Source organism: Mesoplodon mirus (genome assembly GCF_964341445.2).
Source record: "Mesoplodon mirus genome assembly, chromosome: 4".
NCBI lineage: Eukaryota > Metazoa > Chordata > Mammalia > Artiodactyla > Ziphiidae > Mesoplodon > Mesoplodon mirus.
Genome location: NC_138979.1, coordinates 67,223,713 through 67,283,321, shown reverse-complemented (window position 1 = coordinate 67,283,321; position 59,609 = coordinate 67,223,713). Strand labels below are relative to the sequence as shown.

The window sequence follows — 59,609 nt, the reverse complement described above, 5'->3', positions numbered from 1 at the left end:
GGAGGGATGGAAAGAATTTTAGAATAAAATCAAGTGAAAAATCCAAGCTCACTGTGAAATAACTCAGGTGTATAGCCTGCCCTGAAAAGCTCTGCAGAGCACAAGGAGGGCTGCTGCCCTGCAGGGATAGAGCTGTTCCCAGAGAGTGGCTCACTGTTTTTCCAGCCAGTCAGACCCAGAGAGAGGCTGAGATAAGTAGAGTGATACAAGGTCACAGTGTCCCAGGACTTACCCTCCGACTCCTCTCCTCTCCACTCTATACCTCTTCCCTTCACTCAGAGTCACAGGTCTGAGCATTTCAGAAGGGAAGGAGCCTTTAGGGTCTACCCCACACGTATCTTCCTCTAGACAACCCATCATGGAGTCATCCGGCCTCTGGTTGCACACTTCCAAAGACAGGGAGCTCACCACCTCCTTGAGAGGAAGGGCTACTTCTGCTCCAGTTCCAGGAAGGCTTCGTTGACTTCCTAGAAAACATGAGAGTCAGTGGGTGTGGAGTGGGGCGCAGGTGTAGGTCCTGCTTTCTGCTCAGCACAGGCAGAGGAGTAGGCGTCTGCGGGCTGTGTCTGCCCTGTGTGGGGCTCTCAAGGAACTCCACATGGGCTCCCTGTGGTCCTCCTCTGAACCCTATCTGGCAAAGCCTGATGTCAGGACCCACCTTTCTGCGGTTCATCCCAGGCTCCCCACTGGCTCCCACAGCTGACCCAACTCTCCCCCTTGCTGTTCTCCCTTCTCCTGTGTGTCCTGCAGGCTGCAGCTCGTCACATGGTGCCCTTTCCTTCTATGGCCGCTCCCCTCACTCCACCCCCAAAGACTCTGCCACTCTAGGATCAACTTGCACCTCCTTCTGTCTTCCTTGCTCCCCCCAACAGTCTCCCAGGCCCTTCTTGTTTTCAGGTTGGGTACATAGGGGTTAAACAACTCGGGTTCTAGAGTCAGAATGCCTGGGTTCAATCTTGGCTGCTCCATTCTGCAGCTCTGGGTAAATTATATAACCTCACTGGGCTTCATTCCTTTATCTCTAAATTGGGGATAATCATGGTACCTTCCTTTTAGGTTGATATGATGATTAAAAGAGTTAACATATGTAGAGTGCTTAGAAGAGTGCCTGGCACATAGTAAACACTCAATAAATGTCTGCTATTATTACTCTTACAATTATTTTCTGGAAAGTCATAAACACACAGTTCACCTTTAGGAAGGCCCTGAAAGTCCCAAGGTCTCCTTCCTTCACTGGCTCCATGGACAGCTAAGGGCATTTGCATCTCTGAAGCTAATAGCCAGGGCAACCCCTAGACATCACCCAGAAATGATCTACTCTGTGCATTTCCTCACAAGGAAACTTCTAGAAAGCTATGGGAACCTTTCCTCCTCTAAAGCAGTGTCCTCACATAACCATTTAAAAACTTTTACCATGCACCCCCCCATATGTGTATATTATTTATAAATGATGTGTATGTACTACTCTGCTAATACCTTTGCATATCTTATAGACCAAATACAAAAATAGAATTTTAAAAAGATGAAAAAATATATAGTCGGAAGGTCTAGTATTTTCTTCCCATATCCCAGTGGATGGTCTTGCTCACTATCTGGGGTACACAATTCCCACTCTGGAGATCCTAACATCTCCAAATGTTTGTTTTGGTTTCAAACATTTGGAGAGCTGCACTGGTGAATGTATGGATGGAGCCACGCACTGAGAAACACAACTGCACAGAACACTTGTGATCATGCTGCATAGGGATTATACAGAGAAGGAAACTGACCCTAAGAAAGGTAAAGTGACCTCTCCAGGGTCACTCAGCCGGCAAATTGCAGAGTAAGGTTGAAACCCAGGTCGAATTGGGAGATGGTTATTTCTTTTTTTTATTCCCAATTCCACAGTTTTAGGAGAGGGAAAGGTGGGGCACAGGAGGTCACAAGAAGGACAGGGGTGGCTGAGAGGGTGGGGACAGAGTTCTTATCTGGTCAGAGGCAGGAGTCTCGGTTCATATCCAAACCCATAGGGAACCCATTGCTCCTTCTCCAGGTGGTCGGGGGAGGCTGAGCCAGGGAACCTCCTGGAACTGGCTTCCTACTCTGCAACCAGGGTCCCTGGGTAGGCCCCACCCAGTCTGCTGAACACAGTCCAAAGCTGCAGGCCACCAGCTCGGGGCATTACCGATGTTGGCCACAGGGTGGCAGTCACTGCCTGCCCATGGTAACGTGACCGGTTCTGCGGACAGGGATGGAGCCGCTGATATCTGCTCTCTTGGGCTCCTCCAGACCCCAGAGGCAGAAACTGCCTACTGTTCGGTCACTATGAGACCCCAAGCAAAGGGCCTCTTAGGCCTCAAATTCCTTACCTAGATAATGGAAGTCATAATACCATGGCCTAAACTGCTAGTGGTTTTCAAAGTGTGGTTCCCAAACCAGTCGCATCAGCATCACCTGGAAACTTGTTCAAAATGCAAAATTCTCAGGCTCCAGACCAGACCTGGAGCTGGGCCTCGCAATCTGTTTAAAGAAGCCCTCCAAGGTGACTATGATGCAAGCTAACATGTGAGAACCACTGATCTCAACCAAATGAGAAGATGGAAGAGGAAGCTGGGTACCAAGGATTATTGTTAAGCTCCTTGGAATGGTGCAGTGGTTCCCACAAAACCTGGGGTGAGGAGGATGGAAACGCCATATCCTTTGGGGGCCTGGAGACCAAGCTATGGGATTCCCCTCGGTAATCCCTGCAGGTGCTGGCTAGGGAGATCCCCCAAGGGAGTGAGAGCAGATGGTAGAAGCAGGGGAGAGAGAGCCTGGGGAGAGGCAGCTGAGGCCCTCTCACCCTCCACACACACCTGACTTAAGGGCTGCAGCCTGCGGGCACAGCCTGGGAACTGAACGGCCTTGTGCCCAAGCACTGATCAGGGTGGTTCTGTTCTATTTGATTCACCAGCTGCTGGCCAGGGGTTGACTCTCATTTCTTGCCCAGGGCTTCTATACCAGTGTCACCATCTTGGCTTGTATGGGGTCAGGTTGGGAACATACAAAGGCATCAGATGGAGCTCCTGCTGCCAAGGAGCTCCCAGTGATTCTTTTTTTTTTTTTTTTTTTTTTTTCCTGTATGCGGGCCTCTCACTGTTGTGGCCTCTCCCGTTGCGGAGCACAGGCTCCGGACGCGCAGGCTCAGCAGCCATGGCTCACGGACCCAGCCGCTCCGCGGCATGTGGGATCTTCCCGGACCAGGGCACGAACCCGTGTCCCCTGCATCGGCAGGCGGACTCTCAACCACTGCGCCACCAGGGAAGCCCTCCCAGTGATTCTTGCCAGGCCTCTAAACCATCCTCAACAGGGATCAGCCTTCGAATCAGAAAAGCCGTAGCCCATCGGCTTCTCCCTACTCCAGATGTCTAGGAATTAGATATCCCCACTTTATAGAAGAGAAAAGTTGGCACAGAGAACAAGGTTAATCCAGAACACCTGAAAAGCCATGGCAAAATGGGAACTAGAACCCAGGCTCCTTGAGGCCCTGTGCAGGCTGCCTCTCTGACCTTGAGGGCTGGAGCCCCACCTCTAACTGCCTGCAGTGCCCACACCCCTCAAGAAGGGGCAGAAGCCAGGGGTGGACTCACCCTAGACTGGGAGACTGGGTCACACACCCAGGGGAGTGCAGCTGTGCTGGGGGAGGGGCAGGGGCTGGGCAAGCCCAGCAGGACATAGAATTCTGCCGTAGCTGGGGCCCATGCAAGACTTTCTGGGCATTGTTGGCATTTACCGACTGACATAGAAAGCAGCAAAGTCAGGCTGTAAAAACAGGCTGCTGAAGAAATGGAGAGTGTTGGAAAGTGAGCCAGGGAGGCCAGAGTGGTGGGCCTGCCAGGAGGAGGCTGCGTGCCCCCAAAGGGTGGTGGGAATTGGGTGAGGAAGCTGTGAGCCACAGCCTGCAGAGAATGAGACGGGACAGGTTGGTAGGTGAGGGTGAGGAGGAAGGTGGAGAGGGGGCTACCTAGATGATGAGAGCTTCAGAGCAGCAGAAGGAGGAGGACCAGCGGTGTGCTGGTCAACGTTTAATAACAGGGTCGGGCTTCCCTGGTGGTGCAGTGGTTGAGAATCTGCCTGCTAATGCAGGGGACACGGGTTCAAGCCCTGGTCTGGGAGGATCCCACATGCCGTGGAGCAACTAGGCCCGTGAGCCACAACTACTGAGCCTGCGTGTCCGGAGCCTCCGCAACAAGAGAGGCCGCAATAGTGAAAGGCCCGTGCACCGCGATGAAGAGTGGCTCCCGCTTGCCACAACTAGAGAAAGCCCTTGCACAGAAATGAAGACCCAACACAGCAAAATAAATAAATTAATTAATAAACTCCTACCACCAATATCTTCTTAAAAAAACGACAACAACAGGGTTTTCGGGGAAGGAATCTAAACCTGGTTCATAGCATGGGCCAATTGCTGTGGTGTAAATATAGCTCCTGCAGACGATTTCAAGTTACAGACCTGATGTCACTGACCAATGCACAGAATCTGCTGCAGTAAGCTGGTACACGTGGCTCCAGCACACCCCTAGCGATTCGTGACCCAGGGTGTACAAGGGGTGCGAATACCTTACGGTGTCCATTTCAGAGGCTGCTGGAAGGAGTACCCTCTGGGAAAAGCAGGGTTGGAGTAAGGGACTGTGAAAGAGTTGAAAATATGGAGACTTCTATTTGTAAATTTAGGGGGGATAAGGATTGAGAGCAGGGTGGGAAAGGCAGGATTGCAAGGCAATGCTGAGCAGAGGGGCCTGGACTTAGGAGCCAAGGGGGCAAACCAAGCCCTGGGAAGAGAACTCACTGCCAGTAGAACTTGAGAATCCCTTCCCCTCCACAGCTTAAGCCCAAAGTCTCTTGCCAGGACAGACAGGTGCTAGCACTAAGCCGGAAAGCTTGGGAAAGCACCAGGTACCCTGTATTGAATGCACTTCTGAAGGACAAAGAGAATTGAAAAACAAAAAACAAAGGGAACTTTAGAACAGCCTCACCACAAAGCTCCTCCCTCCTAGAGCCCTAACTCAGAGAGGGAGCTAAGGTCCAAGCCGCACACCCGAGAAGAGTTTCAAGTGCGTTCCTGTGATGCTGCGTTTCCAGCTGAAAGCACCAACTTTTTTCCTTGTCTGCCACTGAACCAAAATTAAGAGCAGAAGCCTTAAAGCACGTGGAGAACTTGCTATGCGGTTATGTCAAAAGTGCCCCAAGAGGCTGTGTGGCGTGGCAGCCAGAACACGGAACCTCACATTAGGAGCTGTTATTATTATTGCCCTTGTTATTTTTATAATTCCTATTTCTGAGCACTTACTGCGTGACAGGCATGAAGCTGGCATTTCACCCAAATTGTCTCCTTTAACCACTGGAGGTTCTGGAAGGGAAAGTTTCAGGCTGGTCTCTGCCAGAGCCCTCTCTGGGCCTTAGTTTCCTCATCTGTCTGTCCAGGGAGACCATAGGCTCTGGGGCACCTTCCAGACTTAACGTTTGGTTGCACCTCAGCTGTCCTAATTGAGGAGTTCAGCCCATTGGTTTGCGATGCTGGCTGTGAGCTGCTTGTGTTGCACACAATTAAACTGTATTCTTTACTGTGCTGGGTGCTTTCTGCACAGCCCCCCCAGGTCCCATTAACCCCAGGTTTCAACCTGCTTGGCCTCTGTGTAAGCTGATGGCACCTCCCCTCCCCCCGACTCTCCACCTCTACCCTCCTGCCTGGGGAGCTGCTCCACATTCACCAGGAAGAGTGGGGGAATTATGGTTGGTGTGGCAGCCCTGACCAATGGGGGGTGGAAGCTGAGGGGTAAATGTTCTCCCATTGTCCCCTGAGGGAAAGTTCTGAGACATCTCTTAGGTGGTTCTTCAGAAGGCCCCAGGGGTCAAACGCCAGCCTCACTGGGGGGCCAACTCAATAATGCATCCTCGATTTGGCTTTTTCTTCTTCCCCATTTCACCTGTCTCTCCCTCCTGTTCCCGGGATCACGTTCCTAAGTCAACCCCCCAGGTGGGAGTCTGCCTCAGGCTCTGCTCTGGGGGGAATCCAGGCCGAGTTTCCAAGGGCCCATGGCTGAGAATAATCTACTGTTTTGATAAAGTGGAGTAACTCCGTGTGAAGTTCTCACTCCCCTGCATTCAGAGATGTTTTCTGGAGGGGTAAGAAGGCCTGTGGAGGGACTTCCCTGATGGTGCAGTGGATAAGACTCTGGGCTCCCAATGCAGGGGCCCAGGTTCGATCCCTGGTCAGGGAACTAGATCCCACATGCATGCCGCAACTAAGGAGCCCATGTGTTGTAACTAAGACCCGACACAACCAAATAAATCAAAATAAATATTTTTTTGAAAAGAAGAAGAAGGCCTGTGGAATGGGGAAAGCTCCGAGGAGGCTTGCTCGGCCCCAGGGAGGGGGTGTTAGGAGAAGATCTGTAGCCGGGGGAGATAAGTGAGGAGCCCGTGCTGGTAGGTGGGGGTGTCGACCAAAACCCATCACACTGGCGCGGGGAGGGCGGGTAGTTGCTCCTGGGGGTGTCCTGTGCCTGCAGAGCTGAGTTCTTCTCTGCACAAAGGCCTAGATGGAGAGGAACTGACCCAGGTCCTCCATGGACCTCAATTCCAGAATCAGGGAGAGCAAGGCTGGGGAAGGGGCTCAGGTAAACGAGGCCCCCAGCCAGTAGATATCAGCTGTGAGCCCTCAGTCACGAGAGCGCAGGTCCTGCCCAGCTGAGGTCTGCAGGGGAGAGGCAGTGTTCAGGTGGGGTGAGGAGGCTGTATTCCCTGGAATAGCTAAAAGATAATAGCATCTTTGACCTGCGGAGACCCGGGGTGGGGGTGGCAGGGGTGGGTGCCTGAGCCTCCTCCGCAGACTTCTGCAGGGCAGTGCTGGTCAGAGGAGTGAATGCGGGCTCTGACCTTGAGGTGGAGCCCCAAAGACATGTCTGGACCCACAGCCAGAAGGCTCTTTGTCACAAGCACAAGCATCCTGCAGGACAGGTACTGCCTAGGGTGGGTGAGCCTCCTGTTCCGGGGGATGTATAAGCCGTAGTAGCGAACTGCCAAATGCAGGGCTGGCAGAGCAGACCCCAGGATCACAGTGTAGCCTCCAGGCTCTCCCTGCTCTGTATGTACTGCCCCCTCCTCCCCAGTCACTGTGGAATTGCTCCCATTTCTGAGCTGCTGACAGCAGCGCCGCAGAAGGCTGAGAGAACATTAGAACCAGGACAGGCTCTAAGCCTGGCACCCCTCCATCCCCCGTAGATCATCAAATCCACACCACGATCTCCCCGGGCACCCCAGCCAAGTAGGCACCCAGATCTTGGGGCCTTTTGCTGTGCAGACCTGTAAGATCCAGGCGAAGTCCCCACCCACTGCGTTTGGGGCCCTCAGTCTGGGCCGTGGCCTACCTCTCTGGCCTCAGTGCTGGCTCCCCTTACAATCAGACCCCTCTCTTTCAGCTCACTGGCTCCTGCTCTCCCAGTCTCCAAATCCAGCTGGCCATTCAATGCCCTGCCCAGCCCATGCAGGAATCCTTCTCTGAGGCCCCCTCAGGGGCTCTTTTTGTGTCTTTTCCTGCAGGCCAAGGAGTGAAGAGAGACAAAGCCACTCTGAGGGGAAGGTGGAGGGAGGGCAGTAATAGGATCAGATGTGCTCAGGTGATGGACCAGTGGGGTTTCTGGGTGCTGGGGGAGCTCGCTCCATGACCTAGCCTCAGGACAGGGAGCCAGAAAGGTAGAGTGGGGAGCAGGGCTCAGGCCTGGGGCTGTTGAAGTCTCCATGACAACCAGGCTGAGACTACCAGGGTGTGGCTAACCCTGTGGAGGGGGACGGGTAAGGGATCCCTGCGGTGGGAAAGGGGGCTGGAGGCAGAGCTTCAGCAGGGGAACGGAGGGGCTTCAGCAAGTCCTGCTGGGAGGCGGGCTGGGCAGCTCAGAACGGTGAAGCCACGCTGTTCCCCTCTGCGCTGTGCCTCTCTCTGGGGACCAGGGCCTCCCCACTCTGGAACCCAGGCTGACCTGCCCTGCTGGCTGGAGCTGGGCCTCTAGAAGTCCATCCCTACCTGTTTCCTGGCCCCTCTCTGTCCCTAAGCCAGAGGAGTGCCCCCAGGCAGCCCGATGTCATGACACGCACTTTGGTGTCAGGCTGGGTTCTAACCTGGGCTTGGCCACTACTGAGAGAAGTGCCTTCAGCTATTTACGTCTCAGTTTTCTCATCTGTAAAAGAGACGGGAACTTCTTGGGGTTGTTATGAAGATTCAGTTAATGAGATAACTGTGCCACGCTTAGCACAGTGCTTGGTTCACAGAAAGTGCTCCATACATAGGAGCTATTAGTGGTTGAGTCATTAGTTTTTGTTATAATCTTTCATTTTGCTGAAAGGCCAACTGAGGTCTAAGAGAGGGCAGGACTGACTGAGACCCCACAGTGGGCTGGCCACAGAGCGGGATGTGAGCTGAGCCCCTGACGCCTACTCCGTCCGCAGATATCTGTCCCTCTAGGGCAGGTCCTTTGGCTTTCAGTGAGGGGCCAGCTATGACTTCAAGGTTGCTGGCACTCCCTCCATCCCGTCTCCCATCCTCCCCATCTGCTCTGTATCTGCTTTTAAGAAGGACCTGGCCTTCGTGGGCTTCAGCAAGGAGGGAGGCCAGGCCCTGGGCTTTAGGGAAGGTCCAGGTCCTTTACTGGCTCGGTGGGAGGGTGATGCTGGCCCTGCCCTTCAGAGGATGGGGAAGCCCAACTGTGCCCCAGAACCCTACACAGCCTCCTCTGGGACTTGTCCAAGGAGTGAGGGGAAGGGTTTGGGAGGGTCGTCAGGAGACCTGGGTTCTGGCCTCAGCTCCGCCACCAACCTGCTCTGTGCTTGGAGCACATCACAGCTCTCTCTGAGATCCAGTTTTCTTAGTCACACAAACACGGGCCCTCTGCAGTGGCCAAGGTCTTAGTCAGCCCAGAAGGGTACTGAGCTCTGGCCTGGCAGGGGATAATTCCGTCCTCACAGAAAGTGATGGCTCCTTGGACGCCAGGCCTTTAGGAATGGGGTTCCTGCTCTGTAGTGGCTGCCTCTGCAGACCCCTTGTCAATTAATCTGGCAGCTCACTGTCCAGGAGCAAGTGGTCTTTGAGAGGCATAATGTATCCGTGTCAAAATGAGCTATGGGATTTACCATGGGGCCACGACCACTCCTCCCCGCTCCATTCCCTCCCCCGACAGCCTTGCTTTGTCATTCAGTCCCTGGATTTGCATGCATCATTGCCCAGCCACACTTTGGTCAGCTGGTGGCCACAGGGGCCTCGTTGGAGGCCCATTATCGGCAGTTGGTTGTGAGGGATGATGGAGGGCAGGCCCATCTGTACACACATTAGGCCCTTTGTCTCTGGATGTGGTGGGGAAGATGAATGAGGCCTGTCGCTAAGCCTCTGCTGCCTGGGGGACATCAGGGACCTGGGACAGACCTTGGGCTGGGTACTAAGGGGAAAGTGGCCTGTGCTCACCTCCGCGGACAGAACCAGATCAATCAGGCTTGAACAGAGACAGCTGGAAGGAGGCAATAGTGAAGAGGGGCCCCAGAAAAGCCATCCGAGTCAGGTGGGGTTTCTGCTTGACCTATGCCAGTGTTTCCTCCATTACAGCTGATGCTCGATCTGATGGAGCTGGGGTTCCATTTGCATCATGTTAAGTCCAGGCTGACAAAGTTCTCAGACCAGTTGATTCGAACTCCCCACTCTATGGTGGGGGAACTGAGGCCTGAGAAAGCCAGGGACTTGCCCAGGGTCACTTCAGGAATCAGCAGCAGGGCCAAGACAAGAACTACTGTGATGAACTTCCATAGATATCCCCACCCCATTTGGCACCGATCCAGCTCATCACACCCTTGATGACCCTGAGACAAGTTCATGTTTCCCAGGGCAACAGAGGGCAGAATGGAGCTTTTGTGCATTTTGGGGCTTTTAGGGGTTGAGCTTGAGGCTGGGCTGGCCTCTGGATGTAGGAGACTGTCTTGTTTCAGAGGTTTAGGCAGGGCCAGCAGACCAGCAGAGATGGGAATGGAGGACCTGAAGCCGGGAGAGCTGCTTCTAGGCAGCATGCTCCAACTTATCCATCTCCCATGGCTCCCCATGGACCCAGGGCACAGTCCTACCTCCTTGGCCTGGCACCGAAGGCCCTCTGTGATCTACCTCTGTCTACCTCCTGTGCCCATCTCAGGAAGGCATCCAGTCTCAATGCCACTGGCCCTGAAGAACCTTCTCTAGACTCACAGTGCACTGCTCCAAGCACTGACATACGGCCTGGTTCTGAAGATCGTTTCCATGCCTCTCCTTCAACTGAATTATATATGTTCTGTGCCTGGCTTGGGTCCCCAGTTCCCAAAATCAGCGTAGGAGCTCAATGAATGAGGAATGAATGAAGTGACAAAAGGCCCAACCCTTCGGGAAAGCATTTCAAGGATACTTGCCAAGAGCCTTCGCGTGGCCCTACCTCTGTCTCAGCAATCCCACTCCTGGAACAGTTTTTTAAGGAAATAATCCGAAAACAGAAGGGAAAAAAACCTTCAGGGATACAGATGCTCATTGCAGTGCTCCTCATGGTGTTAAAAAATGGGCAAGTCCTAATTGTCCAATAGAAGGGGATTTGTTTGTTAAGTAAATTAGTGTTAAGTCCATATGATGGAATTATCCACACTGGAGATTCTGAAGATGGGAGGAAAAGGGAGGAGGAGACAAGTATTTAATTCTGGAACGTCTGGATATTGTATAAGTGCATTAGTTTGAAGTGCCACCTTTTAATCTACTGCTTTTCTACATATGCATGGATGATACTTTTCTGGATTATCAATTCTGTTCTACTGATCTGTTTGTTTACTCCCATGCCAATTCCTAGGGTTTTAAAATACCAAAGCTTTAAGATAATATTTTACGTCTGGTGAGATAAGTTCCTCCTCTTTGCTCTTCCTTTTCAAAGCTGTTTTGGTGATCCTCATATATTTATTCTTTCACATAAATTTTAGAACCAGCCTGCCAAATATAAAAAATCCTATTAGTATTTGGTTTAGACTTGGATTTATAGAATATCTTGGGATAGAAAGCTTTATAATATTGAGTCATCCCATTGTATTATTTTTGAAAATTTAAAAAAAAGTAAAGCGAACACCATCTGAAACATGGAAACTGTTTATGCTATACAAATAAGCAAACAAATATGGTTCATAATTGTATGTACTACGTGATCACACCGTAACAGATGTGAGGGGGAAACTGGAAAGTAATACAAAAATGCAAACAGCAGGTTATTTTTCTCTTTTCTCCATTTTCTAATTTTTCTATAAAATACTTTAATTTTTAAAATATGTGCACATATTTTTAAAAAGAAGGACGTTGACAAAGTAGAACATATCCCCAAAAGGAAGACCAGGATGAGGAAGGAACTCAAATGCATACCATCAGAAGATGTTGCAGGTGCTGGGGACAGAAATCTTGGGGAGGAGATGGCATGGTCCAGTCACAGCCTCTGGCTGAAATTTCTGCATTGCTGCCATGGGCTGAGGCCCAAGGCCACCAAAGGCAGAGCCAGCTGAACAGGAAAAGGTGGATGAGCAGGGACATCTCACAGGCTGTGCCATTGACCCTCAGTGGCTTGGGCTGCCTTGCGGGGACACCCCTAGGGATGCAGGCAAAATGCACATGTAATGGAGAGGACCTGCCTTAGGTGCCTGAGGCCTAGTCCAGCCTGGGATCTGTGAGGCTCCAGACATGGAGCTGAGAAACCCCTCTGTGCCCACGCCACTTAATACCTGGGAGTGGACTTGCCCGTTGGAGGGTCTCTGGTGAGCAGTGCTAAGGGCTGCTGTGGGTTGGGGAGAAGAGGTCCAGGGCAAGTAAACTCAGAAAACAGCTCGACAACCCAAAGCCACATCTACACAAGGACCAGCAGAATCCCATCCCAGTGACTGAACCACAATACAACTGGGCAACATGAAACAGCCCATCAATTACTGATCTCTTCTGTCGCCCTCCAAAAAGTTGGCAATGCTTGGACGTGGTTTCCAAAGGCTCTGCATAAGTTATGCACAAGGACTTGCTTCCCAGGATGTGAACCTGTCAGGGCAGCCTAGCCTGACCTGCTTTTCAAAGTGAGCCCAGCATGTGAACAGCAGGACGGTGTTGTCATTTTCAGGTTAACAATCCAGGTGTCTAAAAAGTGGGCAGTGCCCGTCTTCCCATCCATTGTCTTACCTAACTTTACAAACAACCCATCCAGGGAGAAGTTGGTCTCCAAATTGTATAGAGGAGGATGCTGAGGTTCCTTGAGAGGGGAAGTGACTTGCCCCAAGCCCCATGGCAGGAGAGGGATACAGCTTACATCAAACCCGAGTCTGCCGCACACAAGTCCACCCACAGGCTTCCCGCTGACCCCACAGCATTCTATGGTTTTGAAGTGGTTGAAACAATAAATTTCCCAGGCAGACTTATATTCTCCCACTCAACAACCCCGCCCCCCATCCCCACACAGAGGGTGATGCCTCCAGGACAGTCGTGTCAGCTGTCAGGGGCAATGGATGTGTCAGGGCAGAGAAAGATGTATGGGCCATTGTTAATGAGTTAGTGAGTCTGATACTCCCTTCATGGGCTGGGCGGATGGCTCTAATGAGTGCTGGCCCTGGCCTCTTTGAAGACCAGTAGCCCAATCACTGCTATCCTTCATCTGTGCCCCCCAAAATGCCTGTGGCAGGGAAACCCCACCTCTTGTAAGATCCATTCTCCCCATGTCTGAGGCATCCATGCCAAATAGGAACAGAGGCATCTGAGCTTTGTCAGGAACAAGCCAGAAGCAGAATCAACAATGGCAGCATTTCAAGGAGGGGGAAGGGCAGGAGGAAGGTAAAGACCTCCCCAGCCTAGGTACCAGGTGACCTGGGCCCAGAAGAACCTCCAGTTTGGGTGAAGGCAGGAGCTCCATCCCAAGGGTCTCACTCACCTCGTAAAGCCAGGTGCTGCCCTGCTTCCTGGGATCGTATCAATATTTTTGCTTCTCTCTACCATGGGGAAAGTAGGACACAGAGACTGATCAAAGGCCTCCGACAAAAGCCCCTGACCACCACTACCACCTGCCCCACCTCCCAGGGGAAGGACATAGATTAGGAGCCTGATAAGCTCTTCAGATCCCAGGGCCTCCCACCGGATGCCCGAGAAGTGGCATTGATTGGAACTGGGCCCCAGATGCATGGAGCTCCAGCCTCCTCCTCTCTCTTCTCCTCTGTCCTGTCCAATCCCTTCTCCAGGGCCTCCTGGCTCCTGGCCCTGAGGAGCAGGACAGACAAAGGCCTGGGAAGGGAGGGAAGTATGCAGCCCCCAGAACAGCTGCTATATGCGCATGACATGTATACTTGTGGAGTCAGGTGAGAACCAAGCTAGAAAAATCCTCTCATTCAAACATCATCTTATCTACTCATTGGGCATCACCAAAGTCTACTCCGTACCGTGCCCTGGGCTGGGCACTGGACCGGAGCTGCTCTCAGACTCGGGGGGAAGACAGGTGTCTAAATATATAGGAGAGCACTCTGAGAGTGGTATGATGGGGGCTGCCAGTTCCAGAGGCAAGGGTCTGGGAAGCTTCCAGAGCTGGGGAGATGTGAGCTGCGTTTTGAATTGTGAGAAGAGAGTCTTGCCAGGCAGAGAGAAGGGAGAGCACTGCAAAGCAAAAGAAGTGAAAAGGGGGAGGCCACGGGGGGAAATGAGGCAAAGTGGGATGGAGGGACCCAGATCACAAAGGCCATTGAGGCCAGGCTGAGGACTCGATTTGGAAGCTGGGGACTACTGCAGAAGGGTTTCAGGCAGGTGAGGCCACAGTCAAACCTGTGAGCTGCTGAGTGAAGACTGACTTGAAGACTGGGAGATGCTGGAGCCTACCCCTATAGAACGAGGACAAGGCCTGGCAGGGACAGCGGCTGAGAACACACAGGGAGGTGTGAGGACAGGGAAGGCCCGTGCACAGCAGTGTCCCCAGGGCATGTTCCCATGTGTTGGATGGATACCCCACAAGGTCAGCCCTGTCTGGGCTCTAAGGGAGGTGCAGGGGCAGCTTGAGACAGTCCTCCACGATAGACCCCAAAACTGAGAATGTGCCCAGACAGCCAGCTGCCTTTGGTCCCCACCATGTGACCACCAACCGCCAGGCTGCAACGCCCCACCCCCACCCCGGGCAAACCCACTGATGTTTCCTGGCCTGCACTGTGTCTTAGAGAAGTGCCCTTCTTTGGTCCCCTAGGGTGATAACTACTGAGCAAATCTGGGAACTGAGGTGAAAGAATGAAATTGTTCATTTCTAAACTTTGTTCCAAAAAACCCCTCTAGCTGAGAGTCAGCAGATTCACAGTTAGTCCCAGGTTTGACTGTGTTCTAGGCAAGTCCCTTTCCCTCTTGGGGCCTCAATTTCCTCATCTGTATGGTGAGAAAGTGAGCTCTCCCAGCCCTGACTGTGTTGCATTCCTCAAATGCACATAGAACTTTATGGTTTCCCCAGCATCCCATTATCCGGTGAGTTTAATAGAATAGGTATTAATGAATGCACAATGTATATGTTAAAACTGAGGCCTGACGACCTACCCAAAGTCAGGAAGCACGTGGTCACAGAGCCCACAAAAGAACCCTGGTCTCCTGCTCTCCCATCTGACGCCTTCCCCTCAAAGCAATGCCATCTGCCTCGTTCACACCGGTGGGAAGATGCCTGGTAACTGTCCTCCAGTTTTCTTGTGTGTGTTTGTTTCTGAGTGGGGCTGGGGAAGAGGCATGCCTTCCCTTGGGGTCATCCCCTGCTCCCTAGAATAACTGGCCTGAGTCAGGTCTGTGCTCCCGGGGGCCCTCCTCAAAGATCCATTAACTAACGGGGGTCCAAACGCAACGTGCATCCTGGCCTCTGATTTCCACCCTGGGTTCTGTGGAAGGGAAGGCCGGCTGCATTCAGCCCTGGGGCCCCCAGGGGCTGCTGAATCCTGCAGGGGCACAGGGCGTGGGCAGCCCTGGGGTGGGGTGGGGGGGACATGGGAAGAGTTAAGCTGCCAGGCGCCTGGCTTTGCCCGAGAAATGCTGCAGGCGGGATTCAGCTGAGGTAACAATAAGGCCATGAATCATATTTACAAACGCTCCAGTGAGCGGGGGAGGGACATTAATTAAATATTCGCATCCTGCAGGGCCTGGGGGAGCCCTGAGGATGAGGACAGGAAGTGCGGTGCTGCCGGAATGCAGGCAGCCATCAGTCTCCTTCAGCAGCCCAGCAGGTCTTATTATGATGATTAATTTTCAAGTTATCAGCAGTAATGCAATCACCCTCATACGCCAGGAAAACCCTCTTCATCACTCAAAGCCCAGGCTGGGGCAGACTCGGAAGGCAGAGCAGGGGCACTGAGCTTGTCACCCGGGTGAAGAGAGAGAAGCAAGACAGTGCCCCAGCTCTCAGGCTCGAAGGCCTTCCTGCGAGGGGCCATGTGGTCTGATCCCTCAGTCCAGTGGAGGCCTGAGGCCCAAGGCCCCTCAGGTGGGGCTCCCAGGGCTCACCCAGCTGCCTCATTGTTGGGGAGAAGAGAATGGATTCTCCTGGACATCTGGGAAGGCTGAGGCAGCTGTCCTGCCCACCTACCCCCAGGAGGAGCTGACTCAGGCTCCTGCAGGAGCCTAGGGGCTTCTATAGACCCACACACCCCACATCCGTCAATCTCAATCAAGGAGGGCCGCAGGGAGCTGGGGGCTGCTCCGGCCCCTGCAGCATTGTCCTGGAGACGCCTGGCTGGGGGATGAGGGAGAAGGAGGTGGGTGTTGCTCTCATCTGAAAAACCATTAACCCCACCATGGTGATCGAGCACCCGTGACGAGCAGGCTTTGTGTTGCGCCCGCACGTGCCGCGCAAGGGGCGGCAAGAGGTGATTGATCAGGGATGGACGGGTGTCTCTCCCTTTATGGACTTACAAAGGCACCATTTGGCATCCTGAGCAGGGCGATCGATGAGAGGCAGCTGACCCCCCTGTGGCTACCTCCAGGCAGCAGGTGGATGGGCCCACATGGGGGATGGTTGGGGACCAGCTCTATCACCTGCTGCACGCACTGTTAGCCAGGATGGGGGCCCTTCCCGGTGCAGGGCTGTTAGCCATCAATTTACCTTCTCTTTGCACTGAAAGGGAAGCTGGAACAGTTGCTGTGTTTTCTGATAAATTATAGCCAACTTTTCGCCAGCCTTGCAGCCCAGAGGATCCCAGCACTTGTATAAATCAGACTAATGAAAGCTGAGGTTGTCATCTTCGAGAGCAGGCATTCATTCAGGAAGCGTTTATGGAGTGCCCGCTGAGTGCCCGCACCTGCACTGAACACTGGGGCCATGGAGACAAATTGCACTTGGCCTCAGCCTACAAAAGGCCCACGGGCCAATGGGGCAGGCAGATGTACGCCTGCATTTACAAAAGTCATCAACAAGGTGGCCTGGTGGAAGAAGTCTGGACTTTGGGACCAGTTCCATCACCTCCTAGCTGTGTGGCTTTGGGCCAGTACCTCAGCCTCTCTGAGCTTTGGTTGCTTGACATGAAAAGCAGCCATGAGGACACCTACCTCACAGGGTGGTTGTAAGAATGAAATGACAATGTGGCAGGGGCCTAGCCTGCTCCCTGGCACCTGGGGCTGCTCAGTAAATGGTGAGTTGCCTTCCTTTCTCCTCTGCTCTCCCCACCTGTGGGAAACTGACCCAGCTTCCTTCCTCTGCCTGTAGGAGGGCAGAGGAAGGAATGCTTGACTCTGCCTGGTATGGACAGGGAAGTATTCACAGAGCAGGAGGACATTGAGGTAAAACTTCAAAAAGAGGGATTAGGGGAAAGTGGAGGGTATAGGAACATGGGGTATGGAGGAGAGACAGGGATACCAGGAAAGATCTCATGCAGGACGGAGGGTGCTGGGAAGAGCTGCGAAGTAGGCAGAAGACTGAGAGGTGCCTGAGAGACTGGCAGAGTCACAGAGGAACCTCGGATTTGCACCGGCAGCATGGAGGTTGGAATGGGAGAGTGAATCATCTGTTGTGATGGTTCTGGGCTGGGCCCAGGCCTGAGGATGGAGCGGGGCTGGACTGAAAGAGAGCACCATTGGGAAGTGGGGATGAGAAGACAGGGCAGCTGAGCCACAGGAGGGACCATCTTGGCAACAATCCCACAGCAGGGACACACATGACTGGACAGGGTCCCCCAGAGAGGGCCCAGTCTCCACTCCTGAGAACACATGCCCCTCAGACACAGGCTCCCAGGCAGGGAGATCCACAGACATATACAGAGACAACCCACACAGAGAGAACCCCCCAGAGCATGCAGATACAAACTCGTAGAGACTGAGCACACAGAGATGGACACACAGAGATGTATCAGTTTGCAGACACACAGTCTGCAGACTCGCAGAGGAAGCATACACATTAGCACAATCACAGAGCATGAATATCCAGATAGAACTCCACTGGAAATAGGGTGACAAACTCATCCCGGCTTGTGCAAGACTTTCCCATTTTACCACTCAAAGTCCTATGTCCGGGCTTCCCTGGTGGCGCAGTGGTTGAGAGTCCGCCTGCCGATGCAGGGGACACGGGTTCGTGCCCCGGTCCAGGAAGATCCCACATGCCGCAGAGCGGCTGGGCCCGTGAGCCATGGCTGCTGAGCCTGCGCACGCAACGGGAGAGGCCACAGCAGTGAGAGGCCCGCGTACCGCAAAAAAAAAAAAAAAAAAAAAAAAAAGTCCTATGTCCTGGAAACCCTCTCAGTCCCAGGCAAACCGGGACAGTTTGTCACCCTAACACGGAGACACGCAAGACACACAGGTGTCTGCACACAAGGAGGCATAGACACACCTGGGCAGGCACACCAAGTCACACACAGAGCAGAGAGACACAAGGCAGGCAGACATGCCCCAGCCCACCCCAGAGACCAAGTGCACACAAACACACACCCAGATACAAACACACAAGGGCTGGCGCATGTGTGCACGCACACACACACACACACACCCCTACAGAACAAAAGAAATGCCAAAACTTAAACCACTGAAGCAAAGGCCAAGCAAATCTAAGAAAGAACAGAAGCAACCATTGAATCAGTGGGCTAATAGGACATGGGCCTTGCTTTAGTGTTAAAGATATGCTTCAGGGAACGGAGGAACAGGAGTGAGTGGACCATGGCAGGGCCCCATGCCAGGATGTCTTCATAGCAAGGGCATCTTCTCCAACCTGACTCAGCTGGCCAATGCGGCCATTCACAGCCAAGCCCATGGGGGAGTGTCCTGCACACAGCTCACCCCATGAAGCTGACAACACCTTCCATCCTCACAGGACATGGGCAGGATTAAGTGAGCAAAAGTGTGTGAAGCACAAGGCATAGTGCCAGGCACACAAGACATTATGCTCAATACATCACAGCTGTTGTGACACAGGTCTGCAATCCCTTTTTCAAAATTCTGAAACCCCAAACATTCTGAAAACAGAACATTTCTTCCTAACTTATTAGGAGGCATAGCCAGATCCAAACTGACATGAGGTCGTGTATTCTTTATCCAATTTCGTGTGACTATGCATGTTTCTCTGTGGTAATTTTAAGGTGCTTGATTATGGGGAATCATATTAATTTTGAAAATCTGCATAGTTCAGCATCTGAAACCCATCTGGTCCCAAGGGATTCAAATAAGGGCTCTTGGACCTGTGCATATATGTACACATTCGAATTCAGATAGGTGGTTTGTCATTACGTGTGCATGCATGCACTGCCTAACAGTCACCACCCTTAACAGTGTACAAAGCACGGGCATCTGTCTAACAGGCATTGCCCTTAACAGTATATGTTCACATACATTATCTCATGTGATCCTCCCAGAACCAGGGGAGGTCTACAAGTGTCAGCATTATTATACCTCCAGTTCACAGACACAAACCAACCTCAGAGAGGTTGAGTGACTGGCCCAAGTTCACACAGCTAGTTAAAGAGTCACGGGTCTCAAACCTTGGTCCTCAGGACTCCTGAGCCCATGTTCTTTCCCTTATACTCCCTTACCCCCAACTGTCTCAGCTACTTAGTGAAAAACATTGATGGGCATCAATGGAAGCAAATGAAAAGTAATTTCAACCTCAAGTCCAATATTTGCACCCTAAAAGCCCCAACTGCCTATCACATTGACTCATGTCCACAGTGCAGGGGGTGGACTGGGACCCCCTGCAAATTTGGGAGCAGGGTCCTGCCTCCACTACCTCTGCTGGTCCCCTGATGGTTTCCAAGAAGAAATGGTTTCCCTTCTACCTTCATTAGAACCATCTGGTCTTCAGAGTCAGCTGCAGCCTGTTTTCCTTTCCTGAAGTTCATTGGAGTTGGACATATCTTGGATTTCACAGCAGGGGCCCAGAGTTGACCCAGTGCTTCAGGCCATGACCCTTTTAAGACAGCACACATGACAGTGGTTTCCAGGCCCCAGGGGAGAGACTATACCACTGACTTTGAGCAACAAAGTTTTCCAGCAGGGACTCAGACACCCACCCCCAGGTCCCAGCTCTACCAGATATAGTCATGGGATCTTGGGTAAATCACTTAACATCTTTGGGCTTTAGACAATATTTCCAAGTCCTTCACAGGACTTAAATGCTACAGTCCAAGGACTAGAGCCTTCTCAACTCACCCGAACGGTGCCCTGACCAGGCATTTCACTGGTCAGGGTGCCATCTGCAGGGACCCCTCCCCAGACAGCCAGGGTCATCTTGGGGTTCTCTAGCTGGACCTCCCAGCTCTAGTTTTGTTACTTGCTATAAAAGTTTTTTGATGGGAAGGGGAGTTGGTGTAAATACCTACAATAGGGACTTCCCTGGTGGTCCAGTGGTAAAGAATCCACCATCCAACGCAGGGGACGCAGGTTCGATCCCTGGTTGGGGAACTAAGATCCCACATGCCACAGGGCAATTAAGCCTGCGCGCCACAACTACTGAGCTCGCGCGGCTCAACCAGAGCCTGCGTGCTGCAAACTGCAGAGCACCCTGGAGCCCTCGTGCCACAACTTGAGAAAGAAAATCCACACACCACAGTTAGAGAGAAGCCAGTGCATCACAACGAAGAGTGTATGATGCAATGAAAGAACCCAAACGCCTCAACAAAGATCCCGCATGCCGCAACTAAGATCCGACGCAGCCAAAAATATAAAGTAAATAAATAAAATAAATATTTTAAAAAATACCTACAATAGACCAGCAGTTCCCTAATTTGGCTGCACATTATAATAACCTAGGAAGCTATTAAAAATCTGATGTCAAGCCACACCCTAGAATGATTGCTTCAGAGCCTCTGGGCGAGGCACTCAGGCATTTGTGGTCACTTGGAGACCCCAGTGATTGCAATGTGCAGCCAAGTTTTATTCATTCACTTAATAAATATTCATTTAATTCTTACAAACTGTATGTGGTACAACTGATTCTTTCCCCATTTCTCTTCCATTATAGGTGTAGAAATCATTCTCATATTTACAGGTCCTTTTTAATTTGTTTTGCGTGTGAGAGGCCCTCTGATTGATAGTGTTTTTCTTTTCTTTTAATTTTCTATTGTTAATCTTTTTTACTCTAGCTGAGCTAGTTTATTTACTGTACTTTAAAAATGGCACTAGACAAACACATGATGAAATATCCCCAGAATGTGTCCAGGAGGGCACTAAGTTAGCACTTAAATAGAATCCCAGGACAGCTATGACAGTGGAAGGGAAGGCATCTGTATTAGGAAGAGGATCCTCTGGATGTTGGGCAATAACGAGGATGGAAGAAGTTTATTTGTGATGCCAGTGAGTTTGGTGGATAAAGAGCCAACAGTGAGAACTCAATATTTGTCCTCAGTTCTCAGAACTTCTGTTATATGCACTAGTAATATTTGCATGCCTTTACTTGCAGGCAATAAACAAACAAACAAACAAATAAAAATATTAAAATCTGATGTCCAAACCACATCCTAAAACAATTATATCAGCATCTCTGGTACCCAGGTATTAGCATTCACTTGGAGTCCCCAGTTTCCAATGCACAGCCAAGTTTAAGAACTAGGCCTTGTCAACTTTGAATATGATACCCGGGGATCTTGTTCAAATGCAGGATCTGATTCAGCGGGTTATGCTGGGGCCTGGAATTCCGCATTTCCCAAAAGCTCCCAGGAGACTCTGATGCTTGACCACAGAGCCCAGTCAATCAGGAAGTCCCTTCAAGCTCAGATGATCTAAAGAGATTGTTCCGGCCTTCCCTGGTGGTGCGGTGGTTGAATGTCCGCCTGCCGACACAGGGTACACAGGTTCGTGCCCCGGTCCGGGAAGATCCCACATGCCGCGGAGTGGCTGGGCCTGTGAGCCATGGCCGCTGAGCCTGTGCGTCCGGAGCCTGTGCTCCGCAACGGGAGAGGCCACAGCAGTGAGAGGCCCGTGTACCACACAAAAAAATAAATAAATAAAGAGATTGTTCCCTCCCTTCCAAGTACTGACTGTGGTTCTCCTGAGTTCAAACCTCACAGACAAGATGGGCTGCTAGCCCGCCGACCAGGCCCACCAAGTTCTTCCATCCCTTCTGCTGCTCCTCAGTGAAGCAGGTTATGCTGTGGTGTCCTCAGAGCCCCTGCATCACAGTGGGGCAGAGACATGGAGTGAAATGGCAGTCTCCACCTCCACCACTGCAGGGACCAGGCAGGGGCAGGGAATGGGGGCAGGGCCAAGGGGAGGCTCAGCTAGCCTTCACTCTCCGGCTGCTGTAACAATGTACTACAACCAGTGGGCTTCAACAACAGGAATTTGCTGTCCACCGTTCTGCAGGAGTCCAGAATCAGGTGTTGGCAGGGCTGGTTCCTTCTGAGGGCTGTGCGGGAGAATCTGTTCCAGGCCTCTCTCCTTGGCTGGTAGATGGCCATCCTGCCCCAGTGTCTCCTCGCATCATCTTCCCTCTATGTGTGTCTCTGTCCACATTTTCCCGTTTTATAAGAACACCAGTCATATCGGATCAGGGTCCACCCTAATGACCTCATTTTGGACTTCAGCATATGATTTTGGGGGGGACACAATGTAACCCATAACAGCTTGTTATACAGGAGGTCAGCCCCAAGTTACTCAATCATTTGAGTTTTCAACAGGAGCTAGAAATCTGGATTTACATGTGAAATCTTCTGAGTTTTAATGTTGGCAATGTCTTCCATTTTAGAGTAACACTGTGGGGACCTCATGCTATACATCTGCATGCAACCTCTGTACCTGGGCTGCTCACCTTCGCTGTCCCGTAGCAGCAATGTCCCAGGACAGGCTGCAGCATCCTCCGGTAGGTGTGGCAGCCTCCCCCCAGCACCTCCCTGCTGCCCTCACAGTCTGTCTCCCAGCTCTCAGCTCCACCCACTCCCCCACCGCACCTGTGAGATCCCCTCCTCCGCTTACCTTCCTCTCCCTTCCTTTCCTTCATTTCCTTACCTTCGTTTCCCTGCCTTTCAAGCCACCAGATTTGTGCTCTTGCTGTTCCCCCATCTGAAAGGTTCACCTGGTAAATGAAGTTTTAAGCTTCAGCTCAAGTGTCGTTTCTCTGAAGCCTTCCGGGACTGCCCTTGGCACTATCCTTTCTTCCTCCTCCTAAACCTCGTAAAACCCCCTTCTGGGGATATGGGAACAGATGTATATGTATAACTGATTCACTTTGTTATAAAGCAGAAACTAATAAAAAAAAAACAAGCAAAAAACCCTTCTGTCATTGTGCCTGCTACAGGGCAGTTATTAGGCTTGCTTTCTGCTCTGTCTTCCCCCTTCCCCGCTATTCTGTGGCACCATGGGAGTTGGGAACCAGCCTCACTCATCAGCTCCTAGGAGGCTCGGACAATCACGGATTCAATTCCTGGCTCTGCCTGACTTCTGTGACCTTGAACAAGTCACCCAACCTCTCACCTCAGTTTTTTTTTGTTTGTTTGTTTGGGGTTTTTTTGCAGTACACGGACCTCTCACTGCTGTGGCCTCTCCCGTTGCGGAGCACAGGCTCCCGACGCACAGGCTCAGTGGCCATGGCTCACCGGCCTAGCCACTCCGCGGCATGTGGGATCTTCCCGGACCAGGGCACGAACCCGTGTCCCCTGCATCGGCAGGCGGACTCTCAACTACTGCGCCACCAGGGAAGCCCTCACCTCAGTTTTTAAATTTATAAAATGGGTATAACAAAAGCCACGGAGTTATTTTGAGAATTTCAGAGCCTGGTACATAATAGGTGCTTAATAAATATTTGATGAGTGAGTGAAACAATCAGTGAAACGAGAAGCCAGAGCGCCCAGTTGGGAAGCCAGAGCTCCCAATAGCCTGTTGGTGAACAGGCTAGGAGTGAGTGAGCTGACAATAGTTCGATCATTTGTTTTCACGTGTATTAATTCGTTTTATGTTTTAGAGCAGGCATGATTGGTATTCTCATTTTTACTTTACAGAGGAGGAAACAGGTTCACAGCAGCTGCTGTGTTGCTGCATGTTGTACGGCCACTCAGTAGCAATCCAGGACTGAAGTCCTGGTCCACAGAGACATGGACCTGCCACACCTCTTTCTCCTGGTTCTGGTTTTAGGCAGAGTTGTCCTCATTAGCATTCATGTGATTAGACATCCCAGGCCCCGAGACCTCCACAAGCCCAAGATCGCTGGGGCTGGCGGGCAAGGATGAGGGCTCCACCTGCTCCACTGTTTGACCTGGGGCCAGGCACCCGTGTCTGGGCTTCTAGGTCCCCATCTGTACAATAACCAGTGGAGTGGGGTGGTAAGAGCATGAATCTGGGGCCAGCCCCCCTGGGTTCACCTCTGAGATCTGTCTTAGCTAGCTGAGTGACATTGAACTGGTACTTCAGCTCCTGTGCTTCAGTTCCCTCATCTATAAATGAGTACCACTCACAGGACAGTGGTAAAAAATGAATGGGGCTTCCCTGGTGGCGCAGTGGTTGAGAGTCCGTCTGCCGATGCAGGGGACACAGGTTCGTGCCCCGGTCTGGGAAGACCCCACATGCCGCGGAGCAGCCGGACCCTGAGCCATGGCCACTGAGCCTGCGCGTCCGGAGCCTGTGCTCCGCAACGGGAGAGACCACAGCAGTGAGAGGCCCGTGTACCACACACACACACACAAAAAGAATGAATACTCATGAAGCACTTACTACAGTGCCTGGCACATAGTAAAAGCTCAATAAATGTTAGCTACTTGCCTTAATTCTATTGTGGGTCTCTATGATCCCCAGGACCCCTTCAGCCCTGGTGCTGCCGCTGCTCCTTGACTCCCAGTCCAGTGCTCCTGCCACTCCATTAACCTAGAAGAAACCCACCCAGCAGGGCAAGTGCAGCTCCATCCCCAGCCTTCCCCAACCTTTGCCCGGAATCCAGTTCTTCTTTGTCCTGTTCTGCTGATTTCCAGATTGTCCCGGCTCAGTGTCCCCAGCCCCCACTACGGAGCGAGCGCTGTCCTGAAGACCCCCACTGGGACTCTCGTAGCCCCCAGCTTTCGGGACTGAACTCTGACCTCCATTCTTCCAGCATGAATTCCGCCTGCCTAAGGGCATGGGGCCAGGCCAGCAGGGCCCCTGGGAGGCTGAGGCCCTGGCGTGCCTCCAGGCAAAAGTAGCAAAGCTCAGCAGAAATACCCCGACAGGGATGCAGGTCAGTGGCCTGGGAGGAGCTGGCAACATGGGGTCTGCGAAGGCAAGAGCTGCCAGCCAGAGAACAAAGGGGTCTTGGAGAGAAGGCCCAGGCCCCTGAGAAATCTACATCAGGGAGGAAATGCCAGGAATTGGCCACATCACATAGGCAACTGCAGGCAGCTGATGACACCCACTTTTGGCCTGGATTCTGGGATCCCTGGATCCTAAAGTGAGGCCATCTGATTCTGAGAGAGAGAGACATGTTCCCTATTGGAGCTGTAAGGGGCCTCAGAGCCCTGCTTGGCTCCAGCCCTTTGCCTCTGCTGCTTCCCCTGTCTTTTCCCCTTTGTCTGCCTGTTGAAATCCTATTCACCCTTCAGAGCCCTGTTTAAGCTTAATGTCACCTTCTCTGGGAAGTTCAGATGCCCTGGAAGTGAGACGCCCTCCCCTGGGCTCCCAAAGTGCCTCCCCTTCCCCCTTCATAGCACTTACCACATTGTCTCAAACTTTATTTGGTGCATCTATCTTCCCCACCAGCTGTGAGTTCTGGAACCATGTCCCTTCACCTCTTAACCCCATGTCTGGCCCACAGTATCCCCTCCAAAAATGCTGAGTGGGTGAATCTACCCATGCATCTCATGTTCCAAAAGAGTCTTTTTGTTCTAGAGATTCAAAGATCAAAACAAAAAGAGGATCCTGACTGTAAGCACATGTGTGTGTGAGGATGCAACAAGTACACAGGGCACCCTGGGAATATGCTAGAATCCCGTAGATGTAGAATTGATTGACAGTGTGTAGCTGTGTTCAGCCAAGAAGTCACCTTTGCCCACCTGCCAGGGCCAGTTGAATCTCCTTGGACTAAGGAGTAAGGGGCCAGAGTTTGACACCCTTTCTTGGCTGCCCAGGCAGGGCACTGCCCTGCTCCCAGACCATTTGTCACCAGAATTCCATTTGGAACTCTAAGCCCCTGTCACCCGGCCTCCCACTGCCCCAGCAGAGACCCACTCTGAAGCTTGAAATTCAAATGTTGTGATCCATATTAACCCAGACCTTCATCCCAGACCAGGCTGTTTCTCTACCCCCAGGGGCCCACACTATGGCAGGCTGAATTCCTCATCGCAGAGGCATTCCCGAATGCTCCCTCCTGTTGTTTTACGGAATTTCACCTCCTAATAGTTCCATCTGTATGTCCCCATGAACCTCAAAGCTATTATATCATCCAAGGTGGACCTCAACATTCTTCTCATGAAATTATCTATCTGGGTTGGGTCTCTCACCTTCCATGCCATCTCTAAGCTAGGACCCCTTAACACACACATATATAGTTTTCTCCTTCAGTCCCCTTGCCCTACTGATTTTACTTTCTAAATATTTCTCAATCTGCTCCCTTCTCAGGCTTCAGCCCTCTTTATCTCCTGCCTGGACTGTTGCAGTAAACTCCTCATTGGTTTCCATGCATTAGCTCTCAATCTCCTTCCATTCATCCTCCATACAGGTCACCAGAGGGAACTGTTTACAATGCAATCTGACGAAGTCACTTTTCTCCTTAAAAATCTTCCACGGCTCCCATTGTCTTTTAGTGGAACTGATCAAAGTGGGTTTGGTGCCACACCAGTCTTGCAGGATATTTCACAGTTATGAGATTCAGGAAATGCTGCATACCAAATGCCCTTCTTTAAGATTCATAACATACATCATCATCTTAAAGATGGCTTCATCATCCTGAACTCCAGCATCTTGCTCTCTAACCACGCCCACCTTCCTGCCAGCCCCCAGGATACACGTTCTTCAACTTCATGGGACATCCAGAACTCGAGCCCCTCCATTTTCTCCCCACCCCAGTCCTGTCAGACCTCACTGGAGCCTGCTTCGTGCCCAGCATCCCTTCTGTGCAGCCTGACTCACCTCTCCCATTTCCAGAAGGGGCTATTCCAAGGCCAAGAGCCCAACCTTGCAACCTTCCTCTCACTCTTTACAGAAGACCATCTCCTACTTAATGGGGAAAGGAGAGAACTGAGGAGCTCCCTTCACTTCTAGCTCCCTTTCCTCTTGCCTCCCCCTGAAGGTACACACCTGCACCTGCACTCTGGGTCTCATCTTCTCTCCCCTTTACCACCTGTATCCATCTTCTCTTTCTCCTGCATCTTCTACCTTTCCTTTAGTTTCTGCCTTCAGCCTATAAATATCAAATCTCCTCCATCCAAAATGCAAACACCCCCCAATAGTCCTTTTGATGCCACCTCCTCTCATAACTGCTAATCTCTCTCTCTCTCCTCTCCCCCATATAGCCTTGCTTTTCTAAAGAAGAGTCTACATTCTCTGCTTCCATTTCACTCTTTCCATTCCAAACTCAACCTGTTGCAGCCTGCTTTCAGACTCCACCACCTTCTGACACTGCTCTGGTTGCAGTCACCTGAGTCACCTGTTCACTCCCCTGCCTCCATGAACCTCCCTGGAGCAGCTGGTACTGTTGGCCCATCCCTCCTTTTGTGCAACGCTGTGCTCCTAGCTGGTAAGACATCCCCCTCTGCTTTTCCTCCTGCTTCCTTTGGCTCTCCCCTGCTCACCTGCCCCCTACACGCTGAGAGTTTCCAAGCTCCACCTCAGCCGTCTGCTCTTCCCTATCTGTGCCCTGTTCCGGGACATCTCACCCACACTCATGGCTTCAACTGCCCCCCTCATGCAACATCCACACCACTGTCTTCATCTCAGATCTCTCTCCAGAACTCTAGGACCACACTGCCCACTGCCCGCTGGGTCCTGGATGCCCCAGACAACTCACACCCAACACATCCCAAACAGGACGGATCTCCTGCCCGTGTGTTCCCCTAGCAGCAAATCAGACCACCAAGTATACAATCCAGACACCAGGGAGTCACCCTGGTCCCTTCCTTCCCCTTCCCCTTCCCTGCCAGGCATAGCTGGTCATACAATATTGTAAGGCCAACCTGGCTGTACAAGGAGAATCACCCTGAAGACTTGTCACACAGAGCTCCCTGGGCCTTTCCCTGACTTACTGAATCCAAAGCTCCAGAGCCAGGCCTGGGAATCTGATTCCTAGAAAGCACCTCCAGGTTGCTGGGATGCCTGGCTCAAGTCACAGACTGGCGTTCAGGAACCACCATTCTCTAACCCGTCCCCTTCCAGGCTCCACTGCCAATAGCACTTCTGCTTGCCCATGCAGGGCACAGCTTCCTCCCTGGGCCTCCGGCAATGTTTGCCCCATCTGATCCATCCTCCACACTGAAGCAGTGGCAAATTTACTTTCCCCAAAATGCCATAGGACCATAGCTCACCTCTGCTAAAACCCTTCTATGTGGCCCCCAGGAGCACTGCTTCGTGGCCATGTGCACTTAGTGAAGTGACTTCTGCTCACCTCCTATGCCACCTCCGGCCACACGCTCCTCAGACAATGCACTCCAGCCACGCCAAAGGACACATGGTCCCCAAACATGCAGCCCTGTTCTACAGCTCCTGGCTTTGCACATGTTCTTTCTGATCATACCCCCTCACTCCCTTAGCCTCTCTGGATAGAATCTTCTTCTTTTTTTTTTTTTTTTTTTTTTTTAGCTGCGTGTGCAGCTTGTGGGATCTTAGTTTCCCTACCAGGGATCAAACCCAGGCCCCCTGCAGTGGAAGCGTGGAATCCTAACCACTGGACGGCCAGGGAATTCCCTTGATAGACACTTAAGGCTCAAAACAGGCTGGGCTAAAAGCCTGCCTCATAGGCACTATTAGCCCACATGGAGATTGCAGATTTTCTAGGTTTTTCCCCCAGTTAAATGATGGACCCTCAAGACACGACCTGGATTTTGATTGGTCACTATTCCCAGGGCCCAACCCAGTTCCCAGCTCAGAGAGGTGGCTGGCAAGGTTAGTGAATGGAAGGGTGAAACAGGAGAAGGAATGAGAGAGCGCAGGGAGGCGCGGAGGATTTGGGGTGATTCTGCCAATCTGTCCTGAGGCCCAGGCCAAGAGTTAGATCTTCCCCCCCGGCAGGAGCCCTGCTCTGGATCCTCAGGCTGGATCCACAGAAATAACACAGTGGTAGGGTTTGTGCTGCCCTTTGGCTCTGGGGTTCCCCTAGTAGCCAGGCCAATGATAGGCGCTGCCCTCCCCCCCTCCATGTGACCATTCATAACGTTTGGGGCATCTGAGAAGTCTTAGCCCCTCCTGTCTGTCCGGGCCAGCTCTGAACTTCATTAACAAGGACAGTGGGTTCACAGGACCCCAGGACAATCTCACACTCTGATCTGGCTGTGCCCTCCCCTTCCTGGATCCTTCTCCCACCCTTGCTCAGTACCTGAACAATGCACCAATGTCCTCCATCATACCAGCCCCAACCTGGGGGTGGGCCCCTTCATTTGACCCTTCTGGCCTCATCCTCTCTATTCCTTTACCATGACTTCCCCTCCTGCCTCTTTTCCTCTTTCCCCTTTGCACACCCACTGCAAGACCTGCCAGTCACCTTTATAGCTTCCCCTATGGTCTTGACTCCCAGCGTTGCTGCCCTCCACTGTCCTGCTCCAGCCCCTCCCCAGCCTGGTCTGAAGATGGTGGAGGCCATGTTGCGGGGGAGAATTGGATGGGGGCAGAGGCTTGTGTTAGATGGATGGCACCCCTGTTTTACCTCCTCACTGTACAGATACCAGACCCTCTCTAAAGTGGGTTTGATTCTGTGGCAGCCCTATCTTCTGCCTCCCACACTCAGGATCAGGTACATAATCTATGGATCCGGTGCAAAATGAAAATGCAGGACCCTTTGCCCAAAAATGATTAAGAATTTCAAGATGGCGGTAGCAGATCATTGAACCAACCACTGGGCCCTTCCAAGTGCATGGCCCCGTGTGACTACATAGGTCTCACATCCATAAAGCTGGCTCTGCCCACACCCCTTTCCAGCTGGTGATGGCTCCTCTCCCTTCTCCTGTCCTCAGCTGCTTTCTAGGACAGCTCCTCAGGGCCTCAGGGCAGGAGCCCAGCCCCAGACACCTCCAAAGGTCCAGAGCCCTGTTCAGCAGGCACTCAGCACAGATTCCTACAGTCCCTCCGGAAATCTTCACACCTACACTACCTCTCGGTTGCAGGACACACACACCCTTCTCAAATCAGTGCTTATTGATTGGTCACTGGATTTTGGCTAAGCCTGTGGAAGAGAGGACAAGTTGATAAACGCTCCATCCCTGCCCTCCAGGAGTTCAGTTGATAGCAGGATTAAAACTGAAAAAAGAGCAGGACCAAACACGGATTCTGTGGGTTCAGAGAAAAATAATCATATTTGATTAGGAAACGAAATTTCAAAAGAGACAGCATAAAGATGGACTTTCATGAGTGGGCAAGATTTTATTAACCCGAGGAGGAAAGGGGCATTCCAGGGAGAGGGCACAGCAGGGGCAAAGGCTTGGAGGTGGGAAGATGCATGGCAGGTTCTAGAATCCTGAGTTATGTAGTTTGCCAAGGCATACTGATGGCAGAATAGTGGAAAGAGACTGGAAGGGAATTTTAGGGCCTGCTGTGGACAGCTCTAAGAGCTGCGGTGAAGTGACTGTACTCCTGTACTTCCGTAGAGGAGACACTGAGGGGGCTTTAGCTATGGTGCGTATTTGGGATCAAAGGGAGATGAGAGAAGACTTCCTCCACTTGGCCCTCCCAGCCTGCCTGCGAGCACAAAGCCTCACTTTTCTGCAAAACGGGCCGCTCCTACCCAGGGTTCTGGAGCTTATTCAGTCCACCCCTCTTGAACCGCAGTATGTCTGAGCTACCCACAAGGGTGCAGCAGCCTGGGCTCCCTCCCGCCCTACCAACGTGGAGGACCCACAATCTCGCGCGATCCTGGGTTCTGCGCAGCAGCGCCCAGACGGTGCTGGAGTGGTTTGAGGTTTTTCCGCCACTTGCTCCCATGGTCCTGTTTGTGGTGGTGGTGGTGTTATGGAGGTTGGGGGGTTGGGGGGGGTAGGAGGGGTGCGGAATAGGATCCCGGACTGGGATTGGAGGCGACTGGGAGTGGGGAAAGGCTCTCATCCCCTGGTGGACCCACTACCCACTTATTTTAACTTTATATTATGTATATTCTCAAACAAATGCAAAAGTAGAGAGAACGGTATAATGATTTTCCCAAGTCCCCACCGCCTAGCTTCAACAATTTCCCGCTCTTGGCCAATCTTGTTTCAGCTAACCCTCTCCCACTACCCACTTTAAAGAAGGATGTGAGTAGCCTGGGGGTGGCAGAGGTGCCCCCCCCAACCCAGAGTTGTAGGAGAGCTGGTGCCAAGCCTGCACTACTGGCGACTGGAACGCCAAGGGGCAGAGTGGGGGCACGGTAGGGCTGGGAGCTGGGCTCACGCTGGGTAGGGGCCGCGGGGGGCGGGGGCGGGGCTGGCGGGGCGGTGCTTGGAGCAGCGCGGGGGTTGGGGGCGCTCTCCCAGAGACTCAAGGCGCGTGGGGCTGGGCGCAGAGCCGCAGTCTCCGCCTTGCAGCTTGGAGTGTGCCCGCTGCGCCGCAGCTGTCCGTGCTTGCCGCCACCTTCCCGCCGCCGCCACCACTGCCAAGATGCCCAATTTCGCCGGCACCTGGAAGATGCGCAGCAGCGAGAATTTCGACGAGCTGCTCAAGGCGCTGGGTAAGCTGGCGCGGACGGCGTGCCCCGACGGGGAGTAGCAGCCGGCGGTGCCCCCGACCCGCAGAGGGTGGGCTTTAGGGACCAACACCAGGCAAGAGGGAGTCCCCGGTGCGATAGATTGGTGCGAATTCCAAGGCGCACCCCATCTAGAAGTGGCGAGTAGAGCCCGGGATCCGCGCATCCAGAGAGCGTTTGCTGGATGCTTGGCGCTTTCCCCGACGGTTCGGCCTTTATCTCGTGCTAGATAATCGCGAGGAGAGGTTATTACTGAAGTCCTAGGTGGGTCAGGGACTTTAAAATTGGGGACTCAGTTTGAGACCAGGCCCTACCACGAAATACACTGTGCTGCTCAGGGAAGGCCGCTTACCCTCTCCGAGCCTCAGTTGCTCACCTCGGAAAAAAAAAAATCAGGGCGAGGGCAGGGGGAGAAATGAATCAGTTTTAAGGCCCCCATCTATATATAGTCAGAGGGTTTGAGAAGTGCCGGGCCAGTCCCGGGACGACTGGCGGGTGGCGAGGCCCCGTGAGTCGCACCCATTCTTCCCGGCGCAGGTGTGAACGCCATGCTGAGGAAAGTGGCCGTGGCGGCTGCGTCCAAGCCGCACGTGGAGATCCGCCAGGACGGGGATCAGTTCTACATCAAGACATCCACCACGGTGCGCACGACTGAGATCAACTTCAAGGTCGGAGAAGGCTTTGAGGAGGAGACAGTGGACGGACGCAAGTGCAGGGTGAGGCCCCAGAGTCTGGGCAGCGTTCCCGCGTCCCCGTTCCCTACCCGTGAACCGCTGCAGCCAGACGAACCCCCGGCTCCTTTTGCAGCCTGTGGCGCCCTTTCCTTGCGGGGCGTGTGCACCAGCTGTTTGCAGAGAGGATCTGTGCACCGCGTTGCCCTGGGCTCAGGAGAAGGGCCTACCCCAACCCCTCCCCAACCTCATCCCTAAGTCGCCTCCCGAGGTGCTAACAGCCGCGCTTAAAGCGCGGGCTCTGGGTTGCACCGCGTTCCTTGCAGGGGCTTCCGCAGCGTTTTGCTGCGATCCTCAGCGCGAGCGCAGGAGGCGGGGAGAGGAGGAGGTTTCAGGGCCACCAGGTTCCCTGGCCGCGAGGCTGCCACGTTTCCTGCCGCAGGTGGAGCGGCAGCTCTCGCGTCCCGCCCTCCCAGGTCCCTGGGCGCCCTGAGAATGCTCTGGATCCAGTTTCCGCAGTCTCGATGGCCCCGGGACCTCTCCCGCCAGCCCTCAGTTTGGTTTCTTAAAGGAAACGACGGAATCTTTCCAAAAGCAAGGCAGATTCTGCCTGGAAAATGGACTAAGTGCTCTCTCTTAGTCCTCAAGGGCAAGAATTCTGTATTTCTTTGTATATAGGTCCCAGGGTGGATGAACGGGTGGACTGAAGCAAGGGGTTGTAAATTCCTTTTTTTAGATGGGCAAAAATTGCATTTGGTTGGTCTCTGGAGTAGAATGGAGGGTTGGCTCCTCATGGATTTTGAGGACAGATGGAAAAACAATTTGCTGCTGCTGCCACTTAGTTAAAAAGTGACAAAATGTCTCCCTCCTCTCCCCAGGGTTTAAAGAAAGAATGAATAACATTCCAGAGAGTGAGAAATTGTTTTTCATCTTTCCTGAGTGCTGCCTGTCTGATCTAGAGTGGGACTCTCTGGGCATGGGGTTTGGGAGGACACAGAGTCACAGACCCCCAGGAGCACGCTGTCCCACAAAGCAGTATTTGGCCCCCAGAGTTAGCACAGCCTAAAAATGATGTCCGGGCTTGGAGCTGGCAGGATTGGAGCCCCAGCCACTGCACCGTTTATAAAAACAAAAGAGCAGGACAGCTTAGAGGGAAGGTCTGGGAGTCTTAAGGTAGAAGCCCTGGCGCTAGGCAGGACTCAATTTGGGGACATCTAATGGTGACTACTGCCAGAGACAGTAATTCTGATTAAAAAAGAAAAATCAAAGGCTCACACGACAGCCTGGAGAGTGGGGCTTTATCCCTGCCCTGCCTAGTGAATGTGTCCCATGTGTTAGTTAAAAAGCAAGTATGTGCACATTCAGTACAGCCTCGGAACCCAGCTGTACAGCATTTTGCTTTGTGCAGACGCTGGGGAAAACTGCAGGGAGTCCCTCCTTTTGCCTCCCACCTACAACAGAATGAAGACCCTTCAGACTTAAAAAAATTTTTTTCTAGAGATATGTAACCTGGAAAGTGGCTGTGTTTTTATCCTCAGAGCCAGAGACACTCAGGTTTATCAGAGCAGGCTGTGTGCTGCATCTGATGAGTGCAAACAGAAAGGAAGGCATTATCCCCAGATCCATGCAAGGAACAGAGCTCCTGATCTGCTGACTACAGATGTGGTTACAAATATGGTGTCTTTACCATTCTAAAATTTTGTACTTCTGATATGAGAAGCTTCTTGCCTTGAATAGCCAAATTGCTTGAAGGGGTCGTCCATTTTGACATAAATGAATCATTGCGTGCACTCAGTTTTATTCCTGGAGATGTAAAATGTGCCTGAGGCTTTGCTGCTTCGGTGAGTGTGTGTGTGTACTTGTGTAATACAAGGTATATTTATACCCCATAAAATCCGCGGTCAGCCCTCTGAATTTGGGCTTGATACAGCACAGCACAGAAGGTTCTGTGCCCTGCTGACAGGGACCATGTGTTGCTTCTCTGCACATCAATTATTCTCCCATGCTCATTGTTGTCTCTGCTCCCACTGCCAAGAGTGTAATTAATGTCACTAATGGTTTTCCTGCCCGCAGAGTTTAGCCACTTGGGAGAATGAGAACAAGATCCACTGCACACAAACTCTCCTCGAGGGGGACGGCCCCAAAACCTACTGGACCCGCGAGCTGGCCAACGACGAGCTCATCCTGGTGAGTGAGGCCCCTTGACCCTGAAACAAGCCCGCAGTTCTACTGATGTTGCCTGTGGCGGGCCCCACAATCATCATCTTCACTCATCCATTCAGGGAGAGACACTCTTTGCCCTGGGTTAAGATGTGAGCAGAAAGCTTGAGATGACAGTTTAGGTCAGAGGAAATCATTGTTAGATGGTTGGCAGGAGAGAGGAGTGGCTCAGAGGGCAGAGCAGGGGCTAGAGACAGGCTGCCTTGCCGGCCTCTATACAAACCCATGCATCCCTGTGGTGACTTGCTGACTTGCTTAAGCCGGCCTCCCCTCCAGCGGGCTCAGAATGCTTGGGCTCTGGGAGGTCCCAGGGTTCACTCTGCAGAAGGGATTCCCCCCACCGCCCCGCCCCTCCTCATTCCCCATTTTGCCGCCTGGGAAAGATTTCAGAAATTTTAGTATGCCTGCACTGAGAGTCTTAAAGAGCATTTTTACCCCCGGACTTATAAACTCCAATGGCCTTCGGGAGCCAGACAAGTACAGTGATGCTAATTTGGGGGCAGTCACAGTGTTAACACAATGTGGAGGGTGGGGCCTTTAGAACTGAAGAGGATGGGCTCTACCTTAATGGTAATCAGATTGAAACATTTTAAACATCCCTGGCCACACAAAATATACCTGGTGAGGCCAAGTTAGAAACCCCTGTAGTTTAATCACACACCTCCTCCCCCTTTATTTAGGTACAGGGCAAAGAAGACAGAGGAAAGGACACCTACCTCCCTGCCACTCTCTCTTTGTGTTTCAGAACAGACCAAGCTTTCCTTGTAATGCCCTTCCCCATCCCCCCAACGCCCCCACTAGAAAAGGGGAACGCTGTTGTGGGTAACCAGGAAATGACATCCTTTGTTCTCCATCAGGCCTGTTGTTAACATCTCCATTCAAAGACTGCCTGCAGGGCTTCCCTGGTGGTGCAGTGGTTGGGAGTCCGCCTGTCGATGCAGGGGACACGGGTTCGTGCCCCGGTCTGGGAAGATCCCACATGCCGCGGAGCGGCTGGGCCCGTGAGCCATGGCCGCTGAGCCTGTGCTCCACAACGGGAGAGGCCACAACAGTGAGAGGCCTGCGTACCGCAAAAAAAAAAAAAAAAAAGACTGCCTGCCTGCCCCACCCTAGCAAGTATCACCCTGAAATATCGGGAAAGGAGGTGGCAAGGAATGCTAGGACAGGACTCGCTGTGTGACCTGGGCATGGCCCTTCCCTCCCTTAGCTGTAAAGTGAGGCGTTGGGCTAAAGTTTGATCCCTGAGGTCTCTCTCAGCCCTGAAATTACATGTTTATTCTACAAGAAGACCCTAAGTTGAGCTGTCTCTATTACTTTAACGGGGGCTTCTTGATCTCTCTCACTCTCTCCTCTTGTCCTTCCCTGAGATGATTTCACATACTTTCTTTCATGAGAAAGGACTGGCTTCATTTGCAATCTGGTTAATGTTGTTTCGAGGGCAGGAATAGTTGATGGAGTTGGGGGAGCAATTTGAGGCTGAGACATGGAAATTTAGGAGGAAAAGGCACATATGGTTCATTGGTCCAGGGATAGAAAATAGGGAGATGATTTTAGAGTTCCTGAGTGTAGCTAAGGGTTAAGTAGGCTCCGTGTGGTCCGTGAGAAAGTGTGATTTTATTAATCTCAGTAGTATCTGAGCAGCCAGCACATGGGCCCAATTCTGCTAGAACTCCACCACTTCCAAATCGCCCACTACAGCTCCACCCGTGCATCATTCCCTGGCTCAGCAGACGTACATACGAGCCTCAAAGGGAGCATTAATTCTTGGCATTTGGGATCTAAAATGTGGGCTTTTGTTCCAAGGGTTATTATCATTAATAAATCCAAATGTAGGGAGGTGCTGTCTCTGTATAACAAGAGGAAATTTATTCTACTTAACTTAAATAAGCTCTCCCAGCACCCCCGGCTGTAAATTGCCTTCTTTTGAATATTGAGTGTAGTCCCTTAAACCACTCGGGCACATTATATGAGAGTTTCTTTCAGGAACCTCTGAGCATAGTTTGCAGGCTGAGAAGGACATTTCAAATGTGATTGGAAATGTAGCTATTTCTTCTTGTTTCGTGAAGCCATTTGTTGGCCTGGGGGAGGTGTCGGTCATTCCAGCACAGGTATAGAGTCCAATCCCCAAACTCTGGCCTTCCATGTGACACTCCATGGCCATAGAGCTGGAAGAGTTTCAGAAAACTGACAAGGTTCTGAGCGGTCTGGACATCTGAGAGGTGAATTTCCATGGGAACCTCCGCTTCACCCTGCCCCAGCACCCAGCATCATCTGCATTTCTCACTAATGAGGAAAGGGAATAGGACAGAGAAGGTGTCTAGAGCAGGTACAGCTGTGCCGGTGTGATCAGAAGTTCCCTACTTAGAAAAGAGGCTGGTGATGAGCATTTGCTTCCTTCATAATCACTAATGACTAGTATTTCCCTGAAACACACGTTTGAATAACGTCCCAACTCATGTTCTCTGAGAGCATCTCATGGTCACCTGAGGGATCCAGGGGGAAGATCCAAGTATATTCAAGCTCTTAGTTCAGGGCTTTTAACCCCAGGCCCCTTTGACAATCTGAAAGATAGGGACCCTCCCACAGAAAAATGTACGTCTGCAAACAAACATATCTACGTCAGTCTACAGAGTGGGGAAGTTCTGTTTGGTTTTTTTCCTTTAATTTTGTGGTTTTTTTAGCATACATATTGCTTTCTCTGTTCCAATTGCCTGTGAGAGACCTAGGAGAGCAGGCCTATGAGTAATTGCTAGTTTTTGGAAGAGTTGAGACAGCTTACTTACAGTGATATCATTTCAGAGGCCAGAAGAAAACCGTGCTCCTCCATTCATGGAATGATTTGTGTCCTCCCCACAGCAAACAAACAAACAGTCACAGAATAGTAGCTTCTTCCCAAGATAGTAGTAGTTCTTTCCAAGAACTGTGGGATCTTGTTCAATTGCACCCCTCCCCTCAACTCCCTCCCCACTCCATCCCCAAACTGTCCAAGAGACCAGAGCAGTGCCCCAGCTCACCCAGCTGTGAGTTGCGGAGCTGGGTCTGGATGCCGATGATACTGTGCTTTTGCAGTTGAGACCATGTTTCTAGCTTGCAGGTAACCTGAGTATTACTTATACAACATCTCAGGCATCTCCCAGCCTGGACAGTTGCTTCCTGGAAGGTACTTCTATGCCCTCTCTGAAGCTATCCCACCTGGCTGGTCAATGCTGAACCCCAGGGCTCCCGCGCCCAAGCCCCTTGCTCTCTTGAAGTCACTTGAAAGGAGACAGAACCACTTCAGAAATGTCCAACATGGCATACTCCCCGCCACCCACTTCAGTTTAATTTAAAAAACCAAAGCCAGGGGCTTCCCTGGTGGCGCAGTGGTTGAGAGTCTGCCTGCCGATGCAGGGGACACGGGTTCGTGCCCCGGTCTGGGAAGATCCCACATGCCGCGGAGCGGCTGGGCCCGTGAGCCATGGCCGCTGAGCCTGCGCGTCCGGAGCCTGTGCTTCGCAACGGGAGAGGCCACAACAGTGAGAGGCCCGCGTACAGCACAAAAAAAAAAAAACCCCAAAGCCAGGAAACTTGCATTTTTTATGTCAGCATTCCCAGGTTCCAGAAGCAGTGGAAAATTGCATACAACATAATTCTATACCCCTGTTGCCTCTCTGCCAATACAGAGTGTAAGGGAGAAAAAAAAAAAAAAAAGAAAGAAAGAAAGAAAAAAAAACCTCTTAGGGCTGAGCATGAGCGCTCAGCACAGGAAATTGAATGTCTGTTACAGAGTTTTTAACAGGGCAGTAAGGGGCCTTATTAGCGATATGCTTTAAACATTTTTGCACAGACATCTGCACTGATTGGTTTTCCTTCTCTGCAGACGTTCGGCGCCGACGATGTGGTCTGCACGAGGATTTATGTTCGGGAGTGAAGGCGGCTGGCTTGCTCCTGCTTTGGGGGTGGATTCATGTTCCCCCGAGGATTGTCATAGTTCTGAGTTGCCAGTGGACCTCCTCTTCCCCAGTATAAACATTAGGTGATCCCGTTTTCCCCACGATAATGCTGTAGTGTTTCCCGCCAAGGCTTCGTGCCTCTGTGTCCCTGGTGCTCCATAGTTTGGCATCTCTGTGGTTTCATCAGCCATTAAACTGGTTGTACACACCTCAAGGCTTTCTCCTTCTTTGGACTGACTCTTCAGTTTCCACACAAGGTCATGGTGTACCTGTTGACCCCAACACTGCTTTGGTCTGTGTAGTGATTTCTGCTTCTGCCTGCTGCCCAGGTGCAGTGCTTGGAAGCATACGGCAGGGGTTGTGAGCTGGGCTTCCTCTGACAGGATTCACACTGCAGATCCAGGTGTGTCTGGACCTCACAGTGTTGTTTTTTAATTGAATTAGCTGATATATTGGTGGTTCCCAGCAGGAAAGGGAGGGCATATTCAAAAGGGTTAACTGAGGAGAGCTCAGAATGAAGGGACTATTTACACAGGCATTTACACGGACGGGATGAAGAGAACCAACAAAAGATGGTGAGACACTCAGAGACAAGCAGCAGGGAACCGGTACTCCCCTAGACAGAGGGACAGAGGGGTCACCAGACCACAAGAGCTATAGCCTGGGAGAGAGACCACCACCGTGTAGGAGCTGTGGCAGTACACAGAGGAATGTGATCACTGCCAAAACAATGGCCCCAGTATGTGGGTAAATGGAGGTTCAGAGGGTGGGGGGAGAGTCTCTTTGGCTTGCAACAAGGGCGTTAAATATCCTGACCTCCCAATTTTCAATCTCTGATCTATCTATTCTAACCACTGGCCAAACCCATCTGGAATCTAGAGGGAAAGAGAGTGGGGACGGGGAGGGAGGGCGAGGATGCTGCCCACAAGAATCTCCCTCCCAGGACGTAGCCAGGAGAAGAATGGATCCCAACATGCAACAGGACAATAATCCACAGTAGCCAAGTTTAACATTTGAAAATTAGATTTTACATGACAATCTGGACTTCTCTTTCCTTAGGAGAAAAATTGGGAAAATCTGGCCTCTCTCATAGGGCCACAGGTGGCTTGGCAGCTTCCCCCTTTTTAAGTGGAACTTACACCCTCTGCCTCCCCATGGGCCCCACCATTGCCCCTGCCCTCATTTACGTTGCCTGCCCGGCTTCTTGGGCATTTCTCCTTTCCATCCTAGGCACAAGGGTTCTTGGCAAAGCCAGGCCAGAGTTGGCTGATCAACAGTGTTTGGGCATGGATGAAGCCAGAAGACAGTGACCCTTAAGGAGCTCACACCTAAGCTGATGGAGCAGACACCTAAGGCCCAGGTGCCACCACCTGAGTGTAAATGAGGGCACCTTTACCTGACTTCTCACACCTCTGCAGCCCAGAACCCTACTTTGCTCATGGGGGACCTCAGCCTCCTCTCAAAGACTCTATTGCTTACATCTAAGAGGAGTTGTCTGATGACTTCTTGGAGGAAAGGGGCTGGAGTGGGACCCCTAAGGAAGGGGAGGACCTGGGCTGCTATGCAGCACCACTGGTTCACTTAGACTCAGAACATAGTCCGTAGCCTGTTTCTCTTGAATCCTGTTCCTTCTTCATTTTCCAGAGGAAAAGGCAAAGTGTTTCTCATTCCCTCTTGGAATCTGATGGGACATTCACGTTCCATGGAACCCAGTATGGGATCGCTGCTATAAACTTCAACCTTAAAATATTTGTGTGTACATGCATTGCATATGATATATAATATACACATACATGTAGGATGAACACCTACACAAAATATCACTGCCATCAGAATAATCTCACTAAAATGCTGCTCTAAACATGTCACTCCCCTGCTCAGTAACCCCCATGGTCTGCAACAGAAAGGTCAAACTCTGGCCTGGACTTCAAGCCCCCCAGGACTTGGCCTCACCAGGAAAAACAGAAAGAATGAGGGCTTTGGTGTCTGTCAGACCTGGCTTCAACTCCTGGCCACACCTTTAGTTTGCAAGTGCTAGAAACCCAACCCCAACCAGCCCCAGCAAAGAAGAATGTACGCTGCTACAACTTGGCTGAACCTTGAAAATATTGTGCTAAGTGTAAGAAGCCAGTCACAAAGGACCACATAGTGTATGATTCCATTTATATGAAATGTCCAGAACAGATAAATCCATAGAGACAGAAAGTAGATTGGTGGTTGCCTAAGGCTGGGGGTGTTGCGGGAAAAAGGGAGTAAAGAGTTTCTTTGGGGGGTGAAGAAAATGTTCTAAAATTGATGTGGTAATAGTTGCACAACTGTACAAATACACTACAAACCACTGAATTATACATTTTAAATAGATGAATTGTGTGTGATGTGAATTATATCTTAATAAAGCTTTTTTTTTTAAAGGAATGTACTGACCTCCCTGGTTGTGAGGAATGCTAGGGAAGCTCTCAGGACTCAAGCAAAAGCTGCAGGAGCTGGGCCTTAGGGCCTAGAATCTGAGGCAGAGCCCCTTCCATACCTTTCCCTCCATCTCTTACTCCATTTTGGTTTCCTTACAGCACTGGTTCAGGTCACATGACCACCCCTGGACCAATCACAACGAGGGGAATAGGGTACAATGATTGGCCAGGCCTGAGTCATATGACCTCTCCTGGGCTAGTGGGCAAAACTGTTAGAAAAGGGAAAATAGGGGAAAATGAACTGGTAGGCAGGAACTGTGATTAAGCTATCCTCCATGCTGGCTAGCAAACCTTGGGTAAATTATTTAACCACTTTGAGCCTTGGCCCCTTGCTATCGTTAAATGAGGACAATAAAACCCACTTGGCCTGGTTGGTGTGGAGATTAAAGGAGTTAAGGTTTGTAAAGTACCAAGAGCTTTATAGAGTCCTACATAATCCTTGCCATCCAGCCACATGGGTCCAGACCCTGATCCCACTCCTCTGAGCCTCTCAAATCTTTTTTATTTTGAAGGCCAGCACCCACCTCCTTTAGGGCATCTTCTCTCCCTGTCTCTTGTCCCCACAGTAGGCTCACAATTACAGACTGCTTTGTGCAGGCAGGGCTTCTATTGTGGTCCTGTGTTGTCATTCCACATCTCCTTGCTTTCTGACATTTTCCGCCAACCAGCCTGTGTGGTCCCGGAGTCCAAGAATGGCTGCTTAAACATCTCTGCTCCCCCCGACTCTACCCCAGCCCTCCACAGGGCTTGGCAAATGGAGATTACTCTGTAAATATGTGCTGATTATCTGACTGATGGAAGCCCAACATTTTGTTTACAAGATCCAAGCCTTCCTGAATGGATGTCCACAGGAAAGGCAGACGTAGGGAGTAAACAGCAGTGCTCTACTCAAATACCATCCGACAGCAAGAGTTGTCTCTACCCTCAGGTAGATAGTATAATACACATACCATATTATATCTCAGAGGCAGGGGGGCAGAGATCGCAAGACCCGTTTAAAAGAAAAGGGTGAATAGTGCAGGAAACCCTGCTCAGGAGCAGGAAAACTTGGAAGAAGCAAACTTACTGATTGCCTGTCTCAACAGCCGTCCCAAACCCCTCTCTCCCTTGCTCACCTCCCACAGTATAGACTGGGAAAGTCAATGCTTATTCTCCCAGCTTGCATTGAGTTGAGTATGTGACCCAGTTCTGGCCAATGAAACATAAGTGGAAGTCTTCTAGGGGGCTTCTGGGAAAGACTTTTTCTTCCTGATAAGAGAGGAGAGACTGAGAAGGTAACTTCTCCTTACTGCCTCTAATATGGTGTGAGATTGTGATGCCTGGAGCTGGTGCAACCATTTTATAACCATGAGGAAAGGAGATGCTAGCTCAGAGTCACTGAGATAATACAGCCCCTAATTTGACTGTACTGCTATGTGATTAAAAAAAAAGAAAAAAGCCCCTGTTTGCTTAAGCCCATTATTCAGTGGCTTCCATACTTTCAAGTAAAAGCATTGCTAACTGATACATGGAAAGAAGGACAGGGGTCTGTCTGACTTGCAGATTTCTAGGAAGCCTTGTCTTGATGATGACCACCAGTGCTGTGGAACTAGACAATGTGCCATCTTGCTCAAAGGAATAAATAATGTCAAAATAGTCTATGGGGGCTTCCCTGGTGGTGCAGTGGTTAAGAATCTGCCTGCCAATGCAGGGGACACGGGTTCAAGCCTTGGTCCAGGAGGACCCCACATGCCACGGAGCAACTAAACCCGTACGCCACAACCACTGAGCCTGCACTCTAGAGCCTGCAAGCCACAACTACTGAGCCCGCATGCTACAACTACTGAAGCCCGAGCACCTAGAGCCCATGCTCTGCAACAAGAGAAGCCCGCGCACCGCAATGAAGAGTGGCTCCCACTCACTGCAACTAGAGAAAGCCCACACAGCAACAAAGACCCAACGCAGCCAAAATATAAATAAAATTTAAAAAAATTCTATGGGAGTTAAAACCCCATGCATGTTATAACATCTTTCTCAATTCCCTTTTACTTCAGCCCCTTCTCCTCCTCATGACAGCCAACATTTCCAAGTAAACAGCGGATGTTATCCGAGAAAATGTAGGGCAGCCAACCTACAGATGCAACCTTTGCATCACGAACCTAACACCACCCGCCACTTTCAGAGACATCTGTCCTCTAGGAATACGCTCCAGAGCTCTTCCCTCCTTTACTGTAACTGCCCATTTGTGTCAGGAAAGTCCTTGGATCTTGTCAAAAACATCCCTTGCCTCTATATCTGCCCTCCCCAATGTCCAGCTAACACTCTGCACTAAGATAAAAGAAATGCAGTATGTCACTGGGTGAAAAATTAATCTTCACAAAGTTCCACAAGGGTCAGATAAATGTAGGTCAGAGTAGATTTAAAATCTTCTCTGACTGAAAACCCTTAAATTGGATGGACAGTTGTGCTTATTCCAACCCATCAGAGCCCCATCACTTGTAAGCATACTCAACCGTGAAGAGTTGGAACTCAGAAAGGGGAAATGATTTGCCCAGGGTCATCACTTTAGGTGCTCATCAGATCAGGGAGACTTCCTTCTCTGGATTGAGGTTTGTTTTGTTTGTTTGTTTTTTTTTTTTAACTCTTTATTATAGAGAATTTCAAGGAAATTTAAAAATAATTCCTAATATCATCAAATATCCTGTGAGTGTTCAAATTTTCCTGTCTCATAACTTTTTTTTCCTATTTGTTCAAATCAGGATTGAAATATCCACACTTTGTGACTGGTTGATACATCTCTTAAGTCTCTTTGAATCTATAAGCTCCCCATTACCTCATTTTATTTTTTTATAGTATATTTGTTGGAGGAACAGTTTGTTTGTCTTGTAAAGTTTCCTGTAGTCTGAATTTTGATGATTACATTTCCAGGGTGTTGTTTAACATGTTTTCTGTCTCCTTGCAAAGTGGTAGATCTAAAAGCTCATTCACATTCAGGTTTGATTTTCTTGGCAAGAATACTGCAGCAGTGGTGGATCTGCTGTACTTCCCTTAGAGGACTCGTGATGTCTGTTTGCCTCTCTTTCTGTGATCTTAGCAGCCATTGGTGATCATTGCCTAGATCCATGGTTTCACTAGAGGTTGAAACATGGGCCTATTCTAATTCATCACTCTTTCTTCACTTATGAGCTGGAATATTTCCTTTAAAAGATAATTTGTCTCATCTACTATGTGGTTATCATGAGGTATAGTTTATATAGGAAAAGCAGAATGAATGATTCTTTCCATGTATTTACTAGTTTTCAAACTAATGAATTGGTCCTCCTGGCATCCTTTAAAGATGACCATTGTATTTTTGTTTTTGGTTTTTTTTCTTTTTGAAAGTCACTATGAATTTGTGGATCGAAACATATTTGATGTGTTTTAATTCATTGCAGTTGCTATCCTTATAGATGCTAAAAGTGTCCTGTCTTTGGCCAGTGGGAGCCTCTTCAATTTCCCTCTTGAGTCTTTCGGTAGGATCCTAGTCATCTTTGATAAATTCCTTGCCATTTCGTATGACAAGGTGCTCCAGGCTCATTTTGTACATTTCCTGCTCCAGACCTGGAATCAGCCATTTCTCCAAGGAGTCCAGTCCTTATAGGAGGCAATGATATTTAGAAGCCACAATCTAGAAGCCAGGAGAGGGGTCTACTTCTGATTCTAAGATAGAAGCCAGAGTTCTATCTGGCCCAAGAAGCAGGTATCAGACAAAAGGGTTACTCTGTAGTCCTGCGTTCCCTTTATCTTTTGCCCAAGACAATGCTAAACAACATTCAGATGTTGCCAACACTGTGGTCAGTTTTCTGAGAATGACATCTCTTCCTTTTTACTCACAAATCTGAGCAGTTTCTGACCAACCCCTTTGTGGTAGAGGCAGTAGACCTGGAAACATTTGTCTGCAACTCAGCACCAAGCTCTGAGGGCATCTGCTTTAAAGAGGACATGACTTGATGGGCAGTGGTCACTTACAATCAAACTTCTTTTACCTCATGGGAGGCGGGCTTAATGTTCCTTCCTTTAGTTGGAAAATTAAGCATAATTTCTGGGCAAAGAGCAAATTCTCACAAGGGTTCTGCAAACATTACATGTCATACTAGTTACAACTGGGTAATTTATCTTTCTCAGAAAGTTAGCTACAGGACTTGGAGAAATTAACTTAATAAGAACATAGATCACAGTCACAATTTTATAATTCCATTTGTTTCCATGAGAGGAAAGCTCATCAGTTACGGTGAATTATGGGGAAGGGTTTGGGTCCCTAAAGTGGAATTTGATCAGGGTCTCCAAGAATAGTCATACTCAGGGGAAGTGGGATTTGGGGATTCTAGCATTAAAAACGTTGGCTTCAGAAACAATGTGCAGGAAAAAAATATTGAATCATGAACTCTTACAAAGAACATAATGAAAAATGAAAACTCCGAAAAGTTTGGGGAAAAATCCAATTCTCAGAAATACACAAGATGAAATTAACATTGAGGTTTTTTTCTCTTCCTAGCAGGAGTATGTTCAGAAAAATATTACGTTCCCTTGACCATTAAAAAAATAATTGTAATGATATAGTTCAATGCAAAGAGCACATCAGGAGACCAGAATTGTAAGCCTGTCTCTGCCATTAACATGCTCTGTGACACTGGCCTGCTTGCATCCCCTCCCTGGGCCTCTGACTCCCCATTTCTGCAAAGCAAAGGTTGCCAAATGTGGACAGAGGCTGGATTGGCTGCATATGAATCGCCAGGGAGAATCCAAAATGTCCACCAACAAGGAAGTGGTTAAATCAACCACAATAAGCAACATCATGGAATTCTCTGCAGCTGTCAAGCAGAATGAGGCAGACATATGTGTACTGATGTGGAAAGATGTCCAAGCTATATTACATTTTTTAAAAAATGAGTGATGACCTTGTTTAATGGGGAAAAAAAATGGTCAGCTCTTTCCAGGAAAAACACAAAACCCTCAAGGACACACACCAAACTCTTAATAGCAGTTACCTCTGAGAATAGGCTATTTTTACTCTTATTATTTCTGTATTGCCGGAACTCATTTAGAATGAGCATGTGTTACTTTCGTAATTTAAAACAAATTTTCATTTAAAAAGAAAGAGATTCTGCAAAAGAAAGCTGGAGTAGCAATACTCATATCAGAGAAGATAGACTTTAAAATAAAGACTATTACAAGAAACAAGGAAGGGCACTACATAATGATCAAAGGATTAATCCAAGAATATAACAATTGTAAATATCTATGCACCCAACATTGGAGCACCTCAATACATAAGGCAAATGCAAAGAGCCTTAAAGGGAGAAATCGACAGTAACACAATTGTAGTGGGGGACTTAAACACCCCACTTACACCAATGGACAGATAATCCAAAAAGAAAATAAATAAGGAAACACAAGCTTTAAATCAGTGGTCCCCAACATTTTTGGCACCAGGGACTGGTTTTGTGGAAGACAATTTTTCCATGGATGGGGGGTGGGGGGAGGTGCAGGTGGTAATGTGAGTGATGGGGAGTGATGGGGAGTGGCAGATGCAGTTCGCTCGCTCGTCTGCTGCTCACCTCCTGCTGAGTGGCCTGGTTCCTAACAGGCCACGGACTAGTACTGGTACAGGTCTGTGGCCCAGGGGTCAGGGACCCCTGCTTTAAATGACACAAGAGACCAAACAGACTTAATTGATATTTATAGGACATTCCACCCGAAAGTGGCAAAATAAACTTTCTTCTCAAGTGCTCACAGAACATTCTCCAGGATAGATCACATCTTGGGTCACAAATCAAGCCCTGGTAAATTTAAGAAAATTGAAATTGTATCAAGCATCTTTCCCAACCACAACACTATGAGATTAGAAATCAATTACAGGAAAAAATAACTGTAAAAAATACAAACACATGGAGGCTAAACAATATGCTACTAAATAACCAAGAGATCACTGAAGCAATTAAAGAGGAAATCAAAAAATACTAGAAATAAATGACAATGAAAACACAACAACCCAAAACCTATGGGATGCAGCAAAAGCAGTTCTAAGAGGGAAGTTTATAGCAATACTATCCTACCTCAAGAAACAAGAAAAATCTCAAATAAGCAACCTAACCTTATACCTAAAGCAACTAGAGAAAGAAGAACAAACAAAACTCAAAGTTAGTAGAAGGAAAGGAATAAAGATCAGAGCGGAAATAAATGAAGTAGAAAAGAAGAAAACAATAGCAAAGATCAATAAAACTAAAAGCTGGTTCTTTGAGAAGATAAACAAAATTGATAAACCTTTAGCCAGACTCATCAAGAAAAAAAGTGAGAGGACTCAAATCAGTAAAATTAGAATCAAAAAAGGAGAAGTTACAACTGACACTATAGAAATACAAAGGATCAAATACAAATACAAAGAGAGTACTACAGGCAACTGTATGGCAATAAAATGGACAGCCTGGATGAAATGGAAAAATTCTTAGAAAAGTACAACCTTCTGAGACTGAGCCAAAAAGAAATATAAAATATGAACAGACAAATCACAAGTAATGAAATTAAACCTGTGATTAAAAATTTTCCAACAAACGAAAGCCCATGACCAGATGGCTTCACAGGTGAATTCTACCAAACATTTAGAGAATAGCTAACACCTATCCTTCTCAAATTCTTCCAAAAAATTGCAGAGGGTGGAACACTCCCAAACTCATTCTACAAGGCTACAATCACCCTGATACCAAAGCCAGACAAAGATATCACAAAAAATGAAAATTACAGGCCAATATCACTGATGAACATAGACACAAAATCCTCAACAAAATACTAGCAAACAGGGTTTCCCTGGTGGCACAGTGGTTGAGAGTCCGCCTGCCGATGCAGGGGACACAGGTTCGTGCCCTGGTCCAGGAAGAACTCACATGCCGTGGAGCAGCTGGGCCCGTGAGCCCTGGCTGCTGAGCCTGCATGTCCAGAGCCTGTGCTCCGCAGTGGGAGAGGCCACAACAGTGAGAGGCCTGCGTACCACAAAGAAAAACCAAACAAATAAAAAAAAACTGTCACCGTTTGCAGATGACATGATACTATACATAGAGAATCCTAAAGATGCCACCAGAAAACTACTAGAGCTAATCAATGAATTTGGTAAAGTTGCAGGATACAAAATTAATACACCAAAATCTCTTGTATTCCTATACACTAACAATGAAAGGGCAAAAGGAGAAATTTAGGAACCAATCCCATTTACCATTGCAACAAAAAAATAAAATACCTAGGAATAAACCTACCTAAGTAGGCAAAGACCTCTACTGAGAAAACTATAAAACACTGATGAAAGAAATCAAAGATGACATACACAGATGGAGAGATATACCTACCATGTTCTTGGATTGGAAGAATCAATGTTGTGAAAATGACTATACTACCCAAAGCAACCTACAGATTCAATGCAAGCCCTATCAAATTGCCAATGGCATTTTTCACAGAACTAGAAAAAAAAATTTACAATTTGTATGGAAACACAAAAGACCCCGAATAGCCAAAGCAATCTTGAGAAAGAAAAACGGAGTTAGAGGAATCAGGTTCCCTGACTTCAGACTATACTACAAAGCTACAGTAATCAAGACAGTATGATACTGGCACAAAAACAGAAATATAGATCAATGGAACAGGATAGAAAGTCCAGAGATAAACCCACACACCTATGGTCACCTAGTCTATGACAAAGGAGGCAAAAATATATAATGGAGAAAAGACAGTCTCTTCAATAAGTGGTGCTGGGAAAACTGGACAGCTACATGTAAAAGAATGGAATTAGAACACTCCCTAACACCATACACAAAAATAAACTCAAAATGGATTAAAGACCAGACACTATAAAACTCTTAGAGGAAACATAGGCAGAACACTCTATTTATTTATTTATTTATGGCTGCACTGGGTCTTCATTGCTATGTGCGGGCTTTCTCTAGTTGCACTGAGTGGGGGCTGCTCTTCATTGTGGTGTGCAGGCTTCTCATTGCAGTGGCTTCTCTTGTTGCAGAGCACTGGCTCTAGGTGCACAGGCTTCAGTAGTTGTGACAGGTGGGCTCAGTAGTTGTAGCTTGCAGGCTCAGTAGTTGTGGCTTGCAGGCTCTAGAGCACAGGTTCAGTAGTGTGGCACACAGGCTTAGTTGCTCTGCAGCATGTGGGATCTTCCCGGACCAGAGCTCGAACTCATGTCCCCTGCATTGGCAGGCAGATTCCTAACCACTGCACCACCAGGGAAGTCCCCAGAACACTCTTTGACATAAACCACAGCAACATCTTTTTTGACCCACCTCCTAGAGTAATGAAAATTAAAACAAAAATAAGCAAATGGTACCTAATCAAACTTAAAAACTTTTGCACAGCAAAGGAGACCATAAACAAGATGAAAAGACAACCCTCAAAATGGGAGAAAATATTTGCTAACGAAGTAACTGACAACGGATTAATCTCCAATATATACAGACAGCTCATACAGCTCAATATCAAAAAAACAAACAACCGAATCAAAAAGTAGGCAGGGGCTTCCCTGGTGGCGCAGTGGTGGAGAGTCTGCCTGCTGATGCATGGGACACGGGTTCGTGCCCTGGTCCGGGAGGATCCCACATGCCACGGAGCGGCTGGGCCCGTGAGCCATGGCCGCTGAGCCTGCGCGTCCGGAGCCTGTGCTCCGCAGTGAGAGAGGCCACAACAGTGAGAGGCCCGCATACCGCAAAAAAAATAAAAGTGGGCAGAAGACCTAAATAAACATTTCTCCAAAGAAGACATACAGATGGACAAGAAGCACACGAAAAGCTGCTCAACATCACTAATTATTAGAGAAATACAAATCAAAACTACAGTGAGATGTCACGTCACACCAGTTAGAATGGGCATCATCAGAAAATCTAAAAACAAATGCTGGAGAGGGTGTGGAAAAAAGGGAACCCTCGTACACTGTTGGTGGGAATGTAAATTGATATAGCCACTATGCAGAACAGTATGGAGGTTCTTTAAAAAGCTAAAAATAGAACTACCATATGACCCAGCAATCCCACTACTGGGCATATACCCAGAGAAAACCATAATTCAAAAAGACACATGCATCCCAATGTTCACTGCAGCACTATTTACAATAGCCAGGACATGGAAGCAACCTAAATGTCCATCGACAGATGAATGGATAAAGAAGATGTGGTACATATATATAATGCAATATTACTCAGCCATAAAAAGGAATGAAATTGGGTCATTTGTGGAGATGTGGTTGGACCTAGAGAGTGTCATACAGAATGAAGTAAGTCAGGGCTTCCCTGGTGGTGCAGTGGTTGATAGTCTGCCTGCCGATGCAGGGGACGCAGGTTAGTGCCCCGGTCCGGGAAGATCCCACATACTGAGGAGCAGCTAGGCCCGTGAGCCATGGCTGCTGAGCCTGCACATCTGGAGCCTGTGCCCCGCAATGGGAGAGGCCACAACAGTGAGAGGCCCACGTACCACAAAAAAAAAAAAAAAAAAGAATGAAGTAAGTCAGAAAGAGAAAAGCAAATATTGTATAATAATGCATATATGTGGAATTTAGAAAAATGGTATAGATGATCTTAGTTGCAAAGCAGAAATAGAGACACAGATGTAGAGAACAAATGTGTGGATACCAAGGGGGAAAGGAGTGGGGTGGGAGGAATTGGGAGACTGGGATTGGCACACATACATTATTGATACTATGTATAAGACGGACAACAGATGGGAACATGCTGTACAGCACAGGAAACTCACCTAGTGAACTGTGGCAACCTAAATGGGAGGGAAGTCCAAAAGGGAGAGGATGTCTGTATGTGTATGGCTGACTCATTTTGTTGTGCAGTGGAGGCTAACACAACACTGTAAAGCAACCATACTCCAATAAAAATTAATTTAAAAAAAAGTAAGAGATTCTGATTCTTGAGGTTTGGGTTAGAGCCCAGGAATCTGAATTCCTTTGTGTTTCTGCAAGTTATTTTTGGCTGCATCAGGTCTTTAGTTGTGGCACATGGGATCTTTCATTGAAGCACATGGGCTTCTCTCTAGTTGTGGAGTGCGGGTTTTATCTCTCTAGCTGTGGCACGCAGGCTCCAGAGCATGTGGGCTCTGTAGTTGTGGTGCGTGGGCTCCAGAGTGCATGGGCTCTGTAGTTTGTGGCACACAGTCTCTCTAGTTGAGGTGCATGAGCTCAGTAGTTGTGGCACGTGGACTTAGTTGCCCTGCAGCATGTGGGATCTCAGTTCCCTGACCAGGGATCGAATCCACATCTCCTGCATTGGAAGGCAGATTCTTTACCACTGGACCACCAGGGAAGTCTCGTGATTTCTAATAGAACAACTGAACCCATGGTCACAGAGGTCTCCCGGCTCTAACACTCTATGGTCCCACGAAGTTTTTTTGACTCAAGACTTTGGGAAAAAGAAGAGAAGGACCAAAGAAGAGAAAACAAGACAGCCAAAAGGAAGACACAATAATGGAAGCATAAATAATGATTGCCAAGGTATATGGCTCTGTACAGTTTCCAGTGACCCTTCACACATATATCCCATGTGACATGCACAGCAATCCTGGGGTGTAGGCAGGTCAGGCATTATCGGTATCCCATTTTACAGATGGGGGCACTGAGGTTCAGATAGGTTAAGTCCTTGGAATGACTTACACAGTTTGTAAATGGCAGAGCTGGGATTACAGTCCTGGGCTGTCTGACTCCACAGCCAATGCTTTTTCTGCCATTGGGGACATGAAATGTTTTCCTTACTGTGATCATCAAAGATTGTGTTTATAGTTTAATGGTACCAAATAGCTTTTCATAGAAAAAAAGGGAGACAGAAAGCATAACAATAACTGACATTTAATAAGGGCTTACTCTGTTCCAGGTCCTGTGCTAAGCACTTTTCACGCAGTATCACTGTTAATCCTAAAATAAGCCAATCAAGTAGGTACTATTTTCACCCCCATTTTATAGATGATAAAACTGAGGCTCAGAGAGGTTAAATAACTACCCCAAATGGATAAAAGTTGGTAGTGGGATTGAACCCAAGTCTTCTATCTGAAGAAAAGAAGCAGACAACGAGAGAGGAAGCGGGAAGAAAGTGACAGAGCAATGGGTGTGTTCTGGTCTCCAGTTTCTCAAAGCTGTCATCATCCCACATAGCAAGGGCTCCTGGGGACCTTTCAGAAGGAAGGCTCAACCTACTGCCCAGCCCAGCACTGCTGGGCTGCCGGCCAGCCTCTCTCCCTCCTGCAGTATATTTCCTTTGCCTATACTGATAGGTATCCAGTTTCACCAAAGGCTCCAAGCTCCTGGATCTGGTTTTAATCAGGAGCTAGAGCTGAGCCCTAGAGCAGTTGCCTGGCAGTCCTCGGTGAGGCCCCAATGGAGGCCAGCCACCTTCTCTTCCCCAGAGGTTTCCTGGAGAAAGGTGCTTGATTTCTGGAGCCTCCACCTTGGGTGGTGGCCCTGTGGATGCACCTTTCAAGTCCCCTTCCTTTGGGGAATATCTCCAGAGGCTGGGTGAGGGGAGACAGACAGAAGATGCACAGATCAGGCCAACAGTCTTTTGTGACCAAAGTGCAGGGCTCATGTTCCCCTGTAATTGACTTGGGCAGCCACAGCTAGGAGAGAGGCTGTGGCAGCAAGGAGGACAATTCTGTTCTCTTCCCATCCACTGAACAGATCCCACCTGTGCAGATCCCCAGGAGGGATCTCCTGCCAGCCAGGAAGGGGAGCTCAGACCCACTCCATGTCCTCGTGGAGCCTGTCTTCAGCCAGATGAGGAGACACAGATGAGGAACCACAACTGTTCAATTGTAAGATCATGACTAAGGCAGAAGTCATAATTCTGAGGGCTTATGGGGAACTCATGGCTCATCCCAGCTAGTTCATGGAGGAGTAGGCATTCGAACAAGGACATGAAGAATGAGGAGGGGTTTTCCAGGCAGTACTGAAGCACTGGGGAAAGGAAAGCGTGGTCGACTTTGTAAAGCCCAGCAGTAGTCCACATGGTCACCTTTGTGTGAATTAGAAAAAGGAACGCCCCCTGGGAAAATACGGAAGGCACCCCATCCTCCCTTGCACAGTGTACAAACTGTGCAACTGTTCTAGTGGCCCTGGGACCATGGCAGCTAACTTTTGTCTGCCCTTCACATTTTCCTTTTCCATTCTAGTTATAGAACCCCTATTTCTTTCTTTCTTTCTTTCTTTCTTTTTTTTTAGGTTATAAGAAAAATTTAATGCAGTTATTCAGCCAAAGACACCATTTTCAAAAGTGAACCATGAGTTCAACAGAGGCCATGAGTTCAACTTCTAAGAATGGTGAAGGAGCAGGTAATTTTAAACAATAAACACCCTGAAAATGACTAAAAAATGATACAAAATATTTTAAAATCTAGAACCCTTCTTTCTTATTTATTTATTTTTCGCTGCGTTGGGTCTTCATTGCTGTGTGCAGGCTTTCTGTAGTTGCAGCGAGTGGGGGCTACTCTTCGTTGCAGTGCGCGCACTTCCCATTGCAGTGGCTTCTCTTGTGGCAGAACACGGGCTGTACGGTGCATGGGCTTCGGTAGTTGCAGCACACGGGCTCAGTAGTTGTGGCTTGCAGGCTCTAGAGCACAGGCTCCGTAGTTGTGGCGCACGGGCTTTGTTGCTCCGTGGCATGTGGGATTTTCCCAGACCAGGGCTCGAACCCGTGTCCCCTGCCTTGGCAGGCAGATTCTTAACCACTGAGCCACTAGGGAAGTCCCTAGAACCCTTATTTCTTGAAATGAAGTGATTCTATGTGGTTACTGCAGGGCTAAAAACTAACCCTTAACCCCTACTAGGGGTTAGCTTGATTCAGTCATAGCCAGTCAGAATACTACACGTTTGTGGCCCTGGTGATTGGATCTGGGAAGGGCATATGATCGGAGCTGGGCCAATCAGAACCCTCTTTGGGAAGGATGCTCGAGCATTTGGGGAAGAAGAGCCGTTTGCTGCCTCTCAGTATTAAATAGTTAAGCCTGGAGTTTTCCAAGCTACTGGTCGTTACTTTTGAGGAGATGCTACCTGAAAATGAAGTCAACACAGAAAAAAATGCACAGCTGAGAAATTGAGAGGAAGAGATAGAATTCTGATATTGTTTAAACTCCATGATTCGTTTCTAGAACATTCTGGTTACAAGAACCAATAATTTCCCTTTTTTGTTTAATCTAGTCTGAGTTTTTACGCCTGGAATCAAAAGAACTAATCTTTATGGAAAGAATTGCTGGGATTCAAGCCAACAGACACAGAGCCTTCAGCGCTTTGAAAAACCAAACCAAGAAAAGTTTGGCTAGGCCTCAGTGGCTTCTAAATCAAGAGCTGAAATGAGAACATGGATGTGGGGAAGGACTAGACTCTATTCAAGCCTCTCCCAGGTGGCATCTCCCTGTGTGCTCACTATGGCTTGGGGAGCCAAGTGGGACCACTGGGACGTGGATTTGCCACTTAAACCCTGATCCGGATGAGCCCTCTGTTGATGAGCTGGTGCCTGAACTCTGGGCCCCAGCAGTCTGGGGAGGACCAGCAGAGGATGGCTGCCTGATGAGAGGCAGGAAGGATATCTTTGCTGAGCTCCTAGGAAATCTGATAGGACTTATTTCATGTAATACAATCCACTCTTGTGTCCCTGGGCTTTTGCATATGCTGATCCCTTAGCCTGGGACACCCTCCACACTTTGTCCATCTGGTAAATTTCTAGTTTGCCTTCAAAATTTAGCTCAGAGAGTATCTCTTCCAAAAAACTTCTGTGACAGTTTGAAAACATGGCTGCAATGGGGGTTTTTTTGTTTGTTTGTTTTTGTTTTTTTGCTTCTCCTCCCATCAAGAGGTAGATTCTACAATCCCATCCCTCGAATCTCGTTGGTCTTTTTTTTTTTTTTTAATAAATGTATTTATTTATGGCTGCGTTGGGTCTTTGTTGCTGTGTGCGGGCTTTCTCTAGTTGCGGTGAGTGGGGACTACTCTTTGTTACAGTGCGTGGGCTTCTCATTGTGGTGGCTTCTCTTGTGGCGGAGCATGGGCTCTAGGTGCGTGTGCTTCAGTAGTTGTGGCACGCAGGCTCAGTAGTTGTGGCTTGTGGGCTCTAGAGCACAGGCTCAATAGTTGTTGCACACGGGCTTAGTTGCTCCATGGCATGTGGGATCTTCCCATGTGGGAAGATTCTTCTTCTTCATGGGTTCAAACCCATGTCCCCTACATTGGCAGGCGGATTCTTAACCACTGTGCCACCAGTGAAGTCCCTCTGGTTGGTCTTATGACTGCTTGACTCGTAGAGCACGTTGAAAGAAATACTACATGTCTTCTGAGGCTAAGTCGTAAAAGGCCATGCAGCTTCTGCCTTGTTCACTGGGAACACTCACTCTTGAACCCCTTGAGACACCATGTAAAAAGTCCGACTACCTTGAGACCACCATTCTGGAGAGGCCACAAGTAGGCACTTTGGCCGACAGTCCCAGCTGAGCTCATTCTTCAGCCAGCCCAGACACCCAATCTTCAAGTCACCTCCAGCCATTAGAGTCACCCCCACTGAGGCCCCAGGCATCATGGAGCAGGGAAGACACAACCCCACAGTGCCCTGTCCAAATTCTTGATCTACAGAATCTGCAAACACACATGGTTGTTTTGCGCCACTAAGTTTTGGGGTGGTTTGTTTTGGAGCAAGAGATAACTGGAACACCACCCTTGACTCCTCTGGGCAAACTTCAACGCTTCTTCCCTTACTGTTTTTTTCAGAGTTCCTCGTGCATCACTCCAACAGAACCCTGGCCTACTGGGCTGTAGTTGTCTCATTACATGCCTGTCTGTTCTGCTCATCTACGAAGTCCTGGAGAGATAGGAGACCAGAGGCTGTATCTCCTGCATCTCCATATTTCCATGCCCAGGAGCTGCACTTATCAGGCGTTAGCAGATGAGAAAGAGAGAGAGAGAGAGAATGAGGATGGCTTGGGGAAGCCCTCAGCAGGTCCAGCTGTTACAGACAACAAGGGATGTCTAGCCAGGTGAGCAGCTGCAGGATCCCGTGGGAGCTGACACAGCAGAGGTAGCACTCTAGGCGGGAGGCCACAGTGAGACCCACAGCAAGGATGACCTGAAATTAAGCCACTGAGGTAAGTGGCAGCCTCAGGCTCCTTCCATTGGTACCAGCCATTGACAGAATCAGTCTCAGAGGCTGGAGAGGGGCTGAGCCCACGATGAAGGTGAAGTGGCCTCCGTCACACAGAAAGGAGAGCTCTGGGGCCAGGAGCCAGGGAGACTCATTTGAGAAACAAAGGTTAGAACCAGCCCCGTTCAATAATAGATCTGGTTGCTTATTTAGATCATCATGATCTGGGTGGGGAGGGGGTGGGGAGGGGGCAGGTATGAGGGAGCTGAGCAGAGACCCAGATATGCTAACAGAAGTTCATCTGCCAGAGAACCCACTTAGCCCTGCCTTTGAGCAGTGGAAGGCTCAAGCTGACAGAGCATTTTCATTTCTTTTTCTTAGGAAAATTGTTCAGAATTTACTTGGGAACCCAGTCCTGGAAATGTTAATAGCAGGGAAAGTTAACCCAACCTGCCCTCGCTGCCTTGAGTTAGGAGGAGAGATGGCATGCCAAGTGAATCTGGATCTGGATCTGGATTTCACGGTAGAAGGATTCAGGATGCAGAGCCCAGCTCCCAGGCCTGCCCATGGGACCTTTTGGCATAGCCCGAGGCTTCTGGAGAGAGGGCAGTGTTCTTGTTTGAGCCTCAAGAAACCTGTGAGGTTTCAGAACAAGGATACTAAAGAGAAGGAAGAAGAGGATTCATATTTGTTGAGACATATGTGCCAGAAACATTGCAGTCGTTGGCAAACGATCCTCATCATAACCTTTTAGATGTGTATCTGTGGTCCCACCTTACAGCCAAGAAAACCGAGATTCAGAGAGCTTCAGCGAGGAATTGCTGCAGTCTGATTTGGGATCCCCTAAGGGACAAAGGAGGAAGCACAGAAGGGCACAGACCCCTGGGTCTTTGTCTCTGTGACCCCCTTGGTGGCCTCAGAGTTCCTGTCTGCACAGAGAGAGGGCTGGACTTGTGATTCCACCCCGACCTCTGCCACTCACAAGCAGTGCGACCTTGGGCAAGTCGCTCACACTTCCTGTGCCTCTACTTTCTCATCACAGAGTTCAACAAGAGTTAATTTTCAAAGAGAGGAGGGGGCCCCTCCCTTCTTCCACTGCCCATCTTTATGGAGTATTGAATGTAGAACGTGGCATCAGTCAACGGCAGAGCCCAAGAGTACTGGGACCCACACCATCCTCCCCGTGGGCGTCTGGGGCTTTGGCCGTGGCAGACAGTGTGTGCTGTTCCCTGGGGAAGGGTAAGAGCCCCACGTCCGAGCAGCCGCCCCTCCACGGAGGTGGTAAGCCCTGTGCTCTGACAGGCAGGCGCCACTCTGGGCTGTGAGCTGAGGCCTTCCGGCAGGCAGTTTTGTAAGTGGCTACAGATGTGGTGTGAGATCATCAGCAGGCCAGCTGCTGACGAGAAAAGGTCCTCCAGCTCTCAGGCCTCCACTCAGGGCTGCGCTTCCACCTCTCAGGGATGGGGCATTGAAAGGAGGGATGGGAAGAAGACACTTGTGAAAAAGACACACAGAAAAACTGCTGTGCTGTCTCGGGGTGGGATGTGTAATCACAGGAGGTTTGGGGGGAGATTTTGCTGGCACTTTTTTTCCAGGATGTTTTCCAATGAAAAAATGTAACTGCCTTGCCCTTTCTGATGAACTAAATATGAATGTCAGGCAGGCATCTTATTCCAAATAGGCAATATGGTACAAAATTTAAAAGTACCAGGGGGAACTTAATACAAACTAGGTCTCCCTCCCGAGTCCCCAACTCCTAGAGGCCATACCATTACTACTTCTTATGTGGCTTCTGGGAGATACTCTGCATTTTATAAGCATGTACTCACTATGCTCATCACTGTTACACTGGCCCACAGGTCCACGCCTTGCTCTCCCCTGCTCTTCGTTGTACCCGAAGAGGCTGCCCCTCACTGGCTACTGTTTCCAAGGTACTGGGTCAGCTGGCTTCAGGTTGAGCACAAGTCAAGGGGAGGCACCCAGCAGGAGATAAAGGGCAGAAGAGGAAGAGAAAAGGTCCTCTCTTCCCCTCCCTCTCTGCCTTGGGTGGTTTCTCGGCAGCAACTGCGTTTCCTCCATGGATGGGGGACAGACCCACTGAGACTCCAGCCTCTCAGCCCCAGGGACAGCCTCATCCATTTGTCCTTCCAGTGGACAGGTCCAGCAGCTTCCTTGAGCCGCTAGTTTCTGAGCTGCCTTGCCTTCCCCTATTTGGTTTCTCAACTCTTGCCTCATTTGTCTAATCAATTTCCTGAATTAAATTCTCTCTGTCTAAAACACCTTGGGTGGTTTCTGTTTTTCTTACTGGACAGACTGATTCCCTCATTTTTTAAAACTCTTGCGCAGCTGAAAACTCATGGGTTCACATAAATATTTCCCCTTTTTTCACCCAAATTTTGACATGTTATATATCGTTCTGCATCTCCCCCCCCTTTTTATTGTTTACTGATATGCCTTGTAGGATTGTTGTTGGGTTTTATATATATATATAACATATATAGAGCTACCTCTTTTTTTTTTAATAGCTGCATAGGATTCCTTTGTGTGCACTACAGTTTATTCAACCAGTCCCTATGATGATCACTTAGGCTTTTTCAGATGTTTACTATTATAAATAATTTCTTGGTTAATATCCTTTCCTTATGTTACTTCACTCATATGGAGATCTAGCTGCAGGATAAATACCTAGAAGTAGACATGCTGAGTAGGTACCTTTACAATTTTGATAATGATGTCAACTTGCCCTGCAGAGAAGTTGTGCCAACTCAGTCCCCTGTGCAGCATCCTGCATTGAGAGGCTTGTGAAACCCTGGACTGTAAGTGTCCTGAGGGCAGAGACTGTGTCTCTTTTGCTCACTAGTGCACCCCCAGGGCCCAGCATGGTGAAAGACTCTCAATAAATATTGTTGAGTGAAATTGGTAAATTGAAAGGTGCTATGGATGAGGCCAGGTCAGCAGCCTCCTGCTCTTGAATAAGTCCCTTGGATGTCATGATCTCAGAGCCCCCTCCAGCTCTGGAATCAAGGGCTTCCAAACCTGGCAGAGCATCAGAATCATTGGGAGAGCTTTAAAAAGGAAAGGTCCTGGACTCCATGCAGGGATTCAGCTGCTATGGGCCTGGGGTGGAGCCTCTGGTGGATTGTGAACCATCACCCAGATCCCCCTCAGGAATGAATGGCTTTCTCCCCCAGCTTCTGGGAATGCTGCTGGCAGGGAGTCCTCAGCTGCCAGCTCTCTCTGGAAAATGTCTTGGCTGGAAGAGCAGCCTTGCCCAAGGTCATATCCCTTTCTGGGGGCAACTGCATCAAATAACTGGTCAACGTGGGGATATAAAGGCCTGGCCCTGATACTTCAACTCATGACAAATTTGAAGAGTCATCCCAGCCTCAGAACTGTACACAGGGCCAGCTGAGGCTTCTATGGAGACTACATCTTTTCCCTCTGCTCAATCCTGTTTCCATCCTCTCCCTTCCACAGGTGTTGATCCCAAAGGCACTTCCTAATAAACCCCATCTCAGAGTTAGCTTCCCAGAGAACCCAACCTGTGACAAGGTCCTGGAATCTGTATCTTAACCCCCTCCCCCTCAGTGATGCGACCTGTAGCTTCTGCCCACTGTGAAGGTTATTTTGGATGCATGAGATCTTAATGGTTTTACTTTCTTGGTGCCATAGACCACCTTCTCAGAATAATGTTGTTAAATACAAAAAATAAAATACATAGGATTGCAAATGAAAACAATTATATTGAAATATGGTCATCAAAATATTTTTTGAAATCTGATATAGTCATATTTGTTTCTTTATTAACCCCTCAGTTAGGATCCAGCAACACATCTAACAACTACCTTAATTTTGAAGTAGTGAGGAGCATAAACCATATCTCAAGATACCCATGACAATTGTAATGTGATATGAAAATATTGGTGATTTCTGTGGGGACAGA

General features: G+C 49.5%; 1 protein-coding gene across 2 annotated transcripts; it reads left to right on the top strand.

Annotated features, from left to right (window-relative positions):
- Positions 1–31,168: 31,168 nt before the first annotated feature.
- Positions 31,169–38,054, top strand: CRABP1 (cellular retinoic acid binding protein 1; the record flags this gene model as incomplete). 2 transcript variants are annotated; one of them, XM_082618710.1, is made up of 4 exons in its annotated part: positions 31,169–31,238; positions 31,791–31,969; positions 33,998–34,111; positions 38,004–38,054. In XM_082618710.1, 4 exons carry the CDS (start codon positions 31,169–31,171, stop codon positions 38,052–38,054), a joined length of 414 nt encoding a protein of 137 aa, XP_082474836.1. The 2 variants fall into 2 exon arrangements, with proteins under 2 accessions (XP_082474836.1, XP_082474837.1); XM_082618711.1 differs by lacking the exon at positions 33,998–34,111.
- Between the last annotated feature and the right edge of the window lie 21,555 nt (positions 38,055–59,609).